Source organism: Monomorium pharaonis, chromosome 5, assembly GCF_013373865.1.
Source record: "Monomorium pharaonis isolate MP-MQ-018 chromosome 5, ASM1337386v2, whole genome shotgun sequence".
NCBI classification, from domain to species: domain Eukaryota; kingdom Metazoa; phylum Arthropoda; class Insecta; order Hymenoptera; family Formicidae; genus Monomorium; species Monomorium pharaonis.
Genome location: NC_050471.1, coordinates 14,246,269 through 14,308,957, shown reverse-complemented (window position 1 = coordinate 14,308,957; position 62,689 = coordinate 14,246,269). Strand labels below are relative to the sequence as shown.

The 62,689-nt window shown below is 36.2% G+C and overlaps 6 protein-coding genes across 17 annotated transcripts; 3 read left to right on the top strand and 3 right to left on the bottom strand.

Annotated features, from left to right (window-relative positions):
* Nucleotides 1–12,081: 12,081 nt before the first annotated feature.
* On the top strand, nt 12,082–12,886 carry LOC118645839. The gene has a single exon (XM_036287583.1). The coding sequence runs from the start codon at nt 12,087–12,089 to the stop codon at nt 12,867–12,869; it is 783 nt and encodes a 260-aa protein (XP_036143476.1). The 5' UTR covers nt 12,082–12,086; the 3' UTR covers nt 12,870–12,886.
* Nucleotides 12,887–27,223: 14,337 nt separating this feature from the next.
* Nucleotides 27,224–30,071, bottom strand: LOC118645872. Its single transcript, XM_036287711.1, has 2 exons — nt 27,787–30,071; nt 27,224–27,683 (listed from the first exon to the last, which is right to left on the bottom strand). The coding sequence occupies exons 1-2, from the start codon at nt 27,838–27,840 to the stop codon at nt 27,417–27,419; spliced, it is 321 nt and encodes a 106-aa protein (XP_036143604.1). The 5' UTR covers nt 27,841–30,071; the 3' UTR covers nt 27,224–27,416.
* On the top strand, nt 29,605–34,036 carry LOC118645758 (myb/SANT-like DNA-binding domain-containing protein 3). The gene is made up of 4 exons (XM_036287465.1): nt 29,605–29,726; nt 32,382–32,554; nt 32,648–32,929; nt 33,840–34,036. The coding sequence occupies exons 1-4, from the start codon at nt 29,605–29,607 to the stop codon at nt 34,034–34,036; spliced, it is 774 nt and encodes a 257-aa protein (XP_036143358.1).
* Nucleotides 34,037–35,526: 1,490 nt separating this feature from the next.
* On the bottom strand, nt 35,527–39,199 carry LOC105832042 (putative nuclease HARBI1). 8 transcript variants are annotated; one of them, XM_012672638.3, is made up of 6 exons: nt 39,065–39,170; nt 38,926–38,955; nt 36,586–36,876; nt 36,250–36,525; nt 36,048–36,171; nt 35,527–35,970 (listed from the first exon to the last, which is right to left on the bottom strand). In XM_012672638.3, exons 3-6 carry the CDS (start codon nt 36,619–36,621, stop codon nt 35,720–35,722), a joined length of 687 nt encoding a protein of 228 aa, XP_012528092.1. In that variant the 5' UTR covers nt 36,622–36,876; nt 38,926–38,955; nt 39,065–39,170; the 3' UTR covers nt 35,527–35,719. The 8 variants fall into 8 exon arrangements, with proteins under 8 accessions (XP_012528092.1, XP_036143005.1, XP_012528091.1 ...); XM_036287112.1 differs by having other exon boundaries at nt 36,586–36,685; nt 39,065–39,150; XM_012672637.2 differs by lacking the exon at nt 38,926–38,955 and having other exon boundaries at nt 39,065–39,199.
* Nucleotides 39,200–40,076: 877 nt separating this feature from the next.
* LOC105832043 (putative nuclease HARBI1) lies at nt 40,077–43,444 on the top strand. 2 transcript variants are annotated; one of them, XM_012672642.3, is made up of 5 exons: nt 40,077–40,215; nt 40,973–41,172; nt 41,744–41,884; nt 42,109–42,376; nt 42,460–43,444. In XM_012672642.3, the coding sequence occupies exons 3-5, from the start codon at nt 41,745–41,747 to the stop codon at nt 42,985–42,987; spliced, it is 936 nt and encodes a 311-aa protein (XP_012528096.1). In that variant the 5' UTR covers nt 40,077–40,215; nt 40,973–41,172; nt 41,744; the 3' UTR covers nt 42,988–43,444. The 2 variants fall into 2 exon arrangements, with proteins under 2 accessions (XP_012528096.1, XP_012528095.1); XM_012672641.3 differs by having other exon boundaries at nt 40,131–40,252.
* Nucleotides 43,445–43,627: 183 nt separating this feature from the next.
* On the bottom strand, nt 43,628–46,131 carry LOC105839115. Of its 4 annotated transcripts, XM_036287254.1 has the most exons (8): nt 45,888–46,128; nt 45,668–45,796; nt 45,229–45,285; nt 45,038–45,091; nt 44,832–44,966; nt 44,181–44,434; nt 43,941–44,085; nt 43,628–43,824 (listed from the first exon to the last, which is right to left on the bottom strand). In XM_036287254.1, the coding sequence occupies exons 2-8, from the start codon at nt 45,702–45,704 to the stop codon at nt 43,703–43,705; spliced, it is 804 nt and encodes a 267-aa protein (XP_036143147.1). In that variant the 5' UTR covers nt 45,705–45,796; nt 45,888–46,128; the 3' UTR covers nt 43,628–43,702. The 4 variants fall into 4 exon arrangements, with proteins under 4 accessions (XP_036143147.1, XP_036143146.1, XP_036143149.1 ...); XM_036287253.1 differs by lacking the exon at nt 45,668–45,796 and having other exon boundaries at nt 45,888–46,131; XM_036287256.1 differs by lacking the exon at nt 45,229–45,285 and having other exon boundaries at nt 45,888–46,127.
* Nucleotides 46,132–62,689: the final 16,558 nt, after the last annotated feature.

The following is a 62,689-nucleotide window of genomic DNA, read 5'->3' as shown; positions in this document are numbered from 1 at the left end:
TCTACAAACTCGTAGAATAAATCAGGATTGCCTTGAAAATTTTTTTGGTTCTATTCGGCAACAAGGCGATTATTCCGTTAATCCAACTCCTATACAGTTTGCACGCGCTTTCAAAAAACTATTTAGCATTAAATTATTAGAAAATTGTGAAACTAAAAATTGTGCTTCAGATTCTGATGAAATATTAAATCTTATGGAAACATCAAATCTTCATTTTACAGATTCCGACTTTAATATACCACTCACATATAAAATTTTAGATGTTCCTACACATGATTATTGTTCTATTGACCTGCCAGAACAAAACGCGTTTAAATACGTTTGCGATTTTTTAATAAAACGATGTTTAGCAATACATTCATGTGAAATATGTACAGATTATATGAATGAAACAACTTAAATTTTAGATGACACTACTTTATATTGTTCATTCCGCGATTATGGGTCTGAAAATGGAGAACTTTTTGGAGCTTTAAATATTCCGAGTAATCAATTTTGTTTATACATACATAAATTAGATGAAATATTTATTAAAAATTTTGAAAGTAATTGTTATAAAAAAAATATTGGTGCTTATTTACTTTCTTTTATAAAAAATATTAATTTTCAATCACCATGTCCTAACTTTCCTAAAGAATTTCTTGTTAAGTTGTTTTTTCGCATGCGCATTTATTATGCACTTTTACAACATAATAAAGCACGTAAAAATGTTGACCAGAAAAATAGAAAAATGTGGAATATTTTACACCTTTAATTTTTGTTTCTTTCTTGCATGTATATATAGCTGTTATAATTAATAATTTGTAATTTGTACATATTGTGACGTGACGTTCTTCGTCAGTCACAAGGGCCGAATGGCCCGACCGGGAAAGGTCATTTGGGGCCGCTCGTTACCCCGAGGGGAGGAGCGGCCTCTCCTTTTCCGAATAATAATTTTTCTTAGTTGCTAAGACACGTAGGTATCCGCCAAGCGGAAGTCGCGATCCGCGGGAGAAGTGGTGTGCCAAGATGACCATTTGTGATTAATGGAGCAGCCGTCGAGGGAAGGTTAATAAGAAGCATAGACGATCGAGCGGCGGGGCCCCGGACAGCCGGAGAACAGCGATTAAGGGCAAGTATTCGCGTACAGTACCGAGGTACGTAGGAAAGTCGAGGGACAAACACTGCCGCTGTGTCTTATTGTAAAGGAAGGAGCAGCAGTCCGGTGCAGCCGGGGACGACGCCGGGGAAAGAGCATGCGCCCTTACACCCGACGACCAGGGTGGAGGAGACCCTTAGCCGAAGCGGTCGCCAAGGCCTCAAGGAATCAGCCGGACGGGGCCTGATCAACCCCGAGCCGACCCAGCAGCCGCCGATACGGCAGGAAAGGACATCGAGGCATACAATCCGCATCTTTCAAATGGCGCGGCGTCGTGACCAGAGGCGCCCTCGGACGCTAAGATCCTGCAGGACTGGCGTAGGACCCCCCATCGACTAGCGATCGGTGTGCGCGAATCGAAGCGCGATCGATGCGCGGGCCGCTGCCGGCGTCCGCAGCGCCCCCGACCGCTCACGGTTCATCACTGTTCGGCGAGACGAGCTACTGAGCGGTTCTATGGCCATCAACGACGTCAACCTGCTTGTAAGGCCACCACTTCGACCACGCGGTAAGGGCGGAGACGGCCGGCCCGGCATTTCGTAAGACGAAGTACCTTACCAAGCGTTCGGTGGGTGAGATAATTATATTCGGGATACCGAGAGTCGAGTCACCGCGTAGCAGGGCCGTGTCGATCTCTGCCTCGTATAGATTATCTATTGCGCCTATTGTCTCCTCCCTCGGGGAGTAGGTCGAGCCGACAGTCGATCTTTGTAATTGTGTAAGAATTAAAGTCTCGCGACGGGATAGCGTATAAATTGATATCATCGGGATTCACTTGCCACATACCGAGAGTGTGAGCCAGGTGCGCAGTACCGAGACGAACTTTCGTAGATGAGAATATCTACACGGAATGCTCACGTTACGTCGCGACCTATCCCGTCCATCGTCTATTGTTAACGTCGCGTGTTGTATTATTGAATGTAGAGTGTAGCCTATACAGAGTAATCTTCGAGCTATTGTAAATGTCGAGTTAAGTACGATACAGCCGTACTAGAAAGTCGTGTCAAACGATTAAACTGTATTCGATGACAACGTTGTTGCCATCCTAATTTCAATACACGCTTATTATATTTATTAATTCGATCTAGTTATTCACGCGAGACCTCTCCTCTCCTATTCCGCGTACCGAGAAAGAACCTCGCCCCTCTGCCACTTCGTGTAGAGGCGGGCTAGCCGGCATTCGAAAGTCGTGCGAAGTACCGAGCATTTTGCGATTTTTGTGCGGCGCGGATTCCGCGCCTGGCGCCCAATTTATAATAAAGGAAGTAACGAGCACGACGAAGTTGTAGACGCGAAAAAGTAACGTCGCAATATATATAAAGTTAAGATATTGATGTAATGATACTTTTATTATATAATATTATGTAAATTAAGGTAAGTTATGGATATAAAAAGAGTTTTGTAAGTATACAACAGTGAGATAGAAATATATAATATATATATAAGAATATTTTTACATATATTAAACATATATTTAAAAAAGATTTTTTTTATTTAGATTGTTATCATTGGGGAACAAAATATAAAAAGCTGAACAGCCACTATTGCCTACTTTCTTTTTTTCTTTCTTTCTGGATTAAACAGTCTAAATTAAGTAAGGTATAATCTGGCAAGAAAAAGAAAAGGTAAGAAAGAAAGTAAGTATAATTATATTGTTAGTAGAGTAGATAATTAGCAAATTATATAAATATATAAGTATTGATAAATTATATAGTGTTTGTATATTCTGAATTTATTATTGTATAACAATAAAATTATTTTTCTTTTTCATTCTTAATTTTAAAAAATTGTTTAAATATTACATATATTTGTATTGTGTATGTGTGTGTGTGTGCTTTATTTAAATGTTTTTAAATACAAAATATCAAATTTAACGTATAAACTATGTATTTCATAAAATAAAAAATAAAGTATGTGCATTTACGTGTGTACAAAAACATAGTTTTAATTTCAAATACATACAATTTAACTGTAAAGCTCGTATCAGACTAGAGATTGAGACTGAAATCGTATTGGAATTCGACTAGCAAAAGAAATTCATAGCAAAGAAAATCAAAGCAAAAAAATTCATATATTAAAAAAAATAAAAAAATTCATATACTTTTACTTACAGAAATTACTTGTTTAAAATTGGAAAATTACACAATTGCCACTGGAAATTTTTATTTTTCAATAATAATTAGGTAATTTTCCGTTTAAAAACAAGTAACTTCCAAGTAAAAGTACATGGGTTTTCTTAGTTTATTTTTTTTTTCATGTGACTAATGCAGCCAGTTCAGCTGTAAAAAACAGACCAAATGAATTAAAAAGAGAACAGAAAGATAAGATGGAAGAGTAAGTGAGAGAAAAGTTTAGATGGCGTTATCGTATAAAATGTCTCAACTTGCACATGCGCGCTGTAAATTTGGCTTCACTGACAAAGGTGCCGATAGAGAGTTGCGCTACTGTATACTGTGCTATCGTTTAATCACCCCGCGTAGGTGATGGATCGCGGTGCCGGTTTCCCCCTCAGTGCGGGGTATCCGGGTGAGACAATGCGTGCGACCACTCAGTGCGCGGTCGAGAGCTTAGGTGCGGGACGTGTTAGTGAGTTGCCGCTCGGTACGCGGTCAGGAAGGCACTCACTGCGTGTCGGGAAGAATTCGTGTTTCGAGGTTATGGCGCTCAATGTGCGCGCTAGGAAGCCTGGCTCACTGCACCAGAAGGTACGGTCTGCTCAATGCGCGGATCGGGGAAGCTCTGACTCCTGTTCCGAGTGGAGGGTTTATATATCCTCCACTCGGTGGCGAGAGAAACAGAAGAACGGAGGGAGCGCGCGAGTAGGGGCCTTACCTCCGTTCTAGCGGCAGCGGGGGGAACGGCTCGTTACACACTTATGTCGCACTGTCCAAACACGCGAGTCGAGTTTCACTAAGCCGAAATACCTTTCGAGGTGTGCGGGCCGTGATGGTGGTCTTTGAGGGTTCGAGTGTTTGCACGATATAGCGCGCACGCGGCACAGCCCCGCGTCGTAGCACACTTGGCGGGTTCTTTTTCGCCGCACTGAAACACTTCCTGTTTGAGGTCCGAGTAAAAGAGCGTAAAAATATGCGAGAAAACAAGCGGGGAGACGAGGTCTTCCGTAGCCGGGATGCTGGTGACCTGAGGGCGAGAAGCGCGAGCGTAATCCCACTTCTGAGATGTAAAGATTGAGTCGGGTCCAGAGAATGGATGGCGAGGTAAGTATCGGGAATCGGGAATTTTTGAGGCGAGGAGGACGTGGCGCGAGGATGATCGAGTCGAGAAAGTCGGGAAAGAAAGTCGTAAGTCGTTGAGTTGCACTAGAGTGTATTTCAAACTTATCCGGCTACAGGCTCGTCGCGTGAAAGACTGTCGGTAATCGCTTCCGACGCAAAAACGCCCTGTTCGTTGCCACCGAAGGCGCTAGCGGGCTCAAGTACAGTGTTACCACCTTAAACTAATCTAATATGCTAGAGACATTGGCGTTTTACTTACAATATATTACTGAAATTTTTACTAAAAATCTCTCTCAATTGACCCCTTTTCACTAAGATTCAGTAAGATTCGTTAAATTTAATTGAAATAAATTAAAATTAATTAAGGTTTCTTTATGATTCATTAAAATTCATATAATTTATTTTTTTGTTAAATAACAATAAAGTAAATTTAATAAATTTTATAAAATTTTAATGAATTAAATGAGTTTTAATAAATTTTAATGAATTTTATAAATGAGTTTTAATAAATTTTAATGAATTTTAATGAATTTGCGACGGCAATTTTTGTTCGCGTCTACAACTTCGTCGTGCTCAGCAATTTTCTGAATATTAGTTGGGCGCCAGGCGCGGAATCCGCGTCGCACAAAGCTCACAAAACTCTCGGTACGTCGCACGACGGCCAAATGCCTGCTAGCCCGTCTCTACACGAAGTGGCAGAGGGGCGAGGTTTTTTTCGTTTCGCGGAATAGAAGAGAGGAGGTGTCTCACATTAAAACTCAATGAATTAATAGATATGAGAATCGTATATTGAAAGTAAAATATTAACAGCTTTATACGATGGATACATAATAGCCATTCGACGTTACTCTAGTGTACGACTGTCTCATATTCAACAGGAAATTCACATTAGTAGTTAATACTATGACAGTTCTAACCCAGGTGCTCCGAGGGGGAGCAGGTGTGCGGGGGGAACTCGTAGGTGCGCGGGGGCATGACGTCACGCGGATCGGGGGTCTCGCGGTGCGGGAATTGTTGACGCGGGATTTTCGGGTCCGCGGCCGCGGTGCGGGAATCGCTGATGCATGATTTTCGGGTCCGCGACCGGTAGAGGGGGAATCGGGGTCCGCCGCCGCCGCCGCGGTGCTCGCGCTCTCCCTCTGTTGCGAATCTCTCTCTCTCGCCCGTACGCGATATCTTTCAGCAGCCATCACCGCGGTGCTTGCTCTCTCCCTCTATTGTGAATCTGTCTCTCTCTCACCCGTACGTGATATCTCCAACCATGCAACCTTATCTCTTTCTCTTTCATTCGTTCTTTCATACGCAGTCACATATATACGTTTCCACCCATCTTATCTATGTACCTCCTACCAAGTTCCGCACGCCATTATACCTCAAAGGAACAGGGCAGAGAGAAAATAAGTTAGAATAATTATTTATGAATTTTTTCATTTATTTATTTCATAACAATATTTGTCTGATGCATAAGTTTATAATCTATGAGACTTTTTTCATTTATTCGTTTTGTAAAGCATCATATACAATATTATCGGATGCATAAGCCAATAACTCACAATCTACGAGACACGTCTTATCATATTTTTCATGTAATATCTTTACAGCATCACTTTTATTAGTGACATGATTTTGACGAAAATTGTAACAAATTGTTTATATTTTTCACCAACAATATAAATATTTTGATGCAATTGATAGCATACTTGTTCAACACAATCTTCCAGTTCTAATAAGAATTGTATAGTTGATGGTTTCATATACATACTAGTATTATATAATGTTAACTTTACAATATTTTTTTTACGTATATTTACGAGATCTATAACTAGATCATGAATCGAAAATCTTGAAGAAGGTACAGCTGCCTGCATGAGTTGCACAATATCCGCACGTCTCTCGATGAACGTTTTCCATATCGCATAAGTCAGGTGTAGGTGACCTATGCGACTTCGGTTGTCACCAATCAATAATTCTACACAGGGCATAGATTCCACCCTGATTCCGATGTCCAAATACACTCAGTTAAAAAAAAGCGGTACACCTAAAATTTGTCAAAAAATCACTAAACTTCCAATGACAATAACTACGCGAGTAATAAAGATAAAAAGGTTTCTAAAAAAAGAAATTAAAGCTTCAAATGTCTACTTTAAGAATTGATTTAGTAAAATTTTGCATTATAATTTTTTTCAAAATGGCGTATGACAAAGCCAGAGCATGCGAAATTGAAAAATATTGGTCCGAGTTTGCGACAATCTATGGCGTGAGGCAAGTATCGCAACTCAATGGGATAAAAAGCATGTGATAGTACAGAGTTTTCCCTTCACAATGCTTTTTTACTCGTCTCGATACGATGATTTTTCGCTGAGATATGCGCATTTAAAGTAAAAAACTGCCTTTTTATTCAAATGCGCATATCTCAGCAAAAAATCATCGTATTGAGACGAGTAAAAAAGCATTTTGAAGGGAAAACTCTGTACTATCGCATGCTTTTTATCCCATTAAGTTGCGATATTTACCTCACGCCATGGATCGTCGCAAACTCGAATCAATATTTTTCAATTTCGCATGCTCTCGCTTTGTCATACGCCACTTTGAAAAAAATTATTACGCAAAATTTTACTAAATCAATTCTTAAAGTAGACATTTGAAGCTTTAATTTCTTTTTTTTAGAAACCTTTCTATCTTTATTACTCGCGTAGTTATCGTCATTGGAAGTTTTATGATTTTTTGACAAATTTTAGGTGTACCGCTTTTTTTCGAGTGAGTGTATTTATATGTTGTAGCAGTCAAAGCATATCTCCTTCCCAAGATGCGTGGAGTATAACGCGGTTGCGATAATGTTCTGTAAAAAGTATACAGGGAATTAGAAATAAAAGTGTGAATAAATGTAGAAGGAAATATAGAAGAAAATATAGAAGAAAAAATTTAAAAATTAAAAATACTTACGGTTTATCACACACATCATTTTGCTGAATCGGAACGTAATAGTTTATCCTCGAGAAGTTCGTCGATTGCAGTAACGTTTCAGAAACCTTTACTGTCTGGTAACAAACGGGTACTGATGCTTCAACTCTTTTTATACTGTACACCTCTCCACATACCTCAATAAGAGTAGTGGGAACAAATCCCATAGTCTTCATTTGACATATTTTTGATGAGATCATTTAAAAATCATACATTCAAAGAATGCAAATTTTGCAAAAGTCAGCGCCGATGTATGGCAGCTGTGATGCAAAAATATGCTTTAGGCACGTACACAAATTATTTGATACATATTTTTTGATGAGCTTATTCAAAAAATCACATTCGAAGAATCTTGCAAAAGCGTTGATGTATGGCTGCTGTGACAAAATATATTTTAGGCACGTATATAAATCATTTGTTATATCTTCTGACGAGATCATTCAAAATCATGCATTCGAAGAATGCAAATCTTGCAAAAGTGAAGCGCAGATGTACTAATGCTCATATGACAATGCTTTGATTAAAACAAAGAAATGAAGAGAATATATATAACTGGTCGGGAAGCGCATGGTATAACATTTGATGATCCGAACGCGATGCGAAAGTGATTCGAGTGACGAGTGATAACTGGTCGGGAAGCACATGGTATCACATTTGATGATCCGAACGCGACGCGAAAAGTGATTAGAATGTGAATTAGCGTGACATGAAAAATGAACGATCAGTTTAATGATCTGGAAAACTTTGTAAATGATGTAAATAATGATAATTTTGTGAATGAGGTGCTCCAAATGGATGATGGCGACGTGATGGACGTTATAGATGTTAACTTTCAAGATGTGATAGATGATGAGGATAAAGAGAGTAGTATCTGAGGACAGTAATTATACAAGTGATTGCAGTGAAGAGTTTAATGATACCATCGAGAAACATTTGACACATGCGGAAGTGAGCGTGATAACTGCACGTACGTGCCATATATTTTTATTATACTACAGGCGGTACTTATTCAGCCTGTGCCGAATGTATCATGCAAATAGCGGACACAGATTTCAACATAATGCATGCCTTCCGCAAACATATAACTGACGCGTTTGGTAGGTTAGACGGTAAATACTGAATTTCAGACAGCCTATGTTTGTGTTGATCCCGTGCAATATGTGTCCAGTGTGCACACATTAAAGACTTTTAGTATAAAATTATGAATTATGAAGAGGCTGATTATCGAGCTGCTTGCAAAGAATATGAAATTAGGCACATCCTAGATCTCGACAGAGAAGAAGATTTACCATTAAAACATGGATCCAGCACGCGTTTTCTTCGAGACAGAGAACTGGGCGTGCGAGGAACCGATAGACGTTTCATGAGACAGGCTAAAATCGAGATATGTCAACTATGAGCATTGGCCTAGACATTTGCAGAAAAAATTTCTTTGCGAGGTCAAAACAGATTATTTTACCAGGCCAAACATTTTTCGATGTAAGTGGAATTATTACATTCGTCTAATGACCAATGAATGGATAGATGAATTTATTCGTAAATACGAGGATGTGATGAGCTTTCTTGTAACCATTCCTGTAGGTATTAACGGACTGCAGGCTGAAATATTGCTTTTTGATAAGAATCCTAATCATTTAGTGATGATATTCAGTGATGACATTACAACATTCCAGAGAGCGGAGCGATATCATAAATTAACGTACTACGTCGCGGGCAAGTGCTTTGTAAAAGACTGCGATTGCTAAAAAGTGTCAAAACATAAAAAAAACATGGAACATTTCGAGCAAATGGAACGCGAGCTGTTAGAGCAAGCAAATGGAGTCGCTAACTTGGGCGGGTGTTTCATGTGGTTGCAGCGATGCGACGAATTTATACAACAGCTTGAGGAACATAGCCGCGTCAAGCGTCCTCGGCTTGCCGTCGGACAGAGATAATCGTTGATTGCGAGGATCGCGCGACTCGAGAGTGAAAAAACGTTATTACAAAGACGTTTTGTACATGTAGGTGGTAATTACGCGAGCACTAGTAATAACGCGGACAGACTCGTGTGGCGAGAGATAGATGCAGCGTTCGAGAATCGCATTCAGACAGGTGTGGTGATAAATACAAACTATATCGAACCGCGAACGTTTAGAAGATGCAGGTGGTATAGTGCTTGAGCGAGTGTGGGACGCTCTAGAAAAACACAATAGTGTGAAAGTGAACACCGCGTTTAATGGTGTGTTTGTAACGGGTGATAAACATGCAAACAAAAGTATAAACACTAAAAATTGTGAACTGTTTCAAACGTCAGATTTGGACGAGTGGTATGAGCGACGCGTTATCGAGCCCACATTAGCATCACTCGAAGAGTTTCAAGAACGTGATAGCGGGTGGGCGCTGTCGCGAATTCTCAATTTGACTCTAAATATAAACAAGTATAATTCTTTACATGCGGGATGTTACATGACTTTGCCGCGAGAAATAATGACGAAACGTGCGGTAGTGAACATTAATTCAAAGGACAATGCATGCTTCACGTGATCAGTGGTTGCCGCGCTACACCCTGTCGAAAGACATAGTGATAGAGAGTCATCGTATCCACATTATGCAACAGTTTTAAAGTTTGATGACATTGCGTTTCCCGTTACACTAAAGGACATTGGAAAATTTGAGAGTCTTAACAATGTATCGATCAACGTCTACGGGATCAAAAAGGAAATGGCGATGCTAAGGATTCTTCCGCTGCGGCTCTCCAACGACAAGAAAGAGAAGCACATCAATTTATTATACTTGCAAAATCTGCGCGAAGGCGGCGTGGGTCACTTTGCTTGGATAAAAAATCTGTCCCGCCTCGTCAGCTCCCAACTGAGTAAACATGATGGAAAAAGATACATTTGTGATCGGTATGTATACTATATTCTCATGCAAAAAAAACTCATGATCTAGCAAAAAAATAATTAAAATTTTTTAAAATTATTTTTACAGGTGCTTGCACTATTTTTCGTCTTGCGAGAGGCTGCAATCACATGATGTAGACTGCCAGACGATGAATGACTGTGCCATCACACTGCCCGCTGAAGACAACAAATGGTTAAATTTTTAGAACGTACCACAAGGAACGAGTGTCCTTCGTCGTCTACGCAGACCTCAAGTGTGTGCTGCGGAAGACACAACACGATGCAGAGCAAGCGTCGTACACATATCAACAACACGAAGTATTCAGCATCGGATACTACGTGCAATGCTCGTACGACGACGCGTTATCTATAAGTTTCGTCGCGATAAAGATTGCATCGCGTGGTTCACGAAACAAATCGAAGAATTAGCGCATAATGTTAAAACTCGTTTATCCACTAATGTTCCCATGGAAATGTTATCGAAGGAACAATTGGAAGCATACCGTAGCGCGACGCGGTGTCATATCTGCGATAAGCCGTTTGCGCCAGATGATACGCGGGTGCGCGATCATTGTCACCTGACCGGTCGTTACCGGTCCAGCACATTCTCTTTGTAATCTAAATTATCGAAATGTATCATACATGCCAATTATTTTTCATAATTTATCTGGATACGATTCACATTTCATTATTAAGGAAATAGCCACTGCATTCAAAGGGAAGACCGACATACTCCCCATCACGAAAGAAAAGTACATTTCTTTCACAAAACATGTCATAGACACAGCCGATAAATTAAATCCACACAATTACATAAAACTACGGTTTATAGATTCATATAAATTTTTAAATATTAGTCTCGAAAAATTGGCATCGTTTCTAGGCAAAGAAAAATTAAAAATTGTACGTTCCAAATTTTTACACTTGTCTGACGAGGATTTCAATTTATTGACATAAAAAGGTGTATTTTCGTACGAGTACGTGGATTGCGTGAACAAGCTGCAGGACATGTGTTTACCGCCGCGCGAATTATTTTTCAGTTCCCTGACCTCTGATACTGTATCCGAGAGCGATTACACACACGCCGAGAATGTCTGGAAGCGATTCTCCATTCGAACATTAGGTGAATATAGTGATTTATATTTGAAAACAGATGTTTTATTATTAGCTAATATTTTTGAAAATTTCCGCGATAAATGCTTAGAAAGTTATAGTCTCGATCCCGCACATTATTACACTCTCCCCGGATACACATGGGATGCTATGTTAAAATACACCAACATCACTTTCGAACTGCTTACTGACATTGACGTGGTAATGTTTATAGAACGCGGTATACGCGGTGGCCTCAGTCAATGTTCAGGCAGACATGCGCGAGCCAATAACAAGTACATGCAGACGTACGACCCATTGAAACCATCCTCATAGCTTATATACTTTGACGTCAATAATTTGTACGGATGGGCAATGTGTCAACCGTTGCCCTATGGAGAATTTCAATGAGTCAAAGATGTCTCAAATTTTGACGTGTGTGCAATCGCTCCTGATTCACCAACAGGATACATTCTCGAAGTTGATCTCGAGTATCCTCGAGACCTTCATGATGAGCACACTGATCTACCTTTCTGCCCGACACGTGATAAACCACCAGATAAGCGTGAATATAAACTTTTAGCGATCTTGTATGATAAGAAACGTTACGTCATCCACTACCGCAACCTGCAGCAGTGCACGCGTCACGATCTTCGTATAGCGAAGATACACCGTATATTACAATTCGCACAATCTCCATAGCTCTGTAAATACATAGAGTTAAACACACAATTCCGAACCCTCGCCAAAAATGATTTCGAAAAAAATTTGTATAAATTAATGAATAATGCGGTGTTTGTTAAAACCATGGAGAATGTACGCAATCATGTAGACGTTAAGTTGTTGACGAAATGGGCGGGGCGGTATGGTGCGGAGGCAATGATCGCAAAACCAAATTTTCATAGTCGAAGTATTTTTGCGGAAAATTTAATCGCCGTTGAACTTAAAAAACTTGAGGTAAAATTATATAAGCCGATTTACGTAGGTATGTGTATCTTAGATATTTCTAAAACGTGTCTATATGAATTTCACCACGAGTACATGTTACCTCTGTATCGTGATAAATGTAGAGTCATGTACACCGACACCGACAGTCTCGTATATCTCGTCGAGTGTGAGGATATTTACGAGACGATGAAACGTGATATCGCTAGGTTTGACACGAGCGATTATCCGGTCGGCAACACATACGGTATGCCTTTCGAGAATAAAAAAGTTCCGGGTCTAATGAAAGATGAGAACAATGGTATGATAATGACCGAGTTTGTTGGACTTAGAGCAAAGATGTATGCGTTGAAGGTGGATGGAAAGAAGGATACAAAAAAGGCGAAAGGTGTCAAGAATAGTGTAGTAGCGCGAACCATAACGTTCGATGATTACACCCAGTGTTTGAGAGATGAGATCGAGATGACGCGCCGCCAATCATGCATAAGATCCAAGATGCATGAAGTATATACGGTGTCCGAAACGAAAATTGCTTTGAGTCCGTATGACGATAAGAGATATCTTATACCCGATTCAGTTGAAACGTTACCGTGGGGGCATTATCGAATACCGCTTTAATATTTTATATTTAATATACACATTTTATAGTTTTACATTATAATTTTATTCGTATTTTTATATAAAAGTATTAATAAAGTACAAGTATTAATAATAAGAATGTATTAAGGATGATGGAAGGATGATAAAGAAATCTCTCTCATAATATAAAATTAATAATGTATTTTATGTTTATACGGTTACATTGTACTTTTATGTAAATATAATAAAAACAATTTTTATATGGATTAAATAACATTGTCTTTATGTATCCATGAATTATGCGCTCCATCGAATCCCAACCACTTGACATAAACCTCATCTCCTTTTCTGCGTAATATTTTTTCAACAAGATACACGTCAGGATTTGCAACACGCTGCAGCTCATATTCGTAGAATTCTTCAGCGACAGGTTTTCCATAGGAATCCTCCAGTACATATGTCGCAGGATTGGTACGCTGTACTTTGATAATTTTAAATATTTCCGTAGTCCAGTGTATAGCCCTTCTCAAACAGTTTTGAATTTGCTGACGCGCACCGAGTCACCTACTTTAAATCGCGCGGGTGCTGCAATTTTTATGTGACTGTACACAGTGGTTAAGAGTTTTTTAGCGATTGCAGGCGTAACATCGATGGGTCGCATGCCGATAGTTCGATGCTTTCGTACATTGTAATCTGACACGAGACGTGGCAGCAGATCGAGCCATCTATAATTTCCATTGAGTGTAAATTGTTTCCACATAACGTTCTTTAATGTGCGGTTAAAGCGTTCGACAACTGATGCTTTCATTATGGAGTACGTAGAATAATGATTAATATCATGTTTTTTTAATAGTTTCTGCACGTTTGCGTTATAAAATTCCTTTCCTTTGTCTGTTTGCAAATTTTTCGGACATCTTTCATCTTTCCGAATTATCTTTGTAATCGCAATAGCAACTTCGCTACCACTCTTGGCTTTAAGCGGCACAGCCCATGCATGCTTGCTCAGCACGTCAATAACGGTGAGTATGTAGTGATAACCTCGGTTAAATCGCGTGTAAGGATGCATCTCAACCACATCCGCCTGCCACAGGTCATCATATCCGCGAACTATGACACATCTTCGAGGAAAATTTCTTCTCGCCGGAGCATGCAACTCCTCAACCAGCAATTGTTTCTCAGACATGTTTGGAGTATAATATGTAAATGACACATATATTCGATGTATCGACTTTTTTACTCTGCACGATGAGTCACCGCGTCGAGCTGTCTTTGAAACTCGTTTAGCATATGAGCTGTAATTTCCACTCTACTTTGAAGTGCCTCAATCTTTCTCTCGATTTCATCCTGTCGATCTTTTAAAATTTTCACGGTCTGCTGCACGTATCGTTTATTGGCTGCATCAGTATCGTCTACAGGCAGCGCTACACGTCGAATTTTGCGCGACTTTGCATCAAAATCAGTGGCAGCCATGCAAAGAGCGTTATCGCGCACGTAATTTCTGACTAATCCACTCCATTAATAGTATGGTTCCGCACCACCTCTTCCAAGCGATGTTCCAAACTTGTTGATTGACATTTCGATGTTGACTAAATGATTTGTTTTATGCAGTTTTAATTTATAATAAGACCAACCTCGCGAAGTTCTTCAATAATTAATAGAATCTCGTTGTCGTGAGCATTGTGGCCTGCCTCGAGCAATCAAAGGTGATCCACAAGCTCGTTGGGATCATCCCAATGAACATAATCGATTTTGTTATCATTTAATGTAATAGCGCTCGGTATACCTTGTCCAACTTTTGCGTCTGTTACTAAGGGCGCAATTATATTTTTATATTTAGACCCTTTGTTGCCCATTACTTGATTATGTGCAATATGCCCGCGTCTATATGCATTTGTTGCCAATAGAATGTTTTTATAATTCTGCAGGTCACTATTCGTGTACATGTTGGGAATTTTCATGAAAATTAATTCATACAGACCAGGCGTTCCCACATATATTTTACCATCTATGACTATGCTGTCATTCTTATGTATGTCGATGCGTTTATCGCCGAGCATCATTCCAAAGTCGGTGAAATAAACTCCATAAACAGTATCTATTATGACTGGTTTTTTACCACTCAGAACAGCTCCCATATATTTTTGAACTAATGGACCATAGTGTGCGTGCAACTTTTCACGTCCTTCTCGCGTTTCCAACTGTTGTCGAATAGACGTCACAAGCGGTTCATTGGCTGCGACTTCAAAAACGTCTTCGACAGAAGGTACATGACTGTATGATAAATCACTATTATGTAATATTTGTGATGTTTCATTCAAATTAGTTGGTACAGTTTTTGATCGTCTCATTTTTTTAACAGGAGTAGAGGTCATTATAGAATTGTTAAGCGAAGCGTTTAATCGCTTTCGTTTCGGTTTTGGTTCTGAGTATTTGTCTTCCCCCGAAAAGAACGTTTCATTCTTAATCGGATCTGATACATCACCAACAGTGTTTTCAACAATTTGTTTTAATGGGCTTAAAGTGTCTCTCCAACGCCATCTGTTCTTGCACTTTATCCGCTTTCAAAGCGCGATATTTTTTGCGAATTGAATCACTCGTTTTCGCAATCTCTTTCACAATCTTCCGACGATACTGTTATCTGTGTTATCCATGTTGAGAAACGCTACTTGGTCAACGCATCGAAAACAACTAACTGCTTTATGGTATTGCGAAGTCATTAAATCCTTTTCGATACCGTCCATTAGCAAGCGCACTATTCTTATCTATCACTAAAAATCCATACTTTTGTTGCCAACAAGTATGACATAAATTGCTAAAATCCTCGTAAGACATATCAGTATTTACATGATCGTTGTATACATGTTTTAGATTAGTACCATCCTGCTTGAATAAAATTAGCAAATTCGCATTGTCGCGTCTAAGATGTTTCGGTATCTTTGCATACGTCTGACAGAGATAGAAGCAGTCGACGTGTCGCATTGCAAAGTAGTCTCTTATCGTATCTTGCTTATTACACGCCACGTCATCAAAGATAAAAATGGAATTTGGAAGCGCGTCACTCAATTGAATAACATCACAGTTATTGGAGAATGCAAAATAACTAACTTCTTCAATCGGTGTCAATAAATTTTCCAAATATCGATATTTCGGTTGTTGTAATGATTTCGAGTACACATTCTTAAAACTTACTCCATGCGGACTTTCCAACAAGCTTATTAATACGTTTGTCTTGCCACAATTTGACGGATCGCAAATTATACCGCGTATAGAACTCGGCAACATGTTTCCATGCCTCCGTATCTTTCGTTCGGACATTATCCTGTCATCGAAATTTGTTATTTTAATTGCTGGTAAATGTTGTACGAACCGCATATTTTTCCCCTCTCATAAGAACTGATAAAAATTATATTAAGACCGATCTATTTATAGAGTCGCGCCGAGCAAAATTGCTCAGTATGTAAAATGTTTCTCATATTGTCACATCCCTCCGATATACTCGATTTGAGCGCCGAACAGTTAGAATTCGTGTCAAAACCTATTTTGCTACGCGTATGTGGTAACTATATCGAACACGTGTGGGACAGGCTTCCGGAACATATAAAGACTGATCCAGAGGTTCGAAACTATCGTCGTTGCTACGAGCATTATAATCAATCGTGGCAGCAGACGCACATCGACGGTCCCGCACCGTTGATAAAGAATTGTCGCGAATGTCAGCGGTAGGTCGTGGCTTGTTAAATCGTGCGATAAATGCACTTCCTTTTGAACTGCATATTCCTGGATATCAATTTTGCGGTCCGGGTACTAGGCTGAAAAAGCGATTGGCCAGAGGCGATCGGGGTATTAATCCGTTGGACGCGGCGTGTCGCGAACACGACATTGCGTACTCCCGGAGCAACGAACTCACCGACAGACACGCAGCTGACAATACACTCGCCGCGGAAGCGCGAAAACGCATTACAGCGAACGATTCGACTTTCGGAGAAAGAGCTGCTGCAGCAACCATTTGGACAGCTATGAAAACTAAGACGACAATCGGTGGGCTTGAAAAAGAAAAAAAGAGATTAAAAAAAAGAGATAAAAAGAAAAGAGCGAGTAAACGAATACTTCCGGTAGCGAAACGCGGAGGTGTTTTACCCATTCTACCGCTATTGGGAGTTCTCGGCTCGTTGGTCGGCGGAGCGGCGGGAGTTGCGAAAGTTGTGAATGATAACAAGGCAGCGCAGCGTCAGCTGAAAGAATTAAAACGTCATAATCACGTCATGGAAGGTCATGGAGTTTATCTCGCCCCATACAAGCGTGGACAAGGAGTTTTGATGAAAAGAAAAAAAAACGTCAAAAAGACGTTAAAATACCGAAAGGTGTAACTACCAACATACAATTATTACAGCTAGCAAAACGTATGCGCATTCCATACTTTAGAGGAATTTTTATGCGTACGGCATTACCAACAGCTGGAGCATATCGAAACGAGAGTGGTATTGTAAATTTAAATAATGCTGAAGGATCGGGTACACACTGGGTGGCATACGCAAAGAGGGGAGATCGCGCTATATACTTTGATAGTTTTGGCAATCTTAGACCGCCGAAAGAACTGGTGCAATATTTAGATGTAAAGCGGATTGAGTACAATCACACGCCCTATGAACGTTACGATCAAAGCAACTGCAGTCAACTGTGTTTGCGTTTTCTCCAAACAGTTAATAATCAATTTAAAGGCTAACATTGTGCAATTTAACTCAGTATTCGTTTCAATATGTCATTGACGTTTACGCTAACCGGCAAGAGTAGCATCCTCGCGGTAAGCTATTTTCCAGCCGTAGATTTGAGCAACGGCGATTACGAGCTCGGCCTCACAGATTTTGAAACATATTATATCATATCTAATGTAAATTCGTCGAATAACAAATTTTACTATGACAAAGACGACAAGGAAATTATGATTCCCGAAGGATCGTATGAATTGCGTGATATAGATAGATATTTGAAACGCGCAATTTTACAATCTCATCCTGATGTTGCGGGAAAGCGGACGTTTCGCAAAAAAGATGAAGATGAGAGCGAATATCCGCTGGTGATTCGTGCTAACAATAATACAATGAAGAGCGAGATTATGTGTGCTTATCGGATAAATTTCATTAAGCCTAACAACATTGGATCGTTGTTGGGATTTTCATCGCGTCGTATTCTTAAATCGCGATTGTGGCATGAATCGGATGCACCTATAAATATCATAAACGTGAACATTATTCGCATAGAATGTAACGTGACTGCGGCTGCGTACAGCAACGACAAGTGCGTACACACGATACACGAATTTTCGCCGAGGGTACCACCAGAATATAAGATATCGGAAACACCTGCACAGATTATTTACCTTCCAATCGTCGCACGGAGCATTACTGATTTGACGATTCGCATTATAGATCAGGACGGTCAATTACTCGATTTTCGCGGAGAGGAGATTACCGTTAGATTACACGTACGAAGACGATAACGTGAGATGCTCGTGTTGAATGAGCAGGTGAAGGACACAATTTTTACACCAATCAAGAATATTCGACCGTGTGACATAAATTGTACGACAGTTAAAAATATTCGATCGTCTGATAAAAAGAAACTCTCCGCGTCAAACGTGGAATTTTTAAAATCATTGGGATTCGTCGTACGAAATATCTAAGATGTCTAACATCTTGAACATTAGAGGCGAGCCGATCTTTGACGACAGCATCGTCAAGATTGAGATTCACACGTACAATCCGTACGCCAATACCACTTTTGGATACAGCGACGAAATAAGGATACCCATACAACAACAGGATTTATACACGTTACCATGTGAAAGTTTTTTCTACGTCGAAGGAAGATTGGTGATGAAGAAGAAAGACGATAAGGATAAGGATGAGATAAATATCGGAAATAATTGCGTGGCGTTCATGTTTGATGAAATTCGATATGAACTCAACGGTGTGGAAATTGATCGCAACAGAAACGTTGGAATAATCAGCACTCTCAAGAACTATGTATCGTTATCATATGACAAAGCAGTAATTATGCAGAATCAGGATGGGAATTTTCGTATAACCTACTGGAAGGATACTTCAACTTTTGTGTACCGCTTAGTGTATTATTGGGCTTTTGCGAAGATTACAAACACGTGATTGTTAACGCTCGTCACGAATTGATCTTGATACAAGCGCGCAACAATAACAATTCTATCATTGGAAATTCTACGGCTCAATCGGAAATTGAATTATTTAAAGTGCAGTGGCGAATGCCACATGTTACGTTAAACGAAGTCAACAAATCATCTTTGTTGCGAGCTTTGGAGAGTGGACAATGTCTAAGTATGAGTTTTCGCTCCTGGGATCTGTACGAGTACCCTTTGCTGCTGAGTACGACGAAACATTCATGGGCTGTTAAAACTGCAATTCAACTCGAGAAACCGCGCTTCATTATCTTCGCACTGCAGACTGGTCGAAAAAATATCATGTCTCAAGATGTTACAATCTTTGACCAACGTAAAACTTTATCTAAACTCTGAATTTTATCTGTATGACGATATGAATTTAGACTTTCGTAAATCTAGATATGCAATTCTGTATGATATGTATCGACGTTTTGGTAAATCTTATTATGGATATGAGTGTGAAACGCTGCTCAACGTAATCACATTCCTGGAAAAAAGATCTTTTGCGGTCATTGACTGTTCGCGACAAAACGAATCCGTCAGGAGTGCTACCGTAGATGTGCGCATAGAATTTGATTGCAAAGAAAATGTTCCCGCGAATACTACCGCTTATTGTCCCATTTTACATGATCGTGTAATTAAATATTGTCCGTTGTCCAACGTAGTGCGCAAAATCATGTAACATCAACTGATAAAAACTGAGATATTTGGTATTAAAGTACAGTCTTGAAGAGTTACTCATAATGATCGTACCGACATTTATGGATCTGCAAGGATTCATTGTCGATAAAAAATTTATCGTAAAGGAAGTGGCGGTACTGAGAAAAGGATTCGTTCTCACGCATTACATTTTTGCTAGCCCCATGCCATGGCGTGTTCTTACAAAATCCGACAAGTCTTGCGTTTCTTGGTTGATTGCATATCATCATGGATTGCAATGGAAAAACGGGATGATACCGTACAGCATGGCGAAACGTCTGATTACATCTGCAATGTGTAATACGGATGACAGCAATACTATCCTATACGTTAAGGGACTTCAGAAACGAGAATGGTTGATGAACATATTCGATACCGATGGTGGGATATATATCAAGACATTGGATGTGGATTACGAAGACATTGAATCTTTAAATAATCTAGATGTTAGTAATACTATACGATGTGAAAAACATGTTATAAATTGTGCTTTACAAAATGTATTTAAAATATATAACTGGTGTTCGCAACACCAAAATAATTGCGAAATTTTTTCAAAATAAAGAAAAATAAAACGCAATAAAATGTTTATTTCTACCTTTTCCTATACATATAAGATATATAGATGTATGATGCAACTTGATAACGGTTCGATAGCTGTACCATGCGGTTCGATAGCTGTATGATGCAGTTTGATAGTGGTTACATAGCGGATCGATAGCTGTATGATACGGTTTGATAACGGTTCAATAGTGATTCGATAGCTGTATGATGTGGTTCGATAGCGATTCAACTATGATTCGGCAGCTGTATAAAGCAGTTTGATAACGGTTCTTTATCTGTACGATGCGGTTTGATAGCAGTTCTTTATTTCGATCGAGACGTTGACCGAGGCGTTGACCGAGGCGTTGACCGAGGCGTTGACCGAGGCGTTGACCGAGGCGTTGACCGAGACATCATATAAGATGGTCTCGTTGATAAATCACGTACGTTTTGTTAGACAATGGCGAGCGCAGATAAAAATTTTACAAAGCTGACGTGGCTGAGAATATGCTTTTCAAATTTTATTTCTCAAGCGATGGTTTAATTGTGATTTGATAGATGTGTTTGGCTGCTGTACGATGTGGTTTGATAACGATTCAATTCTAGTGATGCAGTTCGATAGCTGTATGATGCCGTTCTATAGATGTATAATACGGTTTGATAGCGGTTAAATTCTGGTTCAACAGATGTACAATGTGGTTCGATGGTGCAGTTTGATGTATATGATTCAATATAATACATTTAATATACTCTTTATGGTATTGTTTTAAAACACTGCTTTACTTCGACAGAGACGTTGACCGAGACAGCATCATATAAGACAATCTTACTGATAAATCGCATACGTTTTAGTTCTTGTTAAACAATGGTAAGCGGAGATAAAAAAATTCTACGAAGCTGACATGGTTGAGAATCTTTTTCAAATTTATTTCTCAAGTAAAAGTCACGTACATCTTCACTATATAATGATGGGGTCTGCTCCTCAACGTTAGTTTGGATCGCTCGTGTCGTTGTCGAATAAAAGCTTGTGTCGTTGTCGAATAAAAGTGCTAGCAACATGCCAAATTTTCATCATAGATTGCGTATTGAGTACCCAGTTATGGGGGTAAATACAAAATCACTCTCAAATTGAAATATATTCAAATACATGCAATCATTGTAGCAATATATTCTTTTTAAATTAAATTAATTATAGTTTTATTTCAATACTGCTAGTGTATTATTTTCTATTATTTTTCTATTCGGCACTTTTCCCTTTTTTGTTTAAGAAAATTAAATAATAGAGTATAATTTTCTTGATTAAACTTTTTTTATATAAAATTTTAAAATAAATTTAATACAATATCAATTTTTTTAATTTTTTAGTACGTGTATGTTGGTGACGTCCCACACGGGCCGACCACAGCCGTTCATGACCGAACGTTTGTAAGAGTGCCGCAGAGCCACACGTCGATTATTTGGCTCAACAATATTGTTTCCATACGTTGGCCCGTTGGTGAGCAGGTATGTAATATAATATTTGTTTTGCAACTGCAAAATTTGTTTTTGGATACATGCAGCATGATTAAATTAAAAATGTTTTTTTTTCAACCTTACTTCGGATTTGACGAAATTCGTATATCCGGTTTTATGAACATTGCCGCAGCTCGGTGGAGGCGATATTTCCGCCAAGGGGACCAATGGCGAAACGATCAAAACAGGGAACACGCATATGGATTACATAATCTTGACACCGACGTGTGGGATCTCAGGAGGTTGTTTAGCATGGAGCCACCGTTCGAAGATGGGGAAATCTGGGAGTGACATATTATAATTACTTTTATTATTTTTTTATAATTATTACTTTTATTACACTTTTATTATACTTTTATACTTTTTATATACTTTTTTATACTTTTAATACTTTTTATATAATAATTTTTTATATAATAAATTTATATACATATATAATTGTTTGAAATTGTTTATTTTCCCTCTTGTTCCCTTAAAATATTACAGTCCCTCTCCATTACTCTTTGTTCTATCAATCTTATTGTTAGTACAGCATTAAATCTCATTCAATTTTTATCACATCGTTTAATAACCTAATTTTTTTTTAATAATTAAAGTTTTAAATATTTGCCAAACTAAAATTTTTTAAATTAATTTATACTATTCTATTAAATAAATTATTTTATATATAAATTATTTTATTAAATGAATATTATAATAATCATGCGTACGAACGGATAATTACAGTTAAATTTGCAAATGTTATCATATTGTTTATTTTCTTTAAATAGTTGATAAACGAACCGAAAAGATGTGATGGGTGGGAGCGTATGTGGTCGCGTATGAAAGAGCGCAACGAAAGAGAAAGAGATAAGGTTGCATGGTTGGAGATATCACGTACGGGTGAGAGAGAGACAGATTCACAATAGAGGGAGAGAGCAAGCACCGCGGTGATAGCTGCTGAAAGATATCGCGTACAGGCGAGAGAAAGAGAGATTCGCAACAGAGGGAGAGCGCGAGCACCGCGGCGGCGGCGGGCGGCGGCGGGCGGCGGCGGGCAGCGGCGGCGGCGGCGGCGGCGGCGGCGGACCCCGATTCCCCCTCTACCGGTCGCGGACCCGAAAATCATGCATCAGCGATTCCCGCACCGCGGCCGCGGACCCGAAAATCCCGCGTCAGCAATTCCCGCACCGCGAGACCCCCCGCGCACCTACGAGTTCCCCCCGCACACCCGCTACCCCCTCGGAGCACCTGAGTTAGAACTGTCATAGTATTAACTATAACATTATATCGAAAATACACGCTACTGACTGTACTCGAAATCTGACAATAATTCTATTAGCGTTACAACGCGCAGGCTTCAACTGCGGCCGGGATAGACTACGCCTCACCATGCGTATCTCTCGTAGAAGCTCCCATCCACAAACGCTCGCCTCGGTATCAAACACATGGTTCGGACTCTCAGTAGGTTTGCGGCGAGTGAATCCCGATAATGTCGCCCTATCCCGTCGCTATACTTTATTCTCTATACAACTCGACTGTCGGCTCGACATGTTCCCCAAGGGAAGGAGACAATAGGCGAAAATATTATTATCTAAGAGACAGAGATCGACACGGCCCTGCTACACGTGACTCTAACCTCGGTATATCCCGGTTACTATTAATTCGCTCACCGAACGCTCGGTAGGGTAATTATACAATGATTTCTCACAAAATACCGGGCCGGCCGTCTCTGTCCTTACCGCGTGGTCGAAGTGGTGGCCTTACAGGTACGGTGACGTCGTCGATGGCCGTGGAACCGCTCTCTATGTCGTCTTGCCGAACAGTGAGAAGGCGTGAGCGAGCGGGGACACCGCGAGTATCGATTAGGATCTGCGCATTGTCCTCGCGCATCGATCCTCGCATTGACTCGCGCGCTGATAGGGTATCACTTTTTCTCTTACGCTCCTGCGGGGCGAGAGCGCCTCCGGTCACAACGCCGCGCGATTCAAAGGCCGCTGGTCTTCACGGGCCGATGGCCTACTGCCAGATCTACCGCCAGATCTTCTGACGGGGTTGGCTCGGAGTTGATCAGGCCCCGGTTTTCCTGAGGTCGGCCTCGACTATCGTTGACCGCTCCGGCGGGGACCCTCCATCCGGCTTCACGGGATGCGAGGGCGCGCGCTAATTCTCCCCAGCGTCGTTCTCAGGAGTGCACCTCTCCGGCGTGCCTTTCCAGTTTCTGCAAGAAAGCGACATACGGTGGTAGCCATTTCACGATCCTCCCTTTTTGCCGCAATAAGGTCGATGATATACTTGTCAAAGTTCTTTACGATGGTCCGGGATTCCTCCGCTCAGCCACCCCTGTAACCGCTCCCGTTGTCCCTCGACGGCTGCTCCCACACTACATTGAGTCTCTCTGGCACATCACTTCTCCCGCGGATCGCGTCTTCCGCTTGGCGGGTCGCTAAATATCTTAATAATTATATAGTATTAATTGGAAAAGGAGAGGCCGCCCTTCCCCTCGGGGTAAGGGGCGGCCCCAAATGACTCTTCCCGGTCGGGCCCTCCAGCCCTTGTGACGGACGAAAAACGTCACGTCACAAATTTTACAAAATTTTAATGAATTAAATGAGTTTTAATGAATTTTAATGAATTTTAATGAATTTTATAAATTCCATTGAAATGGGTCAATTGAAAGAGATTTTCAATAAAATATTTCCATCAGGGAACGGGAACAATCAGAGCCTACAAGCAAGCGAGCGTCGGTCGAGCACCATCATTTTCGTTAAAGGCGAGTTGATGGAATATATTGGCGAATTGATCAACCAGATAGAGGCAAACCCAATGGCACACAATAAGATTTTATACAGTCTACTCTGTAGCCTATGTATATATATATATATATATACAGGGTGTTTGGTAAAGATTTATGCAATTTTTATAAGCAGGTAGAGCGCATTAAGCTGAACATAAAATCCTCATCGTTTTTCCATTTTCACAATAGTTAACGAGTTATAGACTTGTAAAATTTTCTGTATTAGCCCGGCCTACCGGCAAATGCAAGCACGCCGAGCGCCCGACCGCGGCGGCCGCCCCTCCCTAGCGCTTGAACCTTGAGATTGCTAGGCGCGCGGAGGGAGTTGTTACAACAAGCGGCAATGGCTACGCATAATGTGTACGTGTACATACATGTGTACAAAAAAATATCAGTTCTAATGCTTAAAGAAGCAATTACTAAATTTATTTTTTTTTAATAAATAATGATTATTTTTAATAAAAAATTTTTTTTGGTGATAGTCTTAAATGTCGTAAATTGTCATAAATTTTAAAAGAAGCTATTATCATGTGCTCAAAAACAAATTTATCCTTCTTTAAACAACATTAGAAAATTTTATCGATTAAAATGGAAATAACAACCAAATAAAATGTTTCAACTTTATATTCTTAATTTGTTTCAACTTTATATTCTTAATTAAAAATTAAATAACGAGGATATTTATATTTTTAATAAAATTAATCCTTGTGATAGACTTATAATACACGGAAAAAACTTTGTGGTAAAAATTACTATGGTAAGTAGTAAACGCGTGCTAAGGAGGAATTATGAAAATTTTTATTATGTTCTTCATCAAATTACGATAATATTTACACTACTTATATGATATAATTCTCTGAAATTTCTTCTTACAGTTCGTGGTTACTATCATAAATAATAAATCATACATAATTTTACTATAAAATTTTCTCCGTGTAGATTTACAAATATATGAATTTATTAAATGTTTGAAAACTTATAAACAATATTTATTTAATTCAAGAAAATTTTAGTATGTAATGTGTGTGTATTTGGTGTGTGTGTGTGTGTGTGTGTGTGTGTGTGTGTGTGTGTGTGATACATACACGAAAATGTTAAACATTATTTGTTTTGTGTAAAGTGAGGTGTTTATTATCAATATAATATTCTTTTCAACCATTAAAAATAAGATAATTATTAAAAAAGAATAAAATTAAAAATGAATAATTGATTTTCTTAAAACTAGAATCATATTTTTCTACGTGTGCGTGTATTGTATAGTAATCAGCATGAATAATAATAGTGATATAAAATCGCGAACTAAGGAATGATTATTCATTTTCCTGTCACAAAGTGATTATTCTTTTCTCGCGTATGTACGTACATACACCACACACACACACGCACACGCACACACACACCAAATACACACACATTACATACTAAATTTTCTTGAATTAAATAAATATTGTTTATAAGTTTTCAAACATTTAATAAATTCATATATTCGTAAATCTACACGGAGAAAATTTTATAGTAAAATTATGTATGAATTATTATTTATGATAGTAACCACGAACTGTAAGAAGAAATTTCAGAGAATTATATCATATAAGTAATGTAAATATTATCGTAATTTGATGAAAAACGTAATAAAAATTTTCATAATTTCTCCTTGTCACGCGTTTATTACTTACCAGAGTAATTTTTACCATAAAGTTTTTTCCGTGTATTATAAGTCTATCACAAGAATTAATTTTATTAAAAATATAAATATCCTCGTTATTTAATTTTTAATTAAGAATATAAAGTTGAAACAAATTAAGAATATAAAGTTGAAACATTTTATTTGGTTGTTATTTCCATTTTAATCGATAAAATTTTTTAATGTTGTTTAAAGAAGTATAAATTTTTTTTGAGTACATGATAATAGCTTCTTTTAAAATTTATAATGACAGTTTACGACGTTTAAGACTATCATCAAAAAAATATTTTTTATTAAAAATAATCATTATTTATTAAAAAAAATAAATTTAATAATTGCTTCTTTAAGCATTAGAACTGATATTTTTTTGTACACATGTATGTACACGTACACACATACTTTTTGTCGTTAGAAAATTTTATTTTTATTAAAAAAAATAAGGAACTATCATAACTCAAAGGGAGAATCCAGCTTTATGCGTCGCTTGTGTGTAGTCATTGTCGCTTGTTGTAACAACTTCCCCCGCGCGCCTAGCAATCTCAAGGTTCAAGCGCTAGGGAGGGGCGGCCGCCGCGGTCGGGCGCTCGGCGTGCTTGCATTTGCCGGTAGGCCGGGCTAATACAGAAAATTTTACAAGTCTATAACTCGTTAACTGTTGTGAAAATGGAAAAACGATGAGGATTTTATGTTCAGCTTAATGCGCTCTACCTGCTTATAAAAATTGCATAAATCTTTACCAAACACCCTGTATATATATATATATATATATAATGATGATAATAATAATAATAATAATAATAATAATAATAATAATAATAATAATAATAATAATAATAATAATAATAATAATAATAATAATAATAATAATAATAATAATAATAATACGAGATAAAAAGTGAAAGGATAGTATGGCGATGAGTAGACAAATGTAAGAGAGACTGACTAAATTTTTATTTTTTAATTTATTTTTTATTTTTAAATAATACGAGATAAAAAGTGAAAGGATAGTATGGTGATGAGTAGACAAATGTAAGAGAGACTGACTAAATTTTTATTTTTTTATTTTTTATTTTTTAAATAATATATATTCTTAATTAATTATTACATATAAAATAAAAAAAATAGTTAATGCAAAAGTATAAATATAAAAATATAAATGTATGTTGTTTAAAAAAACTATTCCTAAATTTTTAAATCGCTGATTAGAGGCTCCAGACTCATCGGTGCAATTTCATCGCGACTCCAATCTTCTAAATCCTCGTCAACCAGCGGCTCCATATTAAACAATTTGCGCAAATCAAATACGTCGGCCATGCCAAATTCTCCATAAGAATGGTTTATTAGATCATCATTATGATCCTGATTGATCTTTCTAAAGTATTGCGTCCAGATTTTCTTTTCGATATTGATAAAGCCGGGGATGTGTATATCAGCGTAGGGAAACCACGGCTGTAAAAAATTTATAATTGTAATTATAATTATATATATATATATATATATATATATATATATATATATATAATGACATTAAATTGAATAATCTACAACTTACCTGTGGTCCTACGGAATCGCGCACCGAAATTAAATTACTCAATGGTATATACATTTGATTTTGTTGTGGGAGTAGTGGTACCGTAATACTATTGGCAAATGTGACATCTGTAATTGGTGTCTCGTCTACGTATACAAACTGTAAAGTATTTAAAAATTATTATTAAATCTATACACTTTACCCCACATAAAACTTGCACTGTCACTTATACTTACACCTTTTACTGGATATATAATCTGTACAGTACGCATCTCGCAATATATTTTAATAATTAAATTTCACTTTCAGAAAAACTCCGACGACTGAGCTGCGATCTCAAACGCTTGATCTTTTTGGTCTAAGAGTTGCTCTAAGGGTCTCGCCATATATATATATCCATGCTACTTGTTTACAACTAATAAGCCTATGGGCTTCGACATATGAAAACGTGTTCAATTGTATCGAAAAATTTTTTATTTTGGGGTAATATCAAATTCGGATATTATGCAGCTGTAGGTTTTTCCGTCGAGCACGTCGGCAAAAGTATCCGAATGCAATAAAATTTAATATCGACGTGACGATAAAGTTTCGAGTCGAAGAAAATCTGTGTACACTACCGGATAATGATTCAACCCATTCCATCCCAGCAAAATTTATATAGGACAAGTCCTAGATAAACTTGCTAGGGAATGGGCCGAATCATTGTCCGGCAGTGTACATACATATCTTCGAATAAAATGACTACGTATTAAATGTTTTTGGGAACCGGAAATATCAATATTCGCAGTAATAAAAAAAAGATAAGATTTACAAAAAAAATATATATATATATAAGATATGAAGAAACTCCTTCCCTTATCTGACACCTGCGAGGCGGCGAATCCAAAGAATCTTCGAAAACATACCCTTCCCCCTCTCCTTCCCCCTAGTGACGTCATCCCCATTGTCTGGCTTAGAACTCGCCTATTACCACTACTCTCACCGCATCAAGGTTACGGTCTACAAGGAGGGTTTTTTAATTTTTTTTACATTTTTTAAATTTTTGTACGTTTTTTTGTATTTTTTATATTTTATATATTATTTTTATTATTTTAATATAGTTTAAATTTATTGTGATTTGTTTTATTTATCTTCACTTTCAATATCATTTTCATCATGTTCTTCACATTTACTTAAATTCACTAAACTCTTAGCTTCATCGCTTAATTCTCTCATTTTATTCTTCTGATCAATCCGCAATGAACTTATTACAGGGTCAGACGAGATCAACATAAAGTTCATAACGTCTTCGTTATTAGCTTTACGTGAAAATAATCTGCTGTGATATGCTCTTGCTTGTTAAAAAATTTTGTTATGGGTTTTTTCTGAGAAACAACTAATAGGTAAGGCCCGAATTCATAGTCGTTTCTCAAATCTTAAGACTTAAGAATTTCTTAAATCTCAAATTATTTCTTTAAATTGTAATAGCTGATCTTAACTGCTTTATAGTCTATGGTTTAAGATCGAAAAGGAAAGGAGCGCGCGAGAGATGAAAAATAACCTTTAATACTGTAATTAAGTGTAAATGTGAAGTGAAGTGGTAAATGTGAAGATAAAATTAAGCTGAATAATGAATAAAATGGAATCCGAAATTTATGATAAGGTAAAAAAAAACATTTTATTTAAGAACTGATATTTATGTATAAAACGTATTCATTATTAATTATGAAAAATATTATTTAGGTGAACGAATTGCAAAGTAAAACATCAAGATTTTCTAAAAAAGAAATAATGTTACTGATGTCAATAATAGAAGATTATAAAAATATTATAGAAAATAAAGAAACTGATGGGACAACAATGGAGAAAAAAAATAAAGCTTGGAAAGCTATTACCCAACAATATGAAATTAACGCAATGAAAAATGGTATAACTATTCCAAGAACAAATGCTCAACTGAAAAGATGTTGGACTAATTTAAAGTACAGTTAAAAGTAAATAATGTGATAATACTTTTTAGAATTGATGATAACAACTTTAGATTTTTCTCTAAAAAATTAATTGTCAATTGAAGCAAACTATAAATTGAAGCAAAAAAGATATAGTTTATAAAATCTAAGTATCAAGATAATAAAGATCAGACATAATATATAAAAACTTATAATTTTATATTTATAATAAAAAGTTTAGAAACAAACTTTTTTTGACAATTTTAATAAAATAATTTTTTATTGTATAAGTAATTGTTCCGTATCAACGGAATCCTTATTAACGGGGATTGATTACACAGGCACACAAAAAAAAAAGTGGTTGGTCCGGCGGACTAGACTAGTCAATCCTTATGTATTTTGACCCGCTGAATCCGAATCCAAGGTCAGAATTGCAAAGTTAGCTCGCATTTCTTAACCTAAAAAAAAAAATTTTTTTTTAATGTTGGTCCGGCAAACCAGACTAGTTTATTCTTATGTATTTTGACCCGCTGAATCCAAATCCAAGGTTAAAATTGCTGAATTGGCTCATTTTTTCCTAACCTCAAAAAAAAATTTTTTTTTAATGTTGGTCCGGCGGACCAGACTAGTCTATCCTTATGTATTTTGACCCGCTGAATCCAAATCCAAGGTCAGAATTGCTGAATTAGCTCATTTTTTCCTAATCTCAAAAAAAATTTTTTTTAGGTTAGGAAATGCGAGCTAACTTTGCAATTCTGACCTTGGATTCGGATTCAGCAGGTCAAAATACATAAGAATTGATTAGTCTGGCCCACCGGACCAATATTAAAAAAAAAATTTTTTTTGAGGTTAGAAAATGCGAGCTAATTTTGCAATTCTGATCTTAGATTCAGATTCAGCGGATCGAAATACATAAGGATTGACTAGTCTAGTCCGCCGGACCAACCACTTTTTTTTTGTGTGCCTGTGTAATTAAAAAAGAATTTTTTTTGTGGTTTGAAAATGCGAGCTAACTTTGCAATTCTGACCTTAGATTCGGATTCAGCGGGTCGAAATACATAAGGATTGACTAGTCTAGTCCGCCGGACCAACCACTTTTTTTTTTGTGTGCCTGTGTTATCAACGGGGAAATCCTTATTAATGAACCGCGCATGCATCCGGAACGTGACGGCGGTGGATCTCTCGATCGCTTTTGTTTTCGCGAGCGCGTCCGTTGACACCGGAGTTTCGGTCGGCGCCCGAAGGGCAGCCGCATTTGATAACAACATTGCCTTATATGGGCATTTTTTGGGCAACGAAAACTTTCTTGTATTGGTGGTGGCGACAGCGAACCAATCACGACTGACATCCCAAAGACCGTTGTCATCTCCTCGGGCGATAGCGGGCACTTTTCGCGCCCTGCCGCCAGAATCTGCCGAGTCGGTACCGCGAACGGATCGCTGTCGCCACTATTTTCCGTCCGTCTCGCGCCTTTTTCTCTCCCCGCGCTACGCCGCGCAATCTCAGCGCCCGCGATTTATCCGGCGCTCGCCTCCTGCGCGTTCCGCGTCTAACGGGCACCGCGACGCGCTCGTTAGTTTAATTGAGTGTAATCCTGCAACTGGTTATATATATATATATATATATATATATATATATGTGTTTTTTTTTGTGAAACTCTTTATTATTAAAGTAAAGTGTAAGTGAAAATTCAGCCTGAGTCATTTTCCCGCCATTCCGCCAACCTCGCTACAGCGAATCCCACGGTCGCGAACAGTAATAGATCTTTTGCTAAATAAATATTTACTCAATTTATATTCATCATGTTTCTTATAAGATAAATATTAACAGTAATAATTTGATACGTGGACTTTAACATGTTTAGTAAAGTTGTATTAACATAACATAAATTGATATTCAAAGTACAATATTTTATCTGTGCTATGTTTTTAACTATAATTTTAATTTGAAGTATAATTACATTTTATTAAATTAAAAAGATGCAAATTTCTCTATAATTTTTTTATTATTGCTTTAGTTTTACTATTTTTGATTAAATTATAATTCTGTAGTTAGATTTGTTTTATTTATGTTTATATAGAGTGAGTTCCAGATGCGTACAGTGTAAAACGGACACCACCAATCAAATTCTATAAAATAAATTTATCTTAATTTTAACTGAAGCAGTAATTTGATTAGACGTGTCCATTTTGCGTATCTGAGACACTCCCTTTATATATATATATATATATATATATATACATATATTTATGACTTATGTTAACAAAAAGTGTAATAGGCACAAAGCTAAATAATCGACAGTTATTGAGCTACAATCGGTCGAACATGAAAAACTTCGGCAGATCCCTGGCGAAAAGTTTTATAAAATTCTAAAAAAAACTATAAAAATTTACAAAAGCGTTCCAATTCTAGCATTTTTCTAAGAAAAGAAAAGAATTGGAACATTTGTAAATCTTTGTAGTTTTTTTAGAATTTTATAAAACTTCCCGCCAGGGAGAAACGGCCATTTATCTAAAAAAGTATTAGTTTATTGGAAAAATGTTTGAAACAAAAGTAACGTTATTTAAAAATGTCCATTAGTTGGTGATACTGGTGTCAGGATTTTCCATATAATTAGAGTTAGGTTAGGTTAGGTTAGGTTAGGTTAGGTTCTTTCAATATGTTCAATGAAAATATTTTTATTTATAGATGTAGGAAAGCTGATTCAGCCAATAAACAATATCAGTTACAGACTGGTGGTGGTCCACCAGCTAAAATAAACGAAGATGAAGACCTAAATGAAACTGTTCGTTCCATTGTTCCTACAATAGATTTTACTCTAGATCTAGAAAACCCATGGGACAGCACAGCTGAATTTGAAAGTAATAAACATTTTTTATTTTAGTTTTATATAATAAGAAATTTATAAATGTATACACATACTTAAATCCATGTATTTTTATAAAATTTAAAAGGTATAGCATGCAGTGAAGACGAAATATTTGTTAATGATTCATGTGAAGTAGAAAGTATGGAAATGAATGAAGATTATGGACAATATGAATATTGCGAAGACTTTGGCAAAAACGATGATCAAGTTCCATGTTCCAGTATAAGCACTAAAAGTGCAAACAATTATGTTCAGCCCAATAAACATCTTTCTATAAGTAGTGTTGAAAATGCTGCAAGGAAGATATCAACAGATACAAATTTTACGAAAAAACCATTAAGTCAATTCAACATAAGTGCTGTATCAGGTAATTTTGTAAACATATATATATAATATATGAATATATAATATATATAATATATGAATACATCCATGAATTTAAATTAAGATGGATTTAGTTATAATATGTCAATCCATAACAATTAATGTATTCATTACATATAATTAACTATCAAGCATGACTCTGGGTTACATTAATCCATATCAAATATTTAAATGTGTTCTATTTTACAAGATTATTTTTTGTTTTTTCTGAAATATCTCAAGTAGAAATCTGGTGCAATTTGTGCCAATATATTCTTTTTCCTTACTGTCTAGCGTACTGATTAAAAAAAATACTTCAAAATTAATAGCTTTATTAGATTCCAAGATATAAACAAAAAAAGACTTTAGGTTACTTAATTTAACTCATGAGTGGTAAAGTAAGGTGGCCAAAAATGAGTGGTATCTGGGGCTCGATTCTTAAATTCATTCGCAAGAAAACGTATGCGCAAATACCCGCTCTAACAGAAAAGTTGCAAGTTTATTGGTTAAAAATCATACGATAGCCAATAAATTTCCAACTTTTCTGTAAGAACAGAATTTGTGAATACGTTTCTCTTGCGAATGAATTCAAGAATCGAGCCCCTGAGAGTTAACGTTATAAATCTATAATTGCTATCATTTTTGCAAATATTTTTAAATTTAAAATTCTACTTTTAATATTTATTGCGAAATGTATACAAAAAAGATTATATAAAATAAAAAATATTAATATAAATTTTAAATTTAACTTATTATTTATATATTTATGGATTATTCATAACTTTAGAATTCATTAATTGTTTAATGTATTAATAATCTATTTTATTACTAGAAAAAGAAAATGTGAAATTATAAATAAAAGAAGCAAAATCCGATCTGGCGTTGAAATAGAGTAATATCTTCCTCTATTACAGAAATTAGATTACAGAAATTAGAAGAGGCAATACAACAACAAGCTGAATTACATCAGAAAAAACTTCATGCCATAACTGTGGAAAAAGAGTATTGGGAAGAAATGAAAAATACTGTCGCACTAAAAAAAAGTGTTTATGTGTTAGAAATCAAAGCAATGAAAGCGCAATTAAAATATTGGGAAGAAAAACAAAATTAGGTATTAATAGTTCTAATTGTCAGTCTTCATGTACAAATTTTACATTTTAAAACTTATAATGAAATCATAACTTTACTGACATTGCTTTGTTTATTAGTATTTTATGTAACTTAAGTTTTGCAATTTAAAACATTTTTAATTCTATAGTTATTGTACCTTGTGAAAATATTCTGTGATGTAGAAGTTAAGGTTTATGTTCATAACAATTAATATTTTCTAATATAGCTTTGTTGTACCCCTCGTTGTGAGTACGATTTTGGGATCGCTGCCAGAGATCTCGCGAGGAAGGTATTTCGTCACATACACCGTTATTTGTCTTGAACACTTTTATTCTTGTATTCAGTTACAATGGGTAGATCGCGACCCCGCAAGGCAGAGTGTCGCGTCTATTAGCTCGTTGTCCACGACCCCGCAAGGCAGAGCGTCGTGGTTGTATGTTTACAATAAGTTATCTCGGCGATACACGACCCCGCAAAGCAGAGTGTCGTGTGTAGTCTTAGTTTGTCTACTTCGGATTGACCCGATCCTCACCTTCTTTCGCCGGTTTATATATCCGATAATTCGGTAGTTGGATCGAAAGAAGGGGAGGATTGCGTGAGGGCGTAAATCGGTCAGTATTCCAAATTATTGCTTAGACAGCAAGTGCTGTCTAAGGAGCATTGCGCTAATTGTCGAGCGGATTGCGCGAAACCTCGCGCGATGCGCTCGATGCTGACTGCAGCTGACCGACTTACGTCATCGTGTTACTGACACCTTATCGTTATGAGTGTGTCACTCATAACAGCTTTCACAATTATAAATGTTTATATTACAGCCAAGTATAAGTGATATAAAGAGTATAAGGGATATAAAGAGCTGAATATGTTGTTTTTATTATAAGAAACTTTTATTTTTGACAAAATTTAAATGTATATGATTTAATTTTTTTAATTAGTAAATTAATATTACTAAGTTCTTTCAAAATTTGAAAATAAGTAATTTTTTTATAAAGGATCATTTTTTTAATTAAAAAAATAAAATAAAAAAGATAAAGAAGGTAACAAATCTAGTTGAATGCTTTATATTGATATAGTTGTAATACAGTTACACAATTTTATAATTGTTATTTGGTAATAAGATGTATTACTAAAGTTTAAGTATTAAAGTTTGTAATACGGATATTTTTTTCAAATTTATAATGATATATTACATAATAAGAAAAAAATGATTGTGATAAAATACACATAGCAAGAAGATATAAAATGATTAAAATTGTTACATTGTCTAAAACTTTATGTATGTTAATTTGTACTTAATTATTTAAGGATCAAAGGAGAAGAGAACACTTCTATTATTATAAAATTAAGAAAATATAAAATGTTTTTACTTAAAAATAATTATCTTTTTAATAATACAAAAAATTACAAAATAAATAACGTGTTTTTTTTAAACTTCAATAATTTATAAGTTTCTTAAAAATTTTCTTTATAATTAAAAATAAACTGTAGAAATCAGTGTCTAAAATTTATTTTTATTAAAATAATATTACAATAATTGTAAACTTACAAAAGAAAAATTAATTTGTAAAATGTCTTGTAATAAATTCTAAACGATAATCTGGTCCATTTATATCACAAGGAGGATCAGCATCGAGATACTCAGCATTTTCTGATTCTATTTCCTCAAAATTATCATTTCGATAATTTAAGTGAATATGCAAATTCCAAAGTACTGCGGTAGCTCACAAATGATGGCAATGGCATTATCTAATTTATTCAAAAGCCCTCTTTTCAAACACGAAAATTTTCTTTTCCATCTACCAAATGTTTTTTCAATAATATTTCCTGTCTTTATATGGCTTTCGTTATAATCGCGTTTAAATTGATTTACTGGATGTAATACTGGCGTAAGTAAATACGATTTACAACCGTATCCATTACCACCTAATAGTAAACCTAAAAAATGAATTCTTTACACCATATTTAACCAAAATTCCTTTTCATTACAAAGTAAAATATAACTATTATTGTACCTTTTATTAGATTTTGCTCAAAGTATAATTTTAAAGCACTACGATCAAAACAGGTATTGTCATGAGTGCTACCTGGGTGTCGCACATCTATAAACAAAAACTCTCCTCTTGGACCTACAGTAGCCTATATACGAAATGTTTATATAAGTTTTATTAATTAATTACTTTATAAAAATATTAAATTAATTATCTATATACTTACCAATATATTTAAAGCAAAAAAACCTTTTCTACAGCGAAATATTTCTTCAATTTGTTTAGCAGGACAAGCAATCTTTATCAGTGTACCATCTATGCATCCAGCTACGTTAGGGAATCTAGCAATCTGATAAAATTTGCGAATATTTTTTTGCTGATCGTCAACAGTTGTCGGAAATTTTACATAATTATGTAATCTTTCAGCAAGTATTATTGATACTCTTTGGATACATCTGCAAACAGTGGATTGCGAAAAATCTTTTAGATCACCTGTAACAGTCTAAAAATCGTTTGTTAGTAGTAAAAAGTTGATAATTTTATGCATTATTGCAATACTAACTTGGTAATTTCCAGTCGCATAAAAACGAAGGGCCATTATAAGTTGGAAAATTGGAGATACTGGCAAGCCTCTGTTATCAGCCTTTTTAACCGTTCTTCTACTAATGGTAATATAAAATGCATTATTTGATCGTTAACTTGTAAACTTGTAACGCTTAGTGAAAGCTTCTTCAACATAATATTCAAAGGGGTTTGATTGATCTCTTATGTAACGCTTTTGTAATCTAACAGGATAATGTTCTCTAATATTCATAAAATCCAAAAATTCATCTAGATCATTTGCCATGGTAATCTAATAATATAAAATAACAATGTAATAATAATAAGCAATAATTAAGTTAAATTTTATTTTAAAGTATTATATAAAATTCAATATTATGTTAAACAGAGATAATATATAATTATTACTTCAAAAAGATGCAATGTATACAGAGTGTTATAAACCTTCGCATAATATTCATACCATCATGTAGCCTACGAAAATCAAAGACAAAAAGCTCTTTAATATTTTACGATTGCATGTATATAACTCTTATAATTATTGTCGGAAGATAGTGAAATACGGCCAATGAATGGGTATAACAAAAGCGTGAACGTGGGGAACAAGACGATTGTTGCTGCGAGGAAAGATATTCGTGCCGTCGCCCCGTGCATTCATTGGCCATATTTCACTATTTTCCGACAATATAATTGTAAGAGCTATATGCATGGATTCGAAAAATGTTAGAGAGTTCGATTTTTGTGGGCTACATGATGGTATAAATATCACGCAGAGGTTTATTAACACCCTGTATTATATATAAAAGATAATACACACACACACACACAGTAAATTATTATTTAATATAATTACATATAAATGTTAATTTTATCTACATAATACGTACTAGTTTAATTACAAATATAACATTCGATAAACAAAACAGATGTATTTTTTTACACAACTGCAGTTTTTTGTCGTAAAATATAAAATTAAAACCTATTTTCTTATAGTTTTTTGTATTTCGTTGTATGTTATGATATATTAAAAAAATTATAATGATACGGTTTTTATTTGTCACTCTTTTAAAGTAATTATTTTTTGTCTTTATATTTACCACACTTTAGTATTTATACCACAGTTTAAATTTACGAATTAAAGGTTATTTTTCAACTCTCGCGCGCTCTCTTCCTATTCGTTCTTAAACCATAGACTATAAAGCAATTAAGATCAGCTATTACAATTTAAAGAAATAATTTAAGATTTAAGAAATTCTTAAGTCTTAAGATTTGAGAAACGACTATGAATTCGGGCCTAAACCAAACACTTCAATTAGTTTAGTGACTTTAGTGAATTTAAGTAATTGTGAAGAACATGATGAAAATGATATTGAAAGTGAAAATAAATAAAACAAATCACAATAATTTTAAACTATATTAAAATAATAAAAATATATATAAAATATAAAAAATACAAAAAAACGTACAAAAATTTTAAAAATGTAAAAAAATTAAAAAACCCTCTTTGTAGACTGTAACCTTGACGCGGTGAGAAGGCTTAATTATTGTTTGAATAAATTGATTTATTTTTGCAGTTAACTAATAACAGTCTAGTGCACATCCAAAAAATTTTTTTTGCTCATACAGACAGATTTCTTGATATCCCAACAAAAATAACCATTTTGATAGCACTTTTGTTAGTCATGGTAGATTTGCTATATCGAATTTTTAATTTTTGGCAGTGAATTCAGATTTAGCGACCAAAAAACTCATAGGATACCAAATTTCATCGAATTCGATTGAAAATTGACGTAAGTACAGATTTTTGTCCCTTAACGTCTCGTTTTTTCCCACTGTGCGTCGGCCCCCTTATAAGGTTTGTTTTTTATTCCTGCACTGCTGCACTAGTGCAATAAGTTAGAATGAGAAAAAATATATTTGTCTTATTCTAATTTATTGCATCAGTGCAGCAGTGCAGGAATAAAAAACAGACCTATAGATACCACCAAGGTTGACGACGACGACGATGACGTATCTTACATAAAATTTTGACATTTCGGACTTTGCGTTGCAATATACTCCACTTATAGGGCACATAGAGGAAGAATAAAAACAGTTTTCTGATACAAATCGACCCCAAGCTTTCGATTGAGCTTAGTTAGAACTCAATCGGTTTAGCCGTTTCTGAGATCCGATAATCTCGGGTGCTCGCAAGTCGCGTACTCGCGTAAATAGCACGGTCGGGCTCGCGTTGCGCGTTCACTTGGCGCGAGCCACTACTGTGTCTCTTAATATTATTATAATATTACTGTAATATTAAAAAGAATTGTAATATTACTATGATATTGAAATATTGTAATACCTGTAATATTACGGGCTATGTGAGAGCAGTCTGAAAAAATTTTTTTAATTTTTGGATGAAGTTTAATTCATAAGCTGTTATTAATACATGTACTTTAATTCTGGAAGAGCATTTCTAAATCTGTAAAAGAAATACATACATTTTGTTAATGATGTGCACGAATGACATTATCAACTTCGATTAAGTTTGACGAACAATGTAGCATTTCCTTAAGATGCTAATCACTGATCTGAATATCTGGATAGCTGACAGTGCCATATCCGCTATTTTAGTCGGCTATGTGCTGTTATGCGTAAACCACTATATTGTACATTATAATATGAATTTAACTTTATTATGCACGCACGCACGCACGCACGCACGCACGCACGCACGCACGCACACTAGCACATCACATGTACACAAAGTTTATGCATACAATAGCACCAATCCAAGTAGGCTAGTAAAATGGCGGATTTTTAATTGACTTCGGCGAAAGTGGCGCGTCAGCTATCCCCTTCAGTGATACTTCACACGTAAACAAATCGAAAAAAGGAATAGTGTTTTACTTCCAATTTCTTTGAAGTTTTATATCCCAAGGTTTTCGATATCGCTGATTCCAAAAATAAAATGGAAATTTAAACATTCTTGAAAGTTTTTTTAATATAACAGTTTCAATTCCGAGAAAATTATACGTGACGTAAAATCCATTGTAAGAATATCCATTCGCGATTAACACTTGGTGCACTTCTTTTGTCAGCCTGCTGTATCCGTTTATTACTGTGCGCATCTGGGACGCTCCCGAGCGATAGGCCCTGCTTAGGGCGAGGGGAGCTCTGATTGCGGGGAGAAGAGCACTTATGCGAGCTCGGTTTATTTCGTAAGACTCGATTATGTTCGACTAAAATGTTGTAAAACGAGAGGTGGAGGGGAGGATCACCGAGAGAGAGGAACAAGGAATAGAGAAAAAAGAGAAGAGCTCTGTACATCCTGAGAGCCAATAGCCAAGAAGAGAAAGCCCTTATGACAGATTACACCCCTTTTATGACAAAAAGGATGATGCGAAAGGAAGTTCAGATGCTGGGACTAATTGACAGAGGGTGCGTTCGGGGAGCTCACTATTAGCGCTACTACCGCTGTTCGCGGAGACGCTGGATAGCGCTATCAAAATTACGATGACGTCACTGTCCGTAGTGTTTGACGTCATAAGCGCGCGCTATCCATGCTACTGCTTCCGAGGTAGTGCATGGATAGCGTTTAGCTCAATCCCCACCATTGTCTATTTTAAACACATGTCATCTCTCTTTTAAGGTTAGAGAAAATTTATGCGTGATCTTGAAAGTAGAAAGTAAGAAATTGTTTATATGTCTTAATGAAAATATTTAATTGAAAATCTCTCTTAATTGATCTATTTCATCGAAATTTATTAAATTTATTAAAATATATTAAAATTTCTTAATACTTATTCAAATTTATTATAACTTCTAAAATTCTTAAAATTTATTTTATTGTTATTTATTAAACAAATTAATTTTATGAATTTTAATGTATTAAAGATTTTTAATAAACCTTAATGAATTTTAACGCATTTTAATGAATCTCAATGAATATAATAATGAAAAACAATCAAATAAGAAATATTTTCAGTGAAATATTTCACTAATATATTTATATCAGGGTGGTCAAGACTGAATCTTTGTGTCTAATATTTTTTTATTTATATATGTATATAATAATATAATATACTATTCTAATTCATTAGACTGCGCATTGTACTGTTTGTCTTGAAATGCAAGTTTTTTTCTGTATAGATTATATAGATTTATAGATCACGAATATGTAAACAACTTAAGTATCATTATCAATTAAATTGATTATTAATGTAATCAAATTATTTTAAAATTTATATTGAAATAATACATTTTAAGAGCGACAGTGTATGACATAATAGTGCATTGGGTAAAGTACATAAATTTACATTGAAAAATAATATTAGGCACGAAGTCTCAAATATGATATTATTTAAAATAAATACAAATTTATTAATTAATTTAATTTTAATTTGTAGAAAAATGGAACAAAATAAAAGATTATTGTTGGCAGTGGCACTTATAGTGCGAGAATTAGAGTCTTCATCATCTGAAAGTGACGAAGAATTAGAAATGATAAGAAGGAACGTAAATCCAAGAAGACGTGTTCCAAGAATTGAAAATTATGTGGAAAGAGTTATACCGGCGTTAACAAAAGAAGAATTAAAGCCCACTTCAGGTATGATTTATTAATGATCTCTTTTTTTATAGAAAGAAAATTAAATTAATAATTTTTCTTTTTAATAAAAAAATTTTTTACATTTTTGGGACCTGATTCTCAAATTTGCATTGAAAACAATTTTGCATATAAAAGTGATGCTGTGTTCACTGAGTGGTACATAATTTAAGGTGTAAAAAATTATATATCAGTCAACAAACGTGTAATGTTACATTTACATGCTACAATTTTTTATATGAATTTCTTATTACAAGTTTGAAATTTAAGCCCTGGCTTTATTTCTTTGCCATAGAAATGCATATTGTTTTAAAAATATTCTAGATAAATTTCAAAATAGAGTAAATATTAACCATGATGACTGTATGTGTATATGCGTGGATGTGTAAGTGAACGAGTGTGTGTATGTGTGTGTGTGTGTGTGTGTGTGTGTGTGTGTGTGAGTGAGTGTGAGTATGTGCGTACGTGCGTATATGTAGGAACTTATCACTGAGTTACACATTGATATATATATATAATGTGTACTTCTATTTTGGTAGACATGATGCAGAATGTAACTAGTGTGTGTGTTTAGGATGTTTCCTGAAACCTGCGATTACATTTTATCGTGTATTGAACATAAATTACAAAGGACAACGTATGGAACACCTATGATTCCTCCACGAACACTATTTTTGTTGGCATTATGGAGATTAGCTACTCCAGATTCTTTTAGGTAAGTACTAATCTTTTGTAAAATTTTTTCAATAATTTTGTTTAATAAAAGAAGTAATTTGTTTAGAAGAAAAAGTCTAATTTGTCAATCTTTTATTTATATGTTGCATAAGTTTGCTTTATTTGTGTATATATTGCTTACAAAGGTACTTTTTGTGATAAATGTAATCATTATAAAATTTTCAATTAAGTTATTTTTTCTATGTTTTATTTCTCTATGCTCAGGTCGATTTGTGAACGATTTAACATTGGCAGAAGCACTGCACTGTACATAACGAGACGAGTTGTAAAAGCGCTCGTTGAGCTCACACCTATTATTATTAAATGGCTTTCAGATGAAAGAGTAAATGAAGTATGGGCAGGATTCGAAAACACAAGTGGTTTTCCCAAAGTCATTGGTGCTATAGATGGCACGCATATTAACATTCCAGCCCCAAGAAAAGATCCTGAGTGTTATATCAATCGGAAAGGACATCACTCTATTCAACTTCAGGTATTTTATTGTTTTATCCCAAATGTTTTTTATTTAATTTTATATAATATATATTTATTGTTTATGTTTTTTTTATTGTTTAGGCTATCTGTGATCACAAGTGCCAATTTACTCATTGTTACGTTGGACATGTTGGATCTGTTCATGATCAACGAGTATTCCGTCAGTCTGAAGTGCAAAGTTACTTGGGAAATGCAACAAAATTTCCCCAAGATAGCCATTTAATTGATGACTCGGCTTATAAACTGCATCAAAATATGATGATACCGTATCGAGATAATGGTCACTTAACACACCGACAAAAAAATTACAATTTTTGTCATGCCTCTACAAGGATTGTCATTGAAAGAGCGTTTGGCTTGTTAAAGGGAAGATTTCGAAGTTTATTAACTATTTTCGCCATGGATCGAGTCGATCTAATTCCTGTGCATATTCTTGCATGTTGCATACTACATAACATTTGTATAATGAGAGGCGATGAAATTGATCTTGAATTAAATATGGAGGAGACAATGGATGTGATAGAAGACAATGCTGAAAATGTACCTGCTTGCGCAGGTAGTGCCAAAAGAGATATGATATCTAAAACCTTACGAATTAGACATGTATAATAGTGTTCGGATTTTATATAAAGCATTTATTTATCTATATATTTCTATACGAAACATTTATTTAGAAAAATATTTAGAATTATGTTTGCAATATCTATTTTATTTGAAATTTAACTATACATTTAACGAATAACTAAAAAGATTAAAGCGTAATTTTTTTTTTAAATCTAAAATTATTTTATTTTAAACTTAATCTTTATTTTAATGTTTTTTTAATATTAATATTTTTTCACATAACCACTTATCATTAAATTAATATAATTATTTGTTGCTAGTTGTTAAAAATATACTGGAGGTTGTATAAAGAAATGTCGAAACTAAGTGATAAATATGTAGAAAATACTTTTATTATAAAAATGTAAAGAATTATATTTATATCAATATATTTTGTATTTTATGTATTACAAGTTAGTATATTAAATGTAATATCACAAGTATTATAAATAAAAATCTTATACATAATATCACACTTGTTCTTAAAAATAATTGTCATTTTAAAATAAAATTGTTTATACATAACAAACAAAAAATGTAAAAAAGTTTATGCTTTTATGAGTAAACAAAAAATGTTTTATAAAAAATAAGTTTACGCCTTCGCGAGTAAACAAAAAATATAATTTATAAAAAAGTAAAAGTTACGTTTTCGTAAGTAAACAAAAAAGTTTTTAAAAAAAGTAAAAGTTTGGACCTTTGTGTGAGTGCATTGCAGGTTGTTTTATAGTTTTTCAATTATTTTGTCCAATTTTTCTAATAATTTTTCTTTTATCTCCATTTTTTCCCTGTGTCTTCTTTCTCTTTCTTTCTCTCTCTCTTCATTTTCTGCGTGCTTACGTTTACCTGTAAATATACACATTTTTTTCACATTTTTTATTGAAAAAATTTTGTATCTTTTGCTAGAACTTGGATTCAAGTACTATCAAAAGTTCTAATTTAAATCACAATAAACTAATTACATGCTGACTTTCCAGACACAGTGGCAATACTTGATTTAATAAATGCGGAGTCAATATTTGCTGGTTTTTCTGTTACTTCACCAGTGGAAGAAATAGTCGACAAAGGCACCATATACGGCTTCTCTCCGAGAAAATTCTCCATCACCTAGACAATTAAAAAAATATTATAAACTTGTGTCAAAATAAAAAAATTAATCACAATTTTATCATACATTTCAGTCATGTATACATCACACTTACATCATAATATTGCCATGATCGCTTATCATTTCCTGATTTTTTATTATGGTCTTTTATTGTTTTATACGTTCTTTTCATAGTATTTACTCTTGTATTGCATTGTCTTGCTGTGACCATGTATCCCTTACTTTGCAATGTTTGAGCAATTTGTTCCCATGCTTTTTTGTGGCTAATTTTTCCTGAGGACATATTTTGCTCTCGCTGTCTGTATTCCTCCAACAACAGCAAAATTGCTTCACGAGACCATCTAAAACCTATATTGCAAACAAAAAACATTACACACACATAAATATATATATATATAACATTGTACTAGATTCATGAATTATTACGAGTAAAAACATTAGGTCCAAAAGCACAACCGTTCACTGAACGACTAAATAACAATTGAAAATAATTTATTAAATCCAAAGATAAAAATCAATCATTTTCAATTACTGTTTAAACCAATTTCACTGATCATGGTTAGATCAACAGTCAGCTATAAGAGCATGGAAACAAATTGCTCAAACATTTGAGCAAGGGATATATAATTACGGCATGACGATGCAACACGAAAATTAATACAGCGGTTGATTTAGCCGTTAAAACTGGCCTATAATAACTCAATGAGCACTTCAGGAATACATCCATTATTTAAAATTTACTTACTTTCTGCAAACTCTTCGTCCACGTTTGAAATATCTAATGGATCCTCTCCTGAGGCATTGCTAGTTGAGGCTAAACATGCTGCAGTATCTACTGCAAACTCTTTATCTGGAGATGCTACAAAGTTTATGTGAGTATCTACAAAGATACATGTTGTAATGTATAAAAGATCATGTTGTAATTAAAAGAAAAAGCAAAAAATTACAAACCAGGTTTTTCAATTATATTTGAAGGAAGAATTTTTGGTAATGCTGGTGCATTTCCTAAAAAAAAAAATAAACTTTAAGGTAAAATTTTAAAAAGTTAATATTACATTAATCATTTAATATATATTATATATATGACAATCAAGACAAATTTATCCATATATAAAGACTTCAAATTTTTATTAAAAACTCACCACTTTTATTACCATTCTCACGTGCATATTTTAATAATGCTGTTGCAAAAGCCATATCTACAAAGCCATTAGCAAATAATATGAGAGAATTTTTAGAAATAAGAAAAAAGACGTACAAACAATATAAAGATGACTAAAAGGAAGAAAAAGAATAAATAAGAGGAAAATTAAAATAAAGTATTTTATAACATTTTAAGATTACATGAAAAAAAGTGTGACATGTAGAAAAATGTAGCTCTGAAATATATTTAAATTAAATAAACCCAAAAAAGTATGATAGAATATTACACTTATTATATAAAATTTGACTGTATTTAAGTACAGACTTGAAAACTCGGACTGTCTCCCATACAAAGAAAATATAAAAAAACACCAAAACATGAAAGAAATGAAATAGTTAGTAAAATTATAACAAGCAATAAAGCAATATGTTATTCACCCTTTCTCTTCCCACAGTTGTTAATAAAAATATACATATTTTCATTTAATCTTATAGGACATTAGTCCATGTATAGATGTCCACATGTATGATTAGTAGTTAACATCTTACGACAATACTTAAATTGGTCTTAAAAATGAAATTCGACTGTTAGTACTGGCCTATATAAGACTTACAATTAAAATAATAGTAAAAACATAGAACAAAATTTTTAACTCACCATTTTCTGCTTTAACAGCATCCTTTGGATTCACTTTTAATGTAAATACTTCTTGCGAATCTGCATCGTATAAATGTATTTCCACAAAATTCATTTAGAAAATAAATTTGCGTTAATTTTGTAACCTTGCAACTCACTTTGCATAACAAAATAACAATCTTTTCGACTGTTCTAACCGTTCAACATTCACGATTCACAACTATTATTCGTCATGAAGCAACTGCGCAACTGCGTCTGCTGCGCTATAGCTGTTCACGGAACTCGCTATCACTACCACGCTATTGGCTCCACGAACAGTCTAGATAGCGTTAGCGTTCGTAGTGTTAATAGTGTCTCCCCGAACGCACCCAGAGTCTTATATTGTTATTGTCACATCCCGCTTTTCAAGTAACGAACTTAAAGCTAGTTATTAATACATTATTGGATAATGGATATCTATTAGAACTCATATTCACAACCATCAATGAAAGAATACAACATAAAATACACATTTCATTTTGCAATAAAAAAAGACTCAGTTGCGGACGATGTGGCAGCCAAGGAGGAGAAAAGTGTCTATTTTACGATCCCGTATTTACAAGGGACATTGGAAAAAATGAGTCGAAGTATTAAAGGAATATCAGAAACTTGAGTAGCTTACACGATACAAAACAAAATGAATAGATATATTAAAGCACATAAAGACACAACTCCACCTTTGTTGCAGTCGAACGTAGTGTATAAAATCAATTGTAAAGATTGTGATGCTTTGTACGTTGGACAAACAAGTAGATTATTAAAAACAAGAATATTGAGAACATAGAAACCACATCAAGAGAAATTCGGCGCAGAATTCTGTAATTACAGATCCCAGAAAAGATCTTTCACACGAATTTGATTGGGAACATGTAATGATATTAGACAAAGAGAAAAATTTGTCTAAAAGATTAATTTCAGAAATGATATATATCAAAAAACAAGACAATGGTATAAACTTACAACATGATACAGAATTACTCGGGAGTATTTCGTTTGGACACGTAACGATTGGACACCGCTCGATTGGACACGCACGATTGGACACCGCACGATTGGACACAGCACGATTGGACACCGCACGATTGGACACCGCATTATTGGACACCGCATTATTGGATACCGCACGATTGGACACCGCACTATTGGACACCGCACGATTGGACACCGCATTATTGGACACCGTACAATTGGACACACACACACACATTCACGTGTGTGTATGCAGATTTCTAATATAGTTTACATGAATTAGCGACTTGGACGGGGACTTGAGTGCGGGAGGGGGGGCCGAAGGCCCCCCTTGCACTCCCCCGTGTGTGTGTGTGTGTGTGCGTGCGAGCATGTTCTGCATTACATAGGTTTCAAACTTTCCACGCAAAACAAGATGCTCCTAAAAATACGTATATAGACATTTAAAATTCAATTTTTTTTCTGGCAAATCGAAGCTTTTTTCTGCCAGATGTTTCTAAGGTTAGATAATCTGTCATATGATATATAAATGTTATTCACTAGAGGACTGCGGTGTCCAATAATGCGGTGTCCAATCGTGCGGTGACCAATAATGCGGTGTCCAATCGTGCGGTGTCCAATAATGCGGTGTCCAATAATGCGGTGTCCAATCGTGCGGTGTTCAATAATGCGGTGTCCAATCGTGCGGTGTCCAATAATGCGGAGTCTAATAATGCGGTGTCCAATCGTGCGGTGTTCAATAATGCGGTGTCCAATCGTGCGGTGTCCAATAATGCGGAGTCTAATAATGCGGTGTCCAATCGTGCGGTGTCCAATCGAGCCGTGTCCAATCGTGCGTGTCCAATCGTGCGTATCCAATCGAACGGTGTCTAATCGTTACGTGTCCAAAAGGAGGTCACCCGAATTACTCAACTCAATATATGAAGATCTTATACTTTAAAAACATCGTGTAGCTTCTTCCTATCAATAACCTTGTACAGCATAATAATATATACCCATGAGCCTCATTTCGGTTTGCGACACGGACAAAGATAAACGCTTAAAGAATATCTCTATCTAAGGGGATCATGTCACCTGCAGCATCAATCTAATGTAAGTTAAGTTAAAAGTTATTCGCTGTCACTCATCTTATTAGTGCAATCAGGCATAATCAGCTTAATAAATTTCTGTAGGCATAATTCGGACAAAACGCGATGCAAATTGACAAACATGTATTTCTCCACAATGACAACTAAAAGTAACTGAAATGACACCATCATAATATTAAAGACAACAGTAACATAGATTTTATCACTGAAGAGGACTCAAACATGAAGTCGAAACGTCTGTAATAATTTATTAAAGCAAATTGTAATATTGTACTAAATGTTGTTGCGCTTTATATTATTGTAATTAATGTAGTTTGCGTTGCAATGCCTTGAAGCAAATTGATTAACAATAAAAATAGTTCATACTGCACAAAAATATCCTGTGCCGGCTCTCGTTGGCTTTTAATATTTCTTGACTGTTATTAATTACTGGAGTCTACGAATATTAATATAGTTTATTATTTATATTGTTACGTGCGCTGCCCGGTATACTGCGATCGCGAGTCAGCTGTCGGATCGGGAATATCGATCGGCGGCGGCGGCGTTCAGCTGTCAAGAGCCGGGGCAACGGGAATAAACAAAGAATAAAACAGTCAGAGAGCGACTTCGAGCTTGTACAGACGCTTTGTGATAATTGCAATAAAGCTGTTCGATTCTTTCAGTTAAAGAGTGTGTGCCTTATTCCTTTTCCGCGAGCGCGCGCGTTACAATTTTAGGGGCTCGTCCGGGATCCGTTCGTCGGATCCTGTGAAGCGCGCGCGGATTTAAGTGATAAGTGCGCGGAGTGAAAAGACGAGAAAGAGCGGAGAATTCGAAGATGTCCATCCTTCGTTCCCCTGTGGTGACTCGATCCCACGCTTCTGCCGCTGCGGAGGGAGACAGAGCGGACGCACGGGATTTGGAGCGAGAGACTGGAGAGAGACGCGTCGAGACTCCCGGGCCTCCTTCAGGAGCAGCGGCGCCAGAATTCCTGCTTCTATTAGAGGAACTCCGGCGGATGCGAGAGGAGCAGGCGCAGCAGCAGCGGGAGTTCGTAGAGGCACTTCGACGGCTGCAGTCTTCCCGAGCGACGGAGAACCAGCTAAGTCTCTCCGATAATATTCGTTCGGCCGGGAACGTGGGGGGCGCGTTGCGTGAGAGCGGTGCGAGCATGGAGACGTGGGGGGACATGCAGGCGCCTGTTGGTATAAAATTAAAACCGGACACTTTCGATGGAACGTCCCCATTACGCGAATTTTTGACACAATTTTCGCTCATCGCGAACGCGAATCGTTGGAGTGAGTCAGAGAAGGCGGTGGTGTTAGCTTCCTGCTTACGGGGAAAAGCGCGTTCGTTGCTGGACTCCTGCCCCGCGAGTGAGGGCTCTCTTTCTTTCGTAGAGCTTAAATTGCAATTGGAGCTCCGTTTTGGGGAGAGCGAGCTCGCGCAAAATTTTTATACTCAATTCACGAATCGGAAGCAGAGTCCAGGTGAGGATTACGCGACGTTGGGCGCGGATTTAGAGCGTCTTTCCCGGAAAGCGTATTCTGAATGTACACATGAAGTGCGCGACAAAATTGCTTGCTCGCAGTTTATTGCCGCGTTGTCAGACGGATTCGTGAAACGTACCCTTCAGGTGGAGGGGATAACATCTTTAAGAGTCGCGATTGAACGGGCGAAAACGCTTAAATTCATCAATCAAAGCTGTTTTCCGGAAAAGTTTAACGGAAATTTCCGCGCGGAACGGAAGGAAGTTTCTGGGCTAAAGGAAAAAGAAAAGAAAAATTTTAAGGAATCGTTTAAGAAAGGAGAACGTAAAAATAAAGAATGTTGGCAGTGCGGGGCGACCGGGCATTTCCGCGCCCGAATGTCCTGCGGCGGGGAAGACGGAAAACTGAATTCTGTCGGGTTGATAGGGGCTCGCTCGGCAGACGGAGTTCTAGCCCCGTTTCGCGCGCGTGGCAAGGCCGTTCTTGTGCGACGGGTCGGGGGCATGGGCGCGAACGTGCGCAGCCACTGTTGCGTAAGGGGTTCTTTGAATGATAAACCGTGTTACTTTAAAATTGATACAGGCTCGGACGTTTCGGTTTTAAGCGCCAAGATGGCGGCTTCTCTTGAGCATGAGCGTATAAAATTTTGTGATTTAAGATATCCTACTGGAGAAAAGGTCCCGATAATTTCTCGTGTGAAAGCCACAGTTTCTTTGGGCAAATTTTGTTTTGTTTTGCCTTTCTATGTCGCGGAGATTGTCGATGAGTGTATACTTGGAGTGGATTTTCTCTCCAAGGCGGGAATTTTGGACGGATTATTTGAGAGCGCTTTTGGTTTGACGGGGAGCGAAGTGAAGGAGCGCGGGCTTGTCTGCTCTCGAATGCAGAACTGTTCTTTGCAGCTCTCCAACTCTCTTTCGCGGATTCTTGAGGAAAGTTCTCGGAATTTGAATTCTTCTCAAAAGCAAATATTTTCTGATTTCTTGATTGAGTTTTGTCATGTCTTTTCCGAAAATATTGTTGCCGGGAATTGTAATGTTTTATGTCATGAAATAAAATTATGTGATTCTCGCCCTATTAAGCAGGTACCTCACCGAATTCCCCTACATTTACGGAAGTAAATAAAATTCTGGAGGAGATGAGAGTTCAAAAGGTAATAGAGGAGTCTAGCAGTCCTTGGATTTCCCTTGCCGTTTTAGTTAAAAAGAAAGACGGAACTATGAGATTTTGTGTGGATTTTCGAAAGCTAAATGAGATAACGAAAAAGGACTCCTATCCACTTCCGAGGATTGATAATATTTTAGATTGTTTGACGGGGAATTCGTGGTTTTGTACCATTGATTTAAAGAGCGGATATTGGCAGGTAAGCCTAGATCTTAAGGATCGTGAGAAAACTGCTTTTTCTATTGGAAATGATTTATGGCAATTTACAGTTATGCCTTTTGGTCTTTGCAACGCCCCTGCTACGTTTGAGCGATTGATGGAAAAAGTATTAAAAGGTTTAATTTCTAAAATTTGCTTTGTTTATTTGGATGATGTAATTGTCTTTGGAAAAAATTTTGAGGAAATGATGAATAATTTAAAAGAAGCTTTTTTTTGTTTGCAGAATGCTAATTTAAAAATTAATCCCAGTAAATGTGTTTTTATGAAAAGAGAAGTTAAATATCTTGGACATGTTATTTCTGCAGAGGGGGTTGCAACAGACCCAGAAAAGATTTCTTCTGTTGAAAATTGGCCGCTTCCAAAAACGCAGAAGCAAGTTCGAAGTTTTCTCGGATTTTGTTCATATTATAAACGGTTTGTTAAAGGATTTGCAACTTTAGCAAAACCATTGTATAAATTGTCCGAAGAGAATAAATTTGTTTGGTCTCTTGAATGTCAAGAGGCATTTGAAAATTTGAAACATGTTTTGACTTGTCCTCCAATTTTATCTTTTCCTTCGGAAGAAGGTCAGTTTATGTTAGATACCGATGCCTCGAATCATAGCATCTTGGCGGTGCTTTCTCAATTACAGGGAGAAGAGGAAAGGGTCATCGCTTATTTCAGCCGTGTATTTAGCAAAGTGGAACGGAATTATTGTGTGACCCATCGAGAGCTCCTTGCGGTTGTGGATTCAATAAAATCTATTCATCACTACCTCTATAGACGGAAGTTCCTTGTGAGAACAGACCATGTTAGTCTCCGATGGTTGATGTCTTTTCGGAATTTGGAAGGGCAATTGGCCAGATGGTTGGAACGTCTTCAGCAATACGATTTCGACGTCTTCTATCGAAGTGGAAAAGCGCATGGAAACGCTGACGGACTTTCGAGGCGTCCATGTTTGGAAATGCCCTGCCGGTATTGTGCTAAGGTCGAGTTTAATAAAGGGACGTCTGAGGAATCTTTGGTCGAATATTTTTCTCCGAAGGAGGTTCTCAAGAATGGCGCTCCGCTCAGCTACAAGATCCCGTTACTTCAATAATAATACAGGCTAAAGAAGCTGGTAGTCGACCGGGTTGGCAAGAACTCGCTTCCGAAGAGGTTTCCTTAAAGATTTATTGGTCGCATTGAGACTTACTTACTATGATCGATGGTGTCCTTCATAAGAGGTGGATTTCTCCGAACTTACAGAAGAGTATTTTTCAAATCGTCGTCCCTCGACAGAAGGTACAGGAAATTTTAGAAGAGGCCCATGACTCTCCTTCTGGAGGACATTTTGGCGTAAACAAGACCCTCCAGAAAATTCGTAAACATTTTTATTGGGCTTCCAGCAAAAAGGATGTAGAGAGGTGGTGTGCCACGTGTAAAGTTTGCATCGCAAGGAAAGGCCCCGTCGGAAAAGGGAAATCTCCTTTGCAGACTTACAATGTGGGCGCTCTTTTTGAGAGGATACAAGTAGATATCCTTGGCCCCTTGCCGATTTCTTCTTCGGGGAATAGGTATCTCTTAGTAATCGTGGATTGTTTTTCCAAATGGCCAGAAGCGATTCCTCTCAAAAACAAGAGAGCTAGTACCGTTGCGAGATCATTGGTTGAGCAAGTATTTTCTCGACATGGAATTCCTTTGGAGTTACATACTGATCAAGGAAGGAATTTCGAATCTCAACTTTTCCGGGAAGTGTCAACTCTATTAGGAATGAAAAAGACGCGAACAACACCTCTTCATCCGCAATCGGACGGACAAGTTGAGCGTCAGCATCGTACCATCTTGGATTATCTGGCAAAATTCGTTTGCGAAAATTAGAAGGATTGGAATCGGTGGATTCCTTTGTTTTTACTAGCGTTTCGATCTTCGAAACAGGAGGCTACTGGAGCGTCTCCGGCTGAAATATATCTGGGAGATAGTCTTCGTCTGCCTTTAGATCTTCTTAGAGGATGTTCCTTCTAAAAAAGAAGAGGAGGAAAAAGGTGGAAGTTTTGTTTCCAGATTCAGAGACAGACTCGATGTAGTCCATTATTTCGCCCGTCAGCGTCTTCGCATCAGTTCCCGGAATGCGAAATTCTGGTATGATCAACGAACTAGGCGAGTGCTTTATGAGCCGGGACAAAAGGTTTGGTTCTTTAATCCTAGACGAGTGGTAGGAAAGGCCCCGAAGTTGCAGAGTTCTTGGGAGGGACCTTGGAAAATTAAGAAAAAGCTTGGAGATGTTTTATATTGTATAGAGAAATCTTCCCGCTTGAAAAATATAGTCGTTCATGCAAACCGTTTAGCTCCTTTTCAGAAAAGAAATTAGTCTTAGAATCTTCTTTACGAAGCCGAAACGAGCCTGAGCCTGTACGCGAGCGTGAAGGGAGGGGAAGAATGTTTTGTTCTAAAGAAAGAGTTAAAACTGTTGATTTTTCTTTCGTTTTGTTTCAGTTTCATTAGAGTAAGCTGGGAAGAAGTGAGAAACTGAATTCTTGATCTGGGATGTTTTCTCAAGTCTGCCTCTCCCACGGTTTTTGACCGTAGTTTTCCCGTGGGACTTTGGGCAACTGCCGAGGCAGAGGACAGAGAGCTTTAAAAAAGCGTTGGGTCCACGGAAATTATTTCCCCCTCTGATCCTAAAGAGAAAAGTAAGAAGCGCTCAAGACCCGGCGCGGAGAAGCGAGAAGTGCTCAAGGCTCAAGATGGAAGAGCACGGGCAGCGGAAAACTGGAATCGAGCATAAGAGTCTCTGCGAAGGAGCCTAATCAGCTCTTCGAGGGAAGATGCATGAGAGTTTCCAGTCAAGTGGAGGCGAGCTCGGATGGACGTGGCCCATTGTACTCGCTGCAATTGCACGTAGAGGGTAGGAAATCGTCCAGGAATCCTGAGGCGTCGACTCAGAGAGGCGCGTCGAATTGCCTTCCGGATTGTCGGGACGACAATCTTTAAGAGGGAGGGCAGTATTACGTGCGCTGCCCGGTATACTCTGCGATCGCGAGTCAGCTGTCGGATCGGGAATATCGATCGGCGGCGGCGGTCAGCTGTCAAGAGCCGGAGCAACGGGAATAAACAAGGAATAAAACATTCAGAGAGCGACCTCGAGCTTGTACAGACGCTTTGTGATAATTGCAATAAAGCTGTTCGATTCTTTCAGTTAAAGAGTGTGTGCCTTATTCCTTTTCCGCGAGCGCGCGCGTTACAATATTATATATGTAAAGAAAATCGACGTCACTTTAAGTTTAAATCAAATTCGAATTTGCCACGCATTTTGAGCGCAAGATGAGAGAGTAAAGCCTACGGAGAAGAAGGGGAAAAGAAGAAAGTGGGATAAACACGCATTCACAGATATTAAGTGAAACTAAGAGACTAAATCAGTATATGTAAATCAGTTTATGTAAAGTGTAACCAGAGAAAGATAGCAAGGAATAAACCTTAAATGTTGTTTCTTTGTTTACAGGTAAGAACCTTGGATCTACTCTTGTACATAATGTAAATAGTGAATGTGAAATTAATAAATCTATAAAACTTTGTTTACAGAGAAACTAATCCGGTTTATTCATTTGCGCAAATTTTCTTACAAATAAAAAAGGAACACATTATAAAACGACATTTTTGGCAACTATTCTCAAAAGTATGAAAAAGTTACAATTTGAATTCGTGGTAAAACCAGCTACCCAGCAAACACAAAGTTACATGTAACGTGCCTGTTAGTTATAATTTCTCACTCAACAATGTAATTGTAATATAACACACGTGTTATATTACAATTACATTGTTGAGTGGGAAATTATAACTAACAGGCACGTTACATGTAACTTTGTGTTTGCTGGGTAATGACGGAAAGTCAAATGTTATCGCCATAACCTCAATTGCAACAATAGAAGATCGGACTTTCGGTATCCCAGAAGTGTTACAAACGGCAAGTCTACATAAACTTATTACAAATACACCGGCTTATGGGAAAATAAAAAATACTTTACGGAAAAGACACCAAAAAAGAAATATATGGATTACTTTAACAGAAGAGTTAAAAAATACCTGCATAAATGAAGAAGGAAATATGCAATTTGGAGAATATTTCTTAGAAGAGATTACGCAGAAAACTAAACGTGCTGATATTTCAGAAGAGTCATTGACAAAAATTTTAGAAAAGCTCGCTGAAAGTAACCCACAAACATCTGGACACCATAATTTTAAAAAACTATCAGAAAAGTTTGTCATGGAGAAATTTACAGGGAAAAACTCCAATGTTAATCAATGGATAGAAGGTTTCGAGAAAGAGTGTGACCGATTGGATATAAAGAAAGATGAGGAGAAGATTGAAATTTTTAGATTATTTTTAGAGAAGTCATGTTTAGATTGGTATAGCTCAATGCTTATCAAACTTACACTAAATTCAGAATGGGAAAAATGGAAGAAGAATTTTTGCGAAACGTATGCAAATAAAGGATGGACTCCAATCAGATATGCGTTCTTGTTCAAATACAAGACAGGTTCGTTGCTGGATTATGCTTTAAAAAAAGAAAGGCTTTTACTAGAGATAAGGAGATCAATTGATACAGGCACTTTAATTGATCTCATTGCAGCAGGTCTACCAAACTATGTAACAGATAAGATTGACAGAGAACCTAAAGGAAACTGAAGATCTTTTTAATGAAATTGGAAAATTGGAACACTTAATTAACAGAAAAATTTTTGAGAGAAAAACCAATACAACTCCTAATACCAGAGAAAAATTTGAAGGACAAAAACCGTGCAAAATTTGCGAAAAAACAAATAAAGGTACTCGTCACCCTGAGTCCTCATGTTGGTTTAGAACTAAAGATGACAGAAAAGAAAAACATCAAATAAAAAATGTAAACAATTCTGAATTAGAAGTGGAATTAAACAACAATGATCCAAAAAACTTGTAATACCACCATTAATCAAAATCAAAGTATTAATAAATGGAACGTTTAAAGTATTTGGAGTTTATGATTCTGGTTCAAATGTTTCGTTAATAAATTCAAAATTATTACGTTTACAAACAAAAAGAAGTGATGATACAAAAATTGCAAACCTGAGAACGATTAATGGTGTTAAAAAGACAGATGAAATGGTAACAATAAAAGCAAAAATTTTTGCTACAGAGAAAAACATTGATGTTTTTGTAGTGGATAATTAAAGCTTTAATTACGATTTTCTTATTGGATTGACTGTATAAAAGAATTTAAATTAATACAAAATAAAGAATTAGAAATTACACAAAAAACTCCGGACTTTTCAGATAGAAATTTTGAAAATATAAATTTTAATAATAATAAGAATAAATTGAAAAACAAAAAAGAATATAAAATCAACTTCAATGAACATATAAAAGTGAAAAATTTTGAAGCCTCAACAAACCATTTGGATACTCAAGAAAAATCGGAAATAGATAAACTTATTAATAAATATAAATCAATCTTTGCTAAAGATAAATATGATATAGGCACAGTAAAAGATTATGAAGCTTGTATTGATTTGTTAATAGATAAATATTGCAGTAAAAGACCATATAGATATAGTATTGAGGATAAAAAAGAAATAGAACAACAAATATCAAAATTACTAGAAAAAAATCTAATTGAAGAATCGTATAGTCCGTTTGCTGCTCCAGTAACCTTGGCATATAAAAGAGAAGAGAAAAAAAAATTAAGATTATGTATAGACTTCCGTGATTTGAATAAAATTGTAGTTCCGCAATCACAATCTTTTCCATTAATTGAAGATTTAGTAGAAAAAACAAGAAATTGTAAATTTTTCTCAACGCTGGACATAAACTCAGCATTCTGGTCAATCCCTCTACGAATTGAAGATAAACAAAAAACCGCATTTGTGACTCAAGAAGGACACTTTCAGTGAACTTGTTTACCTTTTAGATTAAAAACATCGCCAGTAATTTTTCAAAGGATATTAAGCAACATAATAAGAAAACACAACTTGTTGGAATTTACGGTAAATTACATAGATGATATTCTGATCTTCTCAAAAACTTTTCAAGAACATATTAGTCACTTAACAAAACTATTGGACGCGATATTGAAAGAAGGTTTAGATTAAAACTATCAAAATGCATTTTTGCAAAGGATTCAGTAAAATATTTAGGGCACATAATAAAAGAAAATTCGATTAGCCCTTTGAAAGATAATCTAATTGCAATCAGAAATTTTTCTATTCCAAAAACACAAAAAAATATTCGACAACTTTTGGGGAAAATAAATTTTTATAACAAATATATACCAAATAATTCTATAATATTAGATCTTTTGTATAACTTATTAAGGAAAGGACAGAATTTTATTTGGTCAGATGAATGTCAAGAGTCATTTGAACATATAAAAAAATTACTTTGCTCTCAACCTGTTCTAGCAATTTTTGATCATAATTTACCAATACACATCTACACAGATGCAAGTATACACGGCGTGGGAGCGGTCCTAAAACAGCCACAAGAGAATAATGAAAAAAAACCAGTAGCATATTTTTCCAAAAAACTTAATGATACTCAGAGAAGAAAAAAAGCTATTTATCTAGAATGCCTGGCAATAAAAGAAGCACTGAAGTATTGGCAATATCGACTTATAGGAAAAAAATTCACAGTTTTTTCAGACCATAAACCATTAGAGAAGATGAATATAAAAGCCAGAACGGACGAAGAACTAGGTGAATTGACCTATCTATCCCAATATAATTTTGAAATAAAATATTTTCCAGGAAAAAACAATCTCGAAGCTGACTGCCTAAGCAGAAATCCAGTGTTAGAAGCACATGAAAATCAAGATGAAAGTTTAAAAACTGTGAATCTAATAAAATTAGAAGATATCCAGAGAGACCAAAAAAATAATGTAAAATTGAATAAGGAGAGAAATAAAGTAAAACTAAAAGACAGAATATATTATAAAAGAATAGGAAAAAAAGATAAAATTATACTATCAGAAGATTTCAGTAAAGAATTTATTAAAGATATATATCAATATTACTGCCATATAGGAATAAAACAAATGCAGAAAAAGATTGGACAATTCTATACAGCTAGAAATCTATCACAAAATATAAAGAAGATCTGTAAAAGCTGTGAGATTTGCATGAAGATTGTTGGAATATTCATATATTGGCGCCTAGCATTTACAAGTGCGGCTGCGCGTTCGCTCTCCCTTCCCTTTTGGGCCTAGGCGCGTGTGGTGGTGGTAGATGTGCTGTATAGTACCAAAGAGAAGAGCGAGTGACGAACTTCTTAAATAAAAATCTTTGGAAAACGAATAAACTCTGCTGGTTATTTTTCCAACCGAAACCCCAACAGGTTATGGGCCCAGCACTGCGCGCATTAATCATTTTATAAGCAAAAAGTTTTCATCGAAGTGATCAATAGTGTGCAAAATTTCATCAAGTCGTAGCTACGAGGTCACAATGGATGCAATGGAAATTTCCAAGTCCAGCGGTGTTGCCTCTGAGAAGCGTAAGTTGCAACAAACAAAAGTAATAAAGAATGAGTGGATGCATGCATCGCGCGTAAACGACGACAAAGGGAAAACGAGTCAACGTCGCGCTGAAATGTAGAGCCAGCTTGATGGCTCAACTGAGGCGTTTTACCGGGTCGAAATTGTTTAAGAAAAACGCTAAACGAATAAAACGTGAAGCGAATTAAAGATAAGAATATAATAAAAATCGCGAGAAGTGAAGCACGTGGCATGAGAGAAAAAAATCATAAAGAGAGAGACGATTCGAGAAGCACGCGGAAAGCATGGCATGAGAGAGAAAACCGTGCGAGTGAGAAGAAACACAACACGTGCTAGAGGCGCATGGGCGCCAGAGGCACTCGGCGCACAAAGTTTTTTTTGATCCTACGCTACTGCGCCTGTGCGATGGGTTAGGGTGGGACAAATATTTCTTTCTCATTCTGGCTTGTTGCGCTGGTGCGGCGGTACGGGAGTGAAAAAGCGGGCCTAAAGACGGATCGAGATCGCGGTAAATTTTAATAAAGAGGCCAAATAAATAAAAGCAAATGTAAATTGAATGAAATAAACAACGAAAATAAATATATTTAACGAACAATTTCACGATTGATACACAACTGAACGATTATCAAACTAAATCGACAGGCCTAAATCAAAACAGATTAAAGTAACGTACGAAACGGGACGGCAATTACGAAATCTCACTGAATTAAATGAAACGATCTAAAATCAAATTCGCGAATGGGAAATAAAACATGAATTTATTCTCCCATACACAAATTAAATAACGATTCGAAACAAACGATTATGTCAACCAAAATTCAATTTATAGACACAGAAGATAGCGCCTTCACCAAGATGGTAGGAAATTATGCCACCGTCTTCAAACTAAACGAAAACCATCCAAACGAAAAAATTACCCTAACAATGGAAGGCAGTCTGTTGTACTTTGTAACCGAAAATGGCATGAAGTATACAACCGGTACGTATACAATTAAAAGTATTACAATCAAGTCCAAGTCTAAATTCCGCCGACTGGGTTGTTTGCTCGGTCTTGCAGTGCGGTGCTTGTAGGGCGAGTGAATAACTAAGTGGACGTGGGAACATCTTGCTGTTCGGATCTTACCATGTGCCACTGTCCTGAATTCAACTGTATTTGTTGCTCGGTCGGTTGAAGGAAAGAAAAAGTCCGAAAATAAATAAAATTTAAATAAAGTAGAAACTAATAACGATACGAAACGAGAAACGAATAACAATATGAAACGAGCCACATTAACGATATTAACGAAAGCTTTACTAATTTGCAGACGAATCCAACTTTGAACCCAAAGATTGGAATGAAATAAAGGATAAACTCCTAAGTAACGATGGCATCTTAAACTTGGACAGGACACAAAACCAGTCAAGCGAAGAAATATCCCCAGAAGAGGAGGATGAACTCCTGCAAGAAAATGTATTTGAAACGAGTGGGGAAAACGGAAACGGTATTATCGAAAACGCTGAGATAGTACAATGTAAAGGTGATGAAATAACAAATTTATAACGTTTAAACGAGTAGCTTCACCATACATATACGATACAATTGATATATTACAATTTGATATATTTGATCAAAACAAACATATCAAGTAAAATTATTACAGGTACAACGGATAAAACTCTCGAGGTAAGGCCGGAAAACACGGAGACGGCTCTAATGAATGTTCTGAAGGAGTACATGAGCAGTCTGACTGCAATCAATAAATGCATGGCTGAATCAATCACGAGAATTGATACGACACAAGCCGCAATATGCAAGGCGATCACAACACAAACACAACACCTTAAAAGACAAACACAGATGTTTAGCGATTTGCAGAAAGGTTTGCAGACGCAACTAAACGAGCTCAAGCAAATGCAGAACGAGATGAGAAACGATCTGTGCGGAAACGATTATAACAAAAACGATTATAACGAATACGAAAACAGCCACCATGGCGATCCCCAGGCAAGTCAAAATGAAAATAACACTCACGAAAACGACTTAACGAAAACGCTTAAGGGTACAGTGCCAACGATTGAGCCTATGAATAACGATAGAGAAACGATTGCATCTATAGTCAAAGACGAACTAACGAAGATAAACTCTAACGGGAAAGAAAACGCTAACCAGAATAATCAAAGTGTGAATTTACTTGCACATCAGATGAAAGAAGCCTTTAAGTTCGAAATTGTAAGTAAAGAATCGGGAACCGAACATTCAACAACCGGAAAACCTATCAGAAAAAATCAAAGAAAAACATAAATACAAAGTGCGAGATATTTTAATTAATAGACTAGACCAAGTTTATCACTCAAAAGTCGCTTCCTTACAAGATCCGGTCGACATCCTAAATAAAATAAAAGAACTGAAACGATGTGAAGCGAGAATGACTACGGTCACCTTGCGAAAACAGTTATACAATCTAAAATATAATCCAAGTAAAGAGAAGGCTTCGGAATTCTGGGACAAATTTGAAGAAATAGTCAAGAATCATGACAATCTACCTGATGCAATCCCGATCAACGACGAAGAAAAACGAGACACCTTTTATCAGTCAATCATGGCTACTGTACCTGAAGTCCAAAGCGTAGAGTTCATGACTCGAAATACCACCGGCAAGGGTTTAACATACGATCAATTAAAATCCTTTATTATACAGGCGGAAGCAACGAAGGCTTCCGGGTCAAACCCTGGGACAACGCCTAGAGCGACTCTTAAGGCCTGGCCGAGAAGAGATAAGAATGATAGGTGCCGAGAGTGTGACGACTACGGGCACGAGGAAAGCAGTTGCAAATGGAAGGGACTCGGTGTTAAAAAATGCTACGAGTGTAATGAATTCGTCAAACACAAAGCCGCCGAGTGCCATAAACGAATACTACGCCAAAGGGATACCAATGTCCGACGAGATCGAGAACGAGGCAGAGGCTTCTCTAAAGGGAGTTATAATAGGCACGTAGCCAACATGCGCGATGGTAAACAATTTAACGAAAGAGGACGAGGCTACAAACGAAATTATAACAAAAACGAAAAGGGTGAAGATCCTAAACGACACAAACAAAACGACAACAAAAATATGAATAAAACGAACATAAACAGCTCCCAAGGGAACAAATCGCAACGATCGAGAGGCAAGGCCACGAATAATAAAGCAGCTCCTGGAAACAGAGGTAAGAGTTTTTCTATTGATAATTTTACCTTTATTTCAGGGAAAAACGGAAAATCCTTGCCATATGATGTCGATGAGCTTGCAAAGGCAAATACGATTACAAACGCTTTCTCTAAAACGACAAACGATTCTACACCAACTAATAAGAAAGGAAACAAAACATTAACAAAGTTCTTAGCCGACTCGGGGGCTACAGAACATCTAACAAACACGAACATAATATTCAAAACTTACGATAAAACTGAAAAAGGAATAATTAAATGCGCAAATAAAAATTCATCAGCAGACTTAAAAACGGAGGGTGTAGGCACTATAGAAGTAATCTCCAACGATAACGAAATCTTATTAGAAAATGTGATCTGCGCTGAAGAACTTTCCGAGAATTTGTTGTCTTTGCGAAAATTTGCAGAAATGGGCTTAGGTATATATTTGGACGATAAAAAGATTGATATTTTTGATCCCATATCAAACGAGCTGTTTATATCAGGAATTTACAAACGACCATATTGGATAATAGAATTTCAAGTAAACAAAAATAACAATAACCATAACGACTGTTTAAAAGGAAGGAAACGAGCATGTGCAAGTTTAACGACCACACACGAGCATGATTTGAAAAGCACAGCAGTTGAAATTGAAGAGAATCCCAGTAACGACCTAATCGAAAAAGAAAATGAGGTAGACGAAGCAAACGATCCACAAATTACCAATGAACGAATCACCCTGTCTAATGAAGAAACAACAGAACAAAATATAAAAATGAATAAAGAACGAACAAACAAAAATTCATCTAACGAAAAGCAAATTGTATATGAACACTCAAATTTTGATGTGACTATTTGGGATCAGAAATTTCATGATATAGATGAACTACCCATTGTAGAGATTCCCGAGAACGAAATAATGAATCAACTTAACTACGAAAAATTTACGAAAAATAACGCGATACTATGGCATGTGCGATTGGGACACGCGTCTCTGGGATATTTAAAAACGCTGCAAAAACAACTTCCCGAAAATAAATCTTTAAACGCTGCCAAATTTGACGAATCAATATTGGACTGCGAAGTCTGTAAAGTAGCAAAATTTAATAAATTACCATTCACGAAAACGAGAAGACGAGCCACTGTACCACTACAAATCATACACTCTGATATTATGGGCGCAATAAGCTCCATGTCTCATCCAAACAATTACAGATACATTTCA

What these genes read in the sequence shown, in the direction of transcription:
- LOC118645839 (XM_036287583.1), top strand. Translation starts at nt 12,087, where the DNA reads ATGAATAATGCGGTGTTTGTTAAAACCATGGAGAATGTACGCAATCAT.
- LOC118645872 (XM_036287711.1), bottom strand. Translation starts at nt 27,840, where the DNA reads ATGTATATACCATTGAGTAATTTAATTTCGGTGCGCGATTCCGTAGGA. An exon ending in GCGATTCCGTAGGACCACAG is followed by an intron (nt 27,684 to 27,786) that starts GTAAGTTGTAGA and finishes AATTTTTTACAG; the next exon opens with CCGTGGTTTCCCTACGCTGA.
- LOC118645758 (XM_036287465.1), top strand. Translation starts at nt 29,605, where the DNA reads ATGGAGAAAAAAAATAAAGCTTGGAAAGCTATTACCCAACAATATGAA. An exon ending in CAGCACAGCTGAATTTGAAA is followed by an intron (nt 32,555 to 32,647) that starts GTAATAAACATT and finishes AAAATTTAAAAG; the next exon opens with GTATAGCATGCAGTGAAGAC. An exon ending in CAACATAAGTGCTGTATCAG is followed by an intron (nt 32,930 to 33,839) that starts GTAATTTTGTAA and finishes CCTCTATTACAG; the next exon opens with AAATTAGATTACAGAAATTA.
- LOC105832042 (XM_012672633.2), bottom strand. Translation starts at nt 39,093, where the DNA reads ATGTCATTCGTGCACATCATTAACAAAAT. An exon ending in GTGCACATCATTAACAAAAT is followed by an intron (nt 36,686 to 39,064) that starts GTATGTATTTCT and finishes TATTACCATTAG; the next exon opens with TAGAAGAACGGTTAAAAAGG. An exon ending in TGAGCAAAATCTAATAAAAG is followed by an intron (nt 35,971 to 36,047) that starts GTACAATAATAG and finishes TTCATTTTTTAG; the next exon opens with GTTTACTATTAGGTGGTAAT.
- LOC105832043 (XM_012672642.3), top strand. Translation starts at nt 41,745, where the DNA reads ATGTTTCCTGAAACCTGCGATTACATTTTATCGTGTATTGAACATAAA. An exon ending in GCTACTCCAGATTCTTTTAG is followed by an intron (nt 41,885 to 42,108) that starts GTAAGTACTAAT and finishes CTCTATGCTCAG; the next exon opens with GTCGATTTGTGAACGATTTA. An exon ending in ATCACTCTATTCAACTTCAG is followed by an intron (nt 42,377 to 42,459) that starts GTATTTTATTGT and finishes TTTATTGTTTAG; the next exon opens with GCTATCTGTGATCACAAGTG.
- LOC105839115 (XM_036287253.1), bottom strand. Translation starts at nt 45,981, where the DNA reads ATGAATTTTGTGGAAATACATTTATACGATGCAGATTCGCAAGAAGTA. An exon ending in TGAGAATGGTAATAAAAGTG is followed by an intron (nt 45,092 to 45,228) that starts GTGAGTTTTTAA and finishes TTTTTTTTTTAG; the next exon opens with GAAATGCACCAGCATTACCA. An exon ending in AAATATAATTGAAAAACCTG is followed by an intron (nt 44,967 to 45,037) that starts GTTTGTAATTTT and finishes GTATCTTTGTAG; the next exon opens with ATACTCACATAAACTTTGTA.